Source organism: Gymnodraco acuticeps, unplaced genomic scaffold (assembly GCF_902827175.1).
Source record: "Gymnodraco acuticeps unplaced genomic scaffold, fGymAcu1.1, whole genome shotgun sequence".
Classification (NCBI taxonomy): Eukaryota; Metazoa; Chordata; class Actinopteri; order Perciformes; family Bathydraconidae; genus Gymnodraco; species Gymnodraco acuticeps.
Window position 1 is genome coordinate 85,376 of NW_022991986.1, and position 69,957 is coordinate 155,332.

Sequence of the window (69,957 nt, forward strand, 5' to 3'; positions counted from 1 at the left end):
AGGACATGACATCTATAATATATGTAATATAAGATTATTTTCTTCTCCCTGCTCCTTTTCGGTCAATGGTGTGTTTATAGAGACATGTTTTATAAATAATTGTTATACATTAAGTTGTGCATGCCATGAACGAAATAAAATAAAATCTGGCCGGGGACGACAGCAGGAAATGAGCAATGTTGGCTAAAGCGGCCCCATTTACTGTGTTTTGTGAATCAAAACTAAACGTTGGCAATACTAAGTTTAAAATGTGGTCGTGCCGCAAAGCCCCTTTGTATTGCATTGTGTGTGAGGAGCAGGATCTTTTGGGAGCAGCTTACCTGCCAAAGGTGGGTCCCATGAAGGCGGGGTGTCGGAACATGGCGGCCGTTCCCAGGAAGGTGCCCAGGCCGAGGGGGGAGCCCAGCTGGGAGGCGGAGCCGTTGTGAGGCGGGGGGGCGAGGCCCGGGAAGGCGGCGGCCGCGGCTGCAGCAGCCGTCCAGGCCGACTCCAGGGCCGGGTGGTGGTGGGAGGGGAAGGGGCCCCCCTCTAGGTAGTGGCTGAGGGGGTGCCCCGCTGTCAGGGCCCCGGGGAACGGCAGGCCCGAGTGGTGGCCCGGCACCCCCGCCTTCTCACGCTTCCTCCACTTGGCCCGGCGGTTCTGAAACCAAACCTGAGGAGAGACGAGGGAGGACGGTTAGTATCTCACTGGCTTTTCATGTGTGATTGTTTTCAAGATTCAAGGCTTTTATTGTCATTCGTACATAGCTACAGTTATGACAATGAAAATCTGAGGTCACAGGCTCCTCCAACAGTGCAACCCAATAACACAGATCAAATAGTGCAAGTCAATACAATAGAATAGAAGTAGTGCCATAAGAGTCTATATACGAGTGATACATCATTTGCAAGTTGCAAACAGGTGAATGTTATGGATGTTCTTAGTTCAGGTGTTTATTGTTTTATTGCTCGATTTTAATGTGAATTTTACTATATTTATTAGTTGTCCTTTTTTTACTACCTCTGTAAAGCGACTCTGAACACCTGTAAAAGCGCTTACAAATAAATGTATTATTATTAATGAGGTTTCATGTTACTGAAGTTAGCAGGAAGATGCATGGGACATGGTTTTAGGAAGGGACAGGTTCATGTGTAGGGAATTTTAAAAACTGCCAACACTTTCTAAACATTTTGGAGGTGCATAAAGTTTCTGTTCTTACAATGGGGTGAACCCAGATTCAAATGAAGACAGTCATCACCTCAAAAACTGGTAAATATATACTTTTCCTGATCTTAGGGGGCCATGTCTGCCCCTCAATCACAGTTTATTGAGGCTCGCGAGGGAGGGGGTTAATATGAGGTTTCATCTAAGTTAGCAGGAAGATACAGGAAAATTATGTTAGGAAGGGACAGGTTCATGTAGGGGGGAAATAAAATGTTGTGCCAACACTTTCTAGACATCAGGACTTATTACTTACTATAGGACCAAATTCCTGAGGCACTTTTAAAACAGGTAATTGGTGCTACTGTTTTTTAAATGAAATAACCCAGAATATAACTATAACAGTATAATCCTTGTGCCAACATGAATACATGAAAAAGTCTAGAACTGGTAAATGCTTATGTTTTTTTTAACCCTTTCACCCCTTCCTTTCAAACTATTGGTTCATGTGATTTAAATAGATTCAAGCTTTAGAAAAATTGTCTGACTTGCATAAAATCACATCAAAACACATGCAGTCCATAAATGAATAAGAACAGGTGTGCAAATCAGACCGTTTATTTTATTTTCCTTCTATAAAATATATATCTCAGTTTGATTGAAGCTAATCTCTCTTTAAATGCATTAAAAACAGCTTTGTCAATATAAATAGCATTTTTGCTGCATGGTATTTATATATCGTTTAAACTCTGTCCTGCAGGTCTGATCAAACTGTGCTCTCACGCAGTTGTCTCCTGGTAATCACACACTGTATGGAGTGTGTCATGCTCCCTAACACCGTCTCCTTCAGGTGCTGTCCAACAGGCGGAAAGTCACCGCTAATTACATGCACGGTAAACTCTGCAGCTCACGGTCCCTTAAATCTGCTTTCTGTCTAATTAAACCCCCTGTCCCTCTGTACAGGAGGAGGGGGGGGGGGGGGGGGAGATAATTAAGAGCCGTGTTAACAAAAGATCCAGAAGATTGCCGCTGAACTGGCTCCAATAACAATTAATGCGCTTTAAATTAAATTCTTAGGAGATGTAGAACAAGTGACTTCAATCCCGGGAGAGTATTTAACTTTCCCACGCATTCACTGTTGCCCAGTTTGCTCTGCAGAAGCACAATGAGCAAAATGTCAATACGAGAGGGGAGAGATTGAAGGACACACACACATACACACACACACACACACACACACTTTATTCCCAGAGGGCTGTTTAGCATTACACAGCCCCTCGGGAATTTATGAGTTTTTATCACCTCCTGATGGCGCCCGTTAAGTGATTTGTTCACCTTTGGGCCCCTGAGGAGACATCTGTTGTTGCACCGGAGCTGTTTGAACTGTCTCTCTTGGTTATGAGCTCGAGCTTTCGACATGCAAGCCACGCTTTCAGTGCGAGGGGGAGGTGGGGGGTGAGGAGAAAGGGGGGGGGAGCAAACACCTTTTAATGGTCTCCCATTCGCTCCCAAGTGCAAAGCATGGGATCAATGCAGGTCTATTGCAATCACATAATGGGAAATCAAACAGCATTATCCCTCCCCTCTCTCTCTCTCTCTCTCTCTCTCTCTCTCTCTCTCTCTCTCTCTCTCTCTCTCTCTCTCTCTCTCTCTCTCTCTCTCTATCTCTCTCTCTCTCTCTCTCTCTCTCTCTCTCTCTGCTATTCCTGCACACACACACACACACACACACACACACACACACACACACACACACACACACACACCATCTCCTCCCAGGACAGTGTTTGCTCCTGCACTAAGTGATCTTTTTATGAATCGCCAGCCTCGCCTTAATTGCCTCTAAAACGCGCGTAATAACATTCAATAACAGGAAAGACCTTCCATTTAACACATTTGGCTGTAATAAATTACCGACTCAAATTGGCCCCTTTAATCGCTGATCCTCAATCAGTGACGCATATCACCTCTTATTACCCAGCTTTTATACACAGGACATAAAACATGATTTGATTTACAGCAGGGTGATTTTTTTTTAAAGATAAACACTTACTTGCACACGGGCCTCGGTGAGATCCAGACGCATCGCGAGCTCCTCTCTGAAAAAAGATTATATTTAAAGTGTAAGAAGGAGAGAAATTGAAGGTTATACAGACCGCCGTTTGGCAGAGATGTGGAATTGCTGTTTTGTCCCCTCCTGTTGTTCACTGTCAACAATAGACGGCTGTAAATAGGCTTGATTTTCTGTGCTGCACCCTGGATAAACTGCAGAAAGACGCCACAGCCATATTCTATTTTCCCTGTCACGGATGGGTAGAAATAGGCCTAGTGATTGTTAGATTTCCCCTTAGCACAGGCCTGTCACTGTAACAACATAATGGTTGGAAATAATGACATCTAAACTAGCCTGCCACAAAGCAATTGACGCTGCCTTCACTGCGAGGCGGCTGCAGGTTAAATTAGACCTACAAGTCGCCTAAAGTAAATCGATTGGAAAATATGAATAATCCAAGTGGTGAAAGAAATCGAAAATGTAGGTCTTTGTGGGAGAATATCGTACACTTTCACACATCAATCTTACATTTGAAAAATACTTTCTTAAGGCCCTGAGAAAAAAAATCCTATAACTGTTTGTTTTCTTAAGCATTTACCAGCAAAAAGGAGAAAGTGTGTAAAGCTCCGTGTTTTGTGTGGCCGGTGTCCTTGCTTTTGAGGTTAATTATTATTATAATATTTTTGCAGACTGTATTTAGTACCAGGTCCGCCTCAGATAGAGGTAACAAAACGTCCCCATAGCACAATGCGGTGCACGGGCTTATTGTTGGGGCATTTTATGAGGTGAGTCCTGCAGACTGTCCTGTTTTAAATGTGCAAGTATACTTTTGAAAATTAAATAGGTGGTGGATATTTTATTTAAAATAAAAACATGCATTTAATTATCTCCTTTGTCAATGCATTACATAGAGAACAGTTCAAATGTTTTCATGCATTTGTTTTATTTGATTTCAAACCTATATAATAATATATCCATAATGATTATAAAACACAATTGTCTATGGGTGAATTTTAATTGTTAATATTATATTTGCATGTAAATTACAATTCTTAGGCCTCATTTTCCTCATTGTAAATTGTAAGAATAGGCTGTAATGCAGAATTTGTAAATAAAATAAATTAATAGTTTTGGAAAACAACATTTAAAAGCCTTTTTTAAATTTAAATATATACAATACAAAAATACAAATGTAATAACAAATTAATTAAATAAAAAAAACATTTAAAATTAATTTAAAACATCCAGTTTTCTCACCTGGTGAAGACGTCCGGGTAGTGTGTTTTCTGGAAAGCCCTCTCCAGTTCCTCCAGCTGGTAGCTGGTGAAGGTAGTCCTGTATCTTCTCTGCTTCCGTTTCAGCATGCACTCCTCCGAGTCACTGCCCGCCGACAGACACACGCTGTCCTCCCCGTCCCTCCCGTCCCCATCCCCGGCGTTCAAGCTCTCCCTCTCCTCGTCCTTCGGGGAAAGAGCCGCCGCGTCCCCGCAGTTCTCCTCCTCTTTTCCGGCGTCCTCCTCGAACTTCAGCGGGCCGAGCTCTACCAGGTTGCCGTCCTCCGACCCCTCCCCGGGGCTCTGGTCGCCCTCTCCCCGGCTCAGGGACGCGTTCTCCCGGTACGACTTGCTGCGGCTGATGCTCACCTGCGGAGCCTGGCTGATCTTCAGGCTGTCGCTGGCCTCCATGAGGAGCCGCTCCCGGTCTAGAGAGTCCGGGTGCTCGTGGAGGAACTTCCCCCCGACTCCATACAGCCGGCGCAGCTTGGGGGGCAGGTGCATGTCCGCGCTGAGGGAGAAGGGGTCTTTCGTCGATCCTGGGGAGGAAGATTTCGACACAAATGAATACAAGGTGCACACATTTTCCTCTGAATATATGTGATTTAGGCCTATAAATAATATGTTGTCTTTTACTGGTTTTAGACACCTGGATCTCCGTGAATAGAGACGATAGTTTATAATTGAATCCCCACTAAATGTTTTCTAACATGTACATGAAGCAGACCTCTGCCTCTTCTTGCACCAAGTTCCACTCAGTTGTTGTTCTTGGACAGAATGAGTGTTCCATATAAAAAGCTAAATATTCGCGTAAAGTTCAGAGAGTTTGCTTAACGGGTTGCACCACTGACAGGCTCCATGTGTTACTGTGCCAACATTCATACAAAATAAAATAAAAACGATATTCTGCTGCAGAAACACAACTCTTTTTGACGCATTATTTAACATTACGCACCGAATCTCACACCTCGCAATGCTTAACCGATAGACTTTTTTTTAAATGTCCAAACTTACTGTCAGCCTTGTCCAGCTCCCCTCTGCCGGGCAAACTTTGCGCCCCTATGATCCGGACCTTGCAGGGGCTGCGGCGGCCCAGGATGCTGTCTATGCAGTAAGAGGAGAGCAGGGTGGGGGATTTGCTGCTTTTCCTCTCGGCCCGCTCGTGGAGATCTTCCTCAAACTGACCGCTCATGTCGACGCTTCGGTTCATCTCTGCTCTCTGTGTGTCCCTCTCTCGGGGTCCCGGGTGCTCCTCTCTCGTGCCGGTGTGTCACTCTCTCTCCTCTCTCGTGCCGGGTGTCACTCTCTCTCTCTCCTCTATCTCTCTCTCTCTCACTGTCACTCCTCTAATGACAGACAGCGGTTTGGCTGCGCGCTCTGCTCTCTCCACACTGCTGTTGCGCGCCTCATTGGCTCGTACGTGTGTATGTGGGGGAGAGACTGGCTTTATATATTTCACCGTTAAAGTTAATTTGAGGGAAAGGGAACCAAAGCCTGACATGGACTGCTTTTATTCAGTGGAACGAACTTAGAAGATACACTTGCTTTATTTTCCATTTTCTTACCTTAGTTGTTTGTTTAAATGTCCTTCAGTATAACAGGTTATCTGCATACTTGCTTTGTGTTGTGTTCAAAGAGCAGTACAGATGAGTGGCCAGAATACATTTTTTTTTACTTAATTTCATTAAAAACAATATAGCAAACACAATAATCAGATTGTAAAGATTAGTCCAGAATCATGCATGAAAAAAAACAAACGCATTTTTCTCCATGGCATTTTGAACATGTAACAATATAAGTTATATATAAAATGAATGAAGCTTAAACTCCATTTACCCCACTGTCTTGTTTCCACTGTGGGAAAAAAAGACAGTCTTTACATTAAAACAGTGGTATCAACTTCAACAGTTAGTGCGTGTCCATTAAGTAAACATTAACTGTTCGACCTCCATTTTAACAATTTATCTTAAGGGCTTTTTAATAAAAGGGCCTACTTTTATATTATTTGGGGTAATTTCTTTTTGACAAATTATTTAAATAATAGCACATAATCAAAGGCTATGCAGCATACAATAAAACATATATAAATACATTTAAAATATAATTTTTAAAAGGCTACACGTATTTTAGAATTGTGTAATTGGACTTTTTTAAATAATATTAATATAATAATAACATAAAGATTAATAAACCAGAAATGTTAAAATAATGATTGTGCTTCATTTGATGGTTTTTGGTAGCCTGAATTAGTACCCATCACAGCAGGCCTATAGCTAAAGCTTTGCATGTCTCTTGAATCCTTCTGAAAAGATTAAAATACAAATCTGGCTCGGAGTTTCTCTTCAGCCTCAGAGCACCTGCAGCCATGTCTGAGACAGAGTCAGAGACACGTACAGAAATATCTACAGTGGGATCTGAATTCCTAAAATAGTTTCAATCCAAATATATATTGATTAGTCAGGGGAAACAATAAGTAGTTAATAATAGGATTACAATCAGTATTAATGTCTGTCCGTCTCTCCTCCAGCTCTGCAGGAGTTGTGATGGACTCAGAAAGTGATGAGGAGCTGCAGGGGGAGCACGCGGGACTCCTCTGAGGAGAGAGGGGGGGGGGGGGGGGGGGGGGAGATGGACCGGGAATGTAATTTTAAATGAAAGTCTATTTAACCCGCTGTGAATGGCATGACCCTTATCCTCGCCTCAGAGCCCATCACTGTTAAAAGGATCATTTTCAGAATTCAATCCAAAAACTTCAGCAAGCTGCAATTTACTCTCTCATTTTCTCTCCTCCTCCTCTTCTTCTTCTTCTTCTTCTTCTTCTTCTTCTTCATCCCCACCGTTATGTATCTGCAGCAAACGAAAAAAAAATAACAATGAAATGTAAGTAGTTCTTTTTTATTTGATCTATTTTTTAAAGCGAGAGCGTTATCAGCCTTTTGTGATTGAAACTGAAATAAGAGCCCCATTGATCTGTTTAGTTAAGGTGCCGTCGAACCCAATATCTTAGTTGTATTTCTATTTTAAACAGTCACAAAAGCTAGTGCTGTGAAATGCATGTGCAGAAATAAAGCAAGAAGAAAAATAATGCTTTTCTGATGAACCTTTCTTTGTTAATTTACCCTTCAGCGTTATTAAAATCCACAAATGTGTGTTTCTTCCTGGATTTATTGGTGCGTTATTATAGTCAGATGTACCCGGATGTTGTCATTTTTAACCCACCTGCAACTTTTCAGTGTCACAAACTTCCCCGCTTGTTTATTCGTGTCTAAATCAATGTAATGAGTGGAATAACAATATAATGTTATGCCTTTTCCTGCGCGGTCACAAACAAGACGCGCGTAATACAGACGGGTATTTAGAGTCGCTCTGTAATTTGGGGGCCACAATTTGATTCATTTATCCGCACACTGTTATTAACCCTGTGGAAAAAGAGATGTCAGCCGCCATTTCAGCCAGCAGGACATCCGCGCTTTGTTTAAATGCACTAATTACGCGCATACATTAGGGGGGACGGAGCTGTCGGTGCGCAATTTTCACATTTTCAATTTCCCGTCTGTTTGACGTGCAGGTGAAGAGATGGCGGGGAGAGAGGTCGCCTCCCCGGTATTTGCATAACATGCTAACTTGATCATACCCAGGGGAGACTGCGGGATGCATGCTTTCTGTGCCTTTAAAGCAGTCGTTGCTATTCTATCGTGCACTATACAGGGAGGTGCGTTTCAAACACACGTTTTAACGCCTTTCCGTGATGCATGCTCTCTTTGCTCCTGCAGACTCTCAAGGCCACAGAAGTGACACTGATGAGGTCCATCAGCAGAGTGAGGGTCTCTCGACTGGCGCCATCTCCTGGATGTGTAGGCAAACAGGTAAAACCCAGTTATAATGTAAAGGAAATGGGGTGCATTCAGAACGTGTTTCCAGTCTGTGCAACATTAGGTTAGTCAAAGGTCAACATATTAAGTTCAAATGAATATGTTTGCCTTTAAGCTCACTCTATACAATTATGTAGAACCTGTTGACATAATACTTTTAATTAAAGTGAACGTTTCAATTTCATTCATACTGTTCAGGGAAACACACACACACACACACACACACACACACACACACACACACACACACACACACAGCTGGAGCATCTAGGGTTCAGTATCTTGCCCAATGATACATCAACATGATGTCTGCAGGGACTTTGTATCAAGCATCCTGAGATAGATACTCTATTGTTCTGCCTCCATATTGAACAATAGGAACAAGGAATAAAGAGTTTCAGAAAGGTGAACCCCACATCCTATTTATGTTTCTATTATCCCATAAATGTGCAACATGTGCACTAACTGGCTGCTGGCCTTCGACTCTTCCTCCATCCGTCCCATAATTGGACACTTGCTCTGCCTGAGAGGCCAAGAAGGAAAGGAGGGAGGAAGAGAGAGAGTGTGTGTGGGGAGGGGGAGGCTTTTAAGGCGCGCGTAAGCAAAGTTAATTAGCGGTTATTAACAGCCCGCATAATGAGAGCGAGAGGGAGTCAATTTAATGACTTTGTTAGCGCGAGTTCAGAGCGACAGGCGATGATCGAAACAACAAAGGCGAGCGCGCACGCAGCCATCACGCGTAATTTCCAGCGGTAATGTGGTCTGATCCGAAACAAAGGCCTCTAATTTCGTTCAACTGACTCGATAATTTGTCCTTATGTAAGGAAAATAATTAATGACTTAATGTTTCAACAGAAGAAGCTTTCTTTGGGGGGATTTCGGAGGCCTCAATTGCCGAGAAGGTCGTAAGGAAATCAATTTCCAAGCCTATAATTATTTACATCACACATTTAAAACGTGGACGTGTGCCTCTGCTGCTCCAGAGAGTCTATTAGAGGAGAAGGAGCCTCCAAATCTTCTTCCCTCAGACAAATTGTGTGTGGCAACAAATGAGCCACTTGTCATAATGTAGTATTGTGGATCCTGCCATGAGAACACAAAGAAAATCAAGCAGAATCTGAAAGGATTGAAGGCTTTTAAAGCCACATATCAGATCCAAGAGCTGGACACTTTGAGGTTTCGGTGACAGATGATCACCTTGAGTTGATGGCCCTCATGCCTCTACCTGCTCTCGACAATGTGCCCGGTTATTGTGGGCGCTGCGTTGCTAAATTATCCGAGGCTAGGCGTCTTTACGCATGATTTCATCATTCCACAGATGGCTTGAGTCGGAGGAAAGATGCGAGCGCTATTATCGATCGAGGGAACATGAGCCGCCGCCTGCGGGCCACTCTTGGATTCATGGCAGGTGATAGGTCACCCACACGAGAGCCGCAATCTCACGGCCCCCATTGTCTCCACTGATTACTGCTTTGATCACAGGAATCAGGAGCTTGAGACTCTCCTAAAGCCACTACTGAGTCCAGGAGCTCGTGAGCTGAAGAGGTCATCATCATCATCATCACGTCCACCATCATCATCATCATCATAACCGCCATCATCGTCGCTAGTTGACCGCACAGACCTGAGGTGTCGTGTGTTTTCACAGCCGCGTTGCCCTTTTATTGATTGCGTGCCTTAATTTTAATTCGATTGCGCGAGTGTCAAAAATTCCGCAAGAATCATCCTAGTAATGAGATAATCAAAGTAATATATGCAAATCAGTTATGATGCCAGCTTATCAAAGCGGAGTGCCCCCCCTCGAGCTTGAAGAAGTCCATTTATTCAGTTAGTGGCAATACCTTGCGCAAATGGCGCGATGCAAATGACAGTTGATTAGACTAAATTAAGAACCTCGTTCCTGCCTGACCTTGTCTGAGTTTTATGTAAATTCTTTTATTCTTGCTTTAATGTGATAAAAATGGCATTTTACACCTTGGCCTTTAAGAATCCCAACAATATTTTCCGTGAGAGAAACAATGGTCCGGCTGAAATAACTCACTGTGTGATGTGTCTGTCTGTCAGAGGACCTTTGACCTCCGGCGGCCCCCACAGGGACGGAGAGTGTGCCGTTATAACTTCCTTGCTGTGGGGGAGTGTGCCTCGAAGATAGACTCGGAGTGTGTGCCTGTGAGTGTGTGTATTTACACGATTATGTGTACCCGTGTGTACCATAACATATTGTCTTAGGGGGACAGAGAGTGCTGCTGAGACTTCCTCTCTGTGGGGTCTGTGGGGCCTGTAGATGGGAAAGGAATAAATCCAATATAGATTGCAGGGCTGCGCTGCCTCCCGCTGGGGACCCTCAGACTTGCAGGCCAGGATCGAAGTGCTTTTCTCCCCCTAAATTGGCCTGAGAGGCCGCAGGAGCAGCGGAGCTACACCCCCAACACCGGGACTGCCTAGGACCTAATGATGGTGCCGGGAGCAGACACACACATAGACAACCATACGTGATCACATACACACACGAGCAGAACATCAAACTCACACTTGGCCAAGAAAACCACAGAGATATAAACACAGCCTCCTGATGTTGAACACACTCATTCCTGGTCCGAAAGACCATTCACCTCAAGTTTTTCCTCTTCACATCTCACACCACCCCTCAGAACTATATCTCAACTGCAGATTTAGAGGTGGCATCCTCACACACACTCCAGAGGGATGGGGTGAATATAACTGGCACCACACTAAGTGTCTGGGCTGATACACACTCCTGCCCTTTGCTTCCCCTACAAGGAAAACACCACCAGCACCCCACTGCCATTACGCTTCCTGCCAAACATCCAGCCTCCGTCATTCTGCCGCTGTCCGGGGAGCTAATTCTATTTGTGATGAGGTGTGTGATGTGTTGCTGACAGTGTGACAGAATATCCTTTAGCTGGAAATGTGTGGCTCGGTGCACCTCATTACCTGCTCACAGGGCAGTTCATGTTAACGGCAGCATGCCACCACATCTCTGGAGGGGAACAGGTTGCAGAGGTGAATACAAATATATATAGACGCATGCACACATATTCACAGCTCAGTCCCAGATTGTGAACTGTCAGCTGGAACTGCTTGGTTTTGAGGCTTGAATGCTGTGAATACAGTATAAGGTGACCAGATTTTCAAAATTAAAACCGGGTACATTTTGAGTTTTGAGGTCAATATATCATTAACATATCCAATGTTCTTCACTGTTAAAGAAAAAAGGGGGACAATTCTGGTTCAATGTAATTCGAACATTTGAACTGTTGGATACAAACAGAAGGAAGATAGCTCATATATGAGACTTCAAAGGTCTTTTATTTTGAAACTGTACATCAGATTGTCCGGATTCTCTCTGAGTGACTAGATGGGGTGTCCTGCTATCGCCCTGAAGTGAAATAAGTCTTTGATATTGGATATATTTTGTTTTATTCTTATCTAAAAACAGAGGGATGATGGCTAATATATGAGACTTCAAAGGTCTTTTATTTTGAAACTCTACATCAGATTGTCCTGATTCTCTCTGAGTGACTAGATGGGGTGTCCTGCTATCACCCTGGAGTGAAATAAGTCTTTGATAATTTGACAGTTTTTTATTTATTCTTGTACAAAAACAGAAGGAAGTGAAATAAGTATTTTATTGAAGTGAAATAAGTATTTTATTGAATTCGAATGACTCTTTGATTATGGACGGTTTCCATTAAATAATAATCAAAATATAGATGGACAATAGATCTAATTTGAGATTTTAAACAGCATATATTTTAAATTATGCTTAAGAAAGTAATGTTATTTTAGGAGTGTTGTGAGATGGTGTCAACATCAATTGAAATTAGTCACCCAGTGGAAATGTCAGATATGTCTTCATAACTGTATCCTTACATTAATTACATTAATTCAGTTATAATGTGGTAGTTATACGTAGTTTGTTTTAAATTATTATTGATCACATTATAAAGTACATATTTCTTAATTTAAGCTCCAGTATATATGAATATGTTTGGTGTGTTTTTTAGGTATATTTGTTATTGACCGAGTAAACGCTTTTATTTTGAAGGCAGTTTTTACAGGCCTCTACCGTAATCAGTCTATGGCCGTAATGCATAGGATATTCGCGCACCGCAATACAACGTGCGGGCTGGCTTGAGTGTGTTTTCCGAAGTGGGGTGCAGTCTGTTTACCCAGTGTTTCCTGACATGACACGTTTTATTTCACCTTGCTATGTGTTTTTAACGTATATTAAAAAAACGGGGACATTTCCGGGGACAGTTTCAACCGGGGACAGGCCAATACAAACGGGGGACTGCCCCCGGAAAATGTGAATAGCTTATTATCACACTGACCATATCTCAAAGGAATACTTCCCTCTAAAATGCATTATTTGAATATCAATAACTCCTACCTTAAATTATTGAAGGAAAAGTTGTTTTTCAAGCATGCCCGCGGTAAACAAATAATCCATGATGTAAATGGATGTAAAAACACCAGTTTACAGAGAACACATGCAAAAATAGTCTTTTTTTCACTAAATCCTTATTTTCATTTAATTCAACGTATAGTCTCAGAAGTATACTCTTTAAATAATAAGGATATTCAATTAATACATTTTAGTTTTTTGTTTGCAGTTGACGGATGCGAGGAAAATAGTTTTCTTCAAAAATTCAAGCTAACAAGGTGAGATATTAATGTACAAACTACAATTGTGTGAGTCAAGTTGGAAATCATTATGATAAATGAATCTACAATATCTTTTAACATCAGATATACAAAGTCACCTATGAATAATCCGGTAATTGCATAATTAGCTAGTGTTGGATTCATTTAAGGTTACACGGAGATCACAGCTAGTTTAGCTACGTTTTCATTCTCCAGCATTAATATAATACCTCAATGTGGAATGAGTGAATGAATACTTACAATTTAGATAATGGTTCATCATAGTTGACATATTTTAACTACAGACAACAGAAAGGGGGAAATAAATAAGTACATTTAGTCTTAGATTGAGCTAGCCATAGTTAGCCCTCTAGCTAGCTCACATTTGACAACGCTTTAGCTGTGTTGTTGTTGTTGGCTGTCTCTCCTGCAGTGAATGTGTCAGGCCCTGGTCAGACCCCATATATTAAACATACCAGAGTGCAGCTTCTGTGTATTTTCTTGGTTTTAAGCTTTGCTGTAATCATATTTTCACATTCATTTGAAGATTCTGTGAGGATGAAACGTCAATTCAAACATTTAGTTACACCTTTTTGGCGTTGTAGAAATGCATAGATCTGAACATGTTTTGTGTTTTTATTTCCTCCTTTCCTGCAGGTGTAATGTCTCCAGAAGACCCACTGTAAGCTGACAAATGGTAACAACATGTCCTCCATACTCCTACGTCCACTCGACTTATCTTTGCTGTACCATCTTTTCTCCCCTTCTTTCCGTCTTCTCTACCATTTTCCACTTTGTATTTTCTCCCTTTCTTCTCCGTCACGCCTCTCTTGACGCTGATACACCTTTCACCTTGTTGTCTTCATTGTGTCTCCGCTGTGGTGCTTTACATGATATTTTCCTTGCATCAGCCCTACGGTTTGTGGCTATTTCCGCTTTTGTTTAGTTTAATACCTCATCTGTGGCTGTGTAGAAGCCAGTGACTCATTTGGGGATAGCTTCGTACATTATACTCTACCATAATGCATACTAAATACCTACACATACAAACAGATACACAACAAAATCCTTTTGACATCAATAATTGGTAAATCCTCTGATTAACTTGTAAGAATTGTCCTTAGAGTGCTTAAGTAATTGTGTTTGTGTGTGTCCTTTTTCTTTTATTGCATGCACCCCCCTCTCTTTAAAGCACATCTTTATAACCAAGCAATTCCAAAGCAATTTTCTCTGTGGGAGGAGAGTGTAATTTTCTATTCTGTGACACTGTGATGTGTAAGAAACTGGGAGCTGGCGCTAAAAGGCGTCTGCGGCGTGTGTCTCGGTGTGGGTGTGAGTCGCTTTAATGGCCAACGCGGAGCGGGTGGCGGCGGCGGTGAGCGGGTGCATGTCAGGAAGGCCATAATTTAATGACTCCCAAATAGTGCCCTCCTCGTTAGAGCTATCGTCCTGGAAACACGAGGCTGTGAACCAGGAGAGCGCCACACGCTGCAACACTCTTTTATCTTCATATTAAACCATTTGCATAACATTACCACCACAGATAGGATTCAGGAGATACTCCACCTACTCAGGGAGAGACAGAGAGGGTATACTAGCCTACATGTCCTTGCAAATCTAATCAGCGTTAAATGGAGCTGTCAGATGTGTGTGTGTGGTGGCTCATGTCAGGAGTCATTTAACATTAAGCTGTAACAGGGCTGTAATTACGAAACACAAGCTATTTCTTGTTCGATGTGACATCCAAATACAGCAGTTAACTAGCACTGATACACAAGGCCAGGCCAGGCGGTGACAACTTACACACACTTGTGTCCTTCACAAAGTTTAAATATATTTGTTGTTGCCTTTATCGACCTATTTTGACGTCGCTTGAGCAGCTCTACACAATACAAAGAAGTCGCCAATTAGAACGAATCACATCGCTACCTATTTAAAAAGAAATGTTGAATTTCGTGTGATATCAGCAGGCTAACAAAAGACTCAATTTGATGTTGTTGTGTAAATTCAACACCTATCCATATTGCGATAAAGTGGTGTTCTGCTTTGCTTTGTGTCTGATCTGACAGCATCTCAATGAAGAATACAGAGAAGATTCTCATCACTGGAGAGAAGCAGGAGAGTGTGTAAGCACACACTAATTAGTTGTTGCTTCTTGCTACTGCCTGATTAATTTAATCAAAAGTACACAGTACAATGCACTGCTCAGGCAAAGCAGGTTTAACATTCTGGATATATATCATTTCTCTAAGGTTTGACTATCACTTGACAGTCCCTGAATGTCTTCTGGACCAGAATAGATGAATAGATGAAACATGTGCCGTAACAATATGTTATTAAACTACAAAATGTGCCTAAAGTTATTACATTCTTCAATCTAGCTGTTCTGAAACCTCTATAAACACAGCCTATTGTTGCTTTTTCTTTACTATTTATTGGTTCAATAATCATGAGCTGGATGGATCGACATTTCCCGGGCTCTTCTGTTGGCTTTGTTGGAAAAATGACACCTTTGTAATTCTTACTGGTGCATTGACATCTAGTTCATATAATTCCCAGCATAGATTCCCCCAACTCTAATGAGCCAGAATAACTGTCAACAGCTGTGTGTGTGTGTGTGTGTGTGTGTGTGTGTGTGTGTGTGTGTGTGTGTGTGTGTGTGTGTGTGTGTGTGTGTGTGTGTGTGTGTGTGTGTGTGTGTGTGTGTGTGTGTGTGTGTGTGTGTGTGTGGTGTGTGTGTGTGTGTGTGTGTGTGTGTGTGTGTGTGTGTGTGTGTGTGTGTGTGTGTGTGTGTGTGTGTGTGTGTGTGTGTGTGTGTGTGTGTGTGTGTGTGTGTGTGTGTGTGTGTGTGTGTGTGTGTGTGTGTGTGTGTGTGTGTGTGTGTGTGTGTGTGTGTGTGTGTGTGTGTGTGGTCATTAAAGGATCAATTCACGCTAATTACATCATAAGGAAATCCATGTTTTCTCACATTTCCTTAATAGCGATACAGATGGATTTAGTTCCACAAGGTTTTCTGTGTTTGAGATTTCTGTGCGTTATCCAAACATAGGAGAGAGATTCTGGTAGACACGTTGCTTTGACTGTTTCCAGTTTTCTATTTGATCAGTACTAACACAATTCCTTTTGTATGCTTTGTATTAGGTGTTGGTGGCAGAAGTCTTGAAAGCGGATAACCGATCTCCATGGCCAGATGAACCAAGGTGTGAGAATCTGTTTCTGTGTTTAGGCCCTATCATAAAGGTCAGAGGTTAAAAATAGCATATATATTGTAAGTAGGTAAGCAAGTTTGTGCACTTACCTTGGATATAACAGATGTCATCATATCCCAGAATGGGCTTGTAACTATCTGTGTGTGTGTGTGTGTAGGATTACTTGTTTATGCATAAGGGGATAGACTGTGCCAGGTGAGTGTGCCATTTACCATCACGCCATTGAGTTCAGCAGGCACCTAATAACAAAGCATTTATGGCCCACTTACGCATAGATATAACCGTCAGTAGGCGACATGTCTCCTCTCCGCCGTCTCCAGCTATTCCTGCCTCTCTTAAAACACACAACACCATCCCGATTGTGCCCAAATACTCTAGAATTCTATCATCAGACTCGGGGATGAAATTAAAATTGCTCATTTTCTTTCTCCATACAAGGAGCAGATCAATTTCCGGAGACTGGGACGTGGTATTTTCCTGCCATTGGGCTTTCTCGTCTCCGGCACAGCACCCTGACTGGCTGCCAGCGGGGGGTCCGCGCCCGACTGCACGCCTCGCCGGAGAACGGTTACTTCTGCCGCGGCGAGTTTATTTGCGCCTCGCTATGAGAATTGCCATCATTTACCCTTCCCCAACACCTCCCAAAAAGAAAAGAAATAGACAAGGGGGGAAGCGAGGCAAGATTGAGAGGCGAAATTGATTCTTTTTGATACATGCTGCACGGGGGACATTAGGTTCCCCTCGTTTGACCATCTATTCCAAGAAATGAGGCGAATATATTTAGCGTAAAGTCTCTTCTTTAGGCTTTCTGGAGGCCTTCTGCTGTGACGTTAACCCGTGCATTATGCTGGTTTTAAGGGAAGACAACTAATTGATGCAGCTGTCCAGGAATGATAACTCAACATGTGTTAAGATGACCTAATTAAGGGCAACTTGATGAACCACCAGAGCATTACATGTGATGGTTGGATGATGTCACAGCTTTCAGGTTTGTGGCTCGTAAGCCTCCATTTCAGTGCTAACACTTTTATCCTTTTCCCACCAAATGAGGGCCAGGTTTGAAAACACTGGAAAGGGTTTAAAATGAGTGTGTCTGTCAGGGTGTCATCATGTCTCCTTTACTGTCGATGTATACCTTGACTACTGCAGAGGTACTTGTCTCAGGAATGAATGCAGACTGTAACCTTTCCAACTGAAGACAAAAGCCAGATGTTAGTGGGCTATTTTTTCTACTGGCAAAAAGGTTGAAGCCTTCACAATACCCACATATAGCATATTTCAAACCCAATAAAGAAGAATGTACTAATCTATTTGTTGTGTTTGTTTTGCAGGACGTGAGGATGTGCATGACACCATTGTTTGCACAAGCAGTACCATGAGGTCACCACAGTTTGACCATCAAGCTCTAACACACTGATATTGTGTACACATACTTCACTGAGTGGAGTAACAACAACAGTACTTGCCTCTGAAATGTAGTGGAGTAGAAGTATAAATTGGAAATACCCAACTTGAGTCGCTCACAATAGCACTTTAAGTCCTTTAGTGAATGTACTCCGTTACTGTCCAATACTGATTAAAGGTTTATGGTATCTAGCAGTCCTATTTCTTATCCCTTTATCAATATGAGGCTAATGGGTCATGTTAGCATTACAGCAGAACAGAAACTATAACCTGAACTACTACTCTCTAAGCTTTAAACCAGTCTCAGTGTTTGTCTTGGCAGTGTCTCTGGTCACTGTTTGCACATTTCGACCATGCGACCCTCTCCTCTCTGCAGGAGCGTCACAGATACTGTCCGGGGTTAATTGAAGCCATATTGAGAAACAGCATAAACCCAGCCCCCTTTTCCCCCTCTGTGTTCATTTACCGGCATGCACGCGCCCTGCAGTGGATTTTGGTCCAAGGGAAAACTTTCTGCAAGTTAATCTGTAACCACTGAGACACTTTATCAGCTTTAACAGACAGCAGCATGGCTGGACTCAAGGTAAGGACGCATTCTTTCTATTGTACATAATGTTTAATACTAGATAATTACATGCAAAGTTTAGGAGTCATCATTAACAACAGAAGCAGAGCGGCTGGCTGAAGGGCGGCGGTGCCTCCAGCCAATCAGAGCACTGCATTCAGCAGCTGCCCAGATGTGGGGTCAGCTTCACAGAACAACACTATTTCAGTGAGAAACACTCAATAGAATAGAACGGAATGTCTTTTTACATGCATGTTTTAAGTATTAGGCATTTAAACCGAGTTTTCAACCAAAGATATTTTTTAAATGGAGTTTTTATGACTGACAGTTCACACGATTTTAACCTTTTGTGTCTAACTTTATGTTTTTGCCGGTTGTGTCACTTTAAGTTAAGTTAAATCCAATTTTATTAACCTTTATTGGAGCAAACTCAAAAGCACGGCACGTGAACGCGCACATATGGAACCCATCCGTGCCTGCTGTGTGTTTTCTGCAGACTAACAATGACTCAGCAAGATTTCTTTAGTCTTTCTTTAAGTTCTTCTGTGTTTAAAAGAAGACTTTGGCGGTGCAGACGGAGTAATAATCCTGTCATAATTGCAATATTGATCATAGAGTACTGTGGAGGATATCAGTGTAATTAGTCTGTCTCTGTATCACAATAACACAAAAATAATGGATGACTGCAAGGGGGGAAATGTGGCATAACTGCAGTTTGTTTTATCATAGATCTAATGTGAATCAATATGACAACAATTAAGAAAAAGACAAGTCTTAATGACAAGCCTTCACATTTAATTATAACCAGCATGAACACATTTATCCTGCATTACAATGAAGCCGCATGGTGTTTACATGGGATTCTTCTCTTTTTTCTCTTTCAACTTGAATATCTCTCGCAGTACATGAGTGGCTTCGGGAACGATTTGTCTTCTGAAGACCCTCGCTGTCCTGGATCTCTACCTGAGGGACAGGTAACACACACATCTACAAAAACCCACTATGTGGCAGAGGTGATAAATAGCCATTGACAATTGTATTATCTCTACAGAATAACCCCCAGGTGTGTCCGTACGGCCTCTACTCTGAGCAGCTCTCCGGCTCAGCCTTCACCTGCCCCCGGCCGGCCAATAAGAGGAGGTGTTCACCTATTTTCTGACATTTAAATGATCATACTAACCACTTTAAATGTCCCCTATTTTATACTGTTTTTCATTACTTTAAGTCTCAGATATATACAAACATGTCTCTGAAGTGTTTGGCTGAAATACCAAACAGATCATTGCAGCATCCCATAATGTCCTCTGTTTCAGCCCTGTTTCCAAAGTGCTGATTCTCTGTCTGTTACTTTAGATGAAAATAAGTATCCACTCCCCACGCCCCTCTGAGAGATATTTGGTTACAAAGAACACAAGAGCCGATTTCACACCAAGAACTTTGCCGTACTTAGTGCCCATCGCTTAGTGCCAGCACTTAGTACCCCCATGGAACTAAGTACCAATCGCGTTCACACCGGAATAAGTTCCCTGAGGGAAGATTACGCAAATGAATCCACTGACGTCACTTCTTCTTCTTCTGCTTTGGGTTTACTGGCAGGCCGCAAACCACTTCACGGCGTATACTACCACCCGAAGTCCCCGGCCGGAAGTCCCCGGAGTTGGGGACTGGCTTCAGTAGAAGCTGCTGGGACTCCCAGCAGCTTCTACTGAAGCCTTCCGAGTAAATCGCCAGAACGCCGACTCCTCCTCATCTCCACCGCTACCATGTTTTTTTTTGTGTTGCCATAAGTTAGTCTCTCTGCGTTGATGCGCGGGGATAATGCTAATGCTAATAATGCTAATGCAAGCAAATACATTGCATTAGCATGTATTTGCGGCTTCACAAAACTTTTCAGAGTTTTACGGGGCGTGGTTTGCAATTCGCTCAGCCAATCGAAATTGGTACTTTTTTCTCGGATAGTCCCACCTCTCTAGCAGGCACTGAAAAGGGGGGAAAAGTTCTCGGAACTAAGTTCTCTTTTTGGTGTGAACGCAAAATTCCAGGCACTAACGGAACTAAACGGGAAAAGTACTCCGGTGTGAACGGCCTATTGGTGCTCTAGGAGGAGATTCAGGTGATAAGGGGGGGGGGGGGGGGTTAGGTTACCTTGGTTGCTGATTGGCTAATGGTTACACAAGCCTAGAAAATTGTTATGACATCATAAAGTGGCCAAAATCTGATCAGCTCATTTTCAGACAGGTTTTTATAGAAATGGATCAGCACAAAAAGAGAGAGAATCTTTTTTCCTGAAACTTTCAGAGTCTCTTTCCACAGAGGGGACACATGTTGATGTAGAAGAGACATGAAGAAGAGGGGACACATGTTGATGTAGAAGAGACATGAAGAAGAGGGGACACATGTTGATGTAGAAGAGACATGAAGAAGAGGGGACACATGTTGATGTAGAAGAGACATGGAGAAGAGGGGACACATGTTGATGTAGAAGAGACATGAAGAAGAGGGGACACATGTTGATGTAGAAGATACATGAAGAAGAGGGGACACATGTTGATGTAGAAGAGACATGAAGAAGAGGGGACACATGTTGATGTAGAAGAGACATGAAGAAGAGGGGACACATGTTGATGTAGAAGAGACATGAAGAAGAGGGGACACATGTTGATGTAGAAGAGACATGAAGAAGAGGGGACACATGTTGATGTAGAAGAGACATGAAGAAGAGAGGACACATGTTGATGTAGAAGAGACATGAAGAAGTGGATTTTGCATAATAGGTGACCTTTAAATCCAAATGAAGGTGAGACAGAGGGAATAACTCAACATGTTGTTCTTCTTCCTCCAGCTGGTTTTACCGTATCTTGCCATCTGTCAAACATAAGCCTTTTACCGCCGTGCCTTGTGGGAATCTGACAGAGAACTGGAACGAGGTGGAGCCTGACCCCAACCAGGTATAAAAGGGGCAAAAATGAAGACTTAATGCTTGTATGTCAGAGAAAACCGAAACATTTTTAGTATACTCAATAGAATAACACATTCACAAGTCAATACATTTATTATGTTTAGAATTTTTTTATTTCTTTCATAAAATGTCTGAAAACACTAACTAGTGCCAATTGAGATAACACAATGTTTCCATTATTTACGTTAAGCTAATTCGCTGCTAGCTGCATATATTATGAGAAAGGTATTTTAAGTGTCTGCAAGAAAGTGAATTAGAGTGTTTCAGAAAATGTCAAGCTAGTAATCTATTGTTGCATCAAAGTGTTTTACTTCAATTGAATTTCCTTTGTTGTCTGTGTGGGTGTTGTTTGATTAGATTTGATGGATATTTCTGCCAATTTAAGCGAGGAAAGCCACACATTTATATCCAATCGTTGTTAGGGTTGTTAGGGTTAGGGTCGTTACTGGTCCTCACACATACATGACACCAGTGTTTTTCTATCAAATCCCGCCCACTTGAACCAGATAGAAGGCTAATAGGAGGCAGATGTACATACATTTCGCATGGCAACAACAGCAAATCAGAAATTCCTCATGTAGGATTTCACTGTTCATAGTAAGAAGCTATTTGAGAAATGTTGTCTTTAGAGCATTTAATACTTTAAATACTGAATAAGTAACTCTGGTTCCTCTCACAGATGCGATGGCTGCCGTTCACCATCCCCAAATCTACGGAGAAGAAAGTGGACTTTGTGGCTGTGAGTTCAATTTCCACATATTACTTTACAATTAAAGATCTTGAGTTAACTCATAGTTATTTCTTCATGTTGCAGGGTCTGCACACTCTCTGTGGAGCGGGAGATGCCAAATCCCGCAACGGCATCGGCATCCACATGTTCACCTGCAACACCTCCATGGTTGACAGGTGAGAACATATTAGTGTATAATATGCATTTTCAACATATCAAATCCTCCTAAGCAGATCCTTTCTAAGCCCTCTCTTTTGATATTTTCTTGTTGCAGGTGCTTCAACAACTCAGACGGAGACTTTCTGATTGGTGAGGAAAAGGCTTGTTGATGTTTTCACTGTCATCTATCACAAGAAGAACAATGATAGCCCAATTCTGAGCTTTTCTCTTTCTTCAAATGTTCTGTTTGTGTCTGTAGTCCCGCAGCAGGGTGATATTTTGATCACCACAGAGTTTGGGAAGATAATGGTCGAGCCGAACGAGATCTGTGTCATCCAGGTGAGATCTATGTTTTTCATCTCCACAAGTTTTCATACAGAAATGTGCCTCTGTGTCTTCACAGCTCAATTAGCATATTTTGGTCTTTTTCAACAAAAGCCTTCCAAATAAATAACCCATAAGCTTCAGTACATTAAAAACAGTACTAAATATCCTTTAACTTCTTCTGTGTTTTGTCCAGCAAGGGATGCGCTTCAGTGTGGATGTGTTTGGGGAAACCAGAGGATACATACTGGAGGTGTACGGAGCCCATTATGAACTCCCTGACCTGGGGCCTATAGGTGTGTGCTAGATAAGAAAGTACTTGACAGTCAAATCGAGTCTGAAATTGTTCTTCAATCACAACAGCTCCATTTGCAACATCAACAAGGATACATATTTAAGACAAGAAAACAGATATGGGTTCAAGAGTCTTTGACGTACATTTGATCTTGGGTTAAACTCAACATATCGTTTTTAGGATCGACTTCAGTCTAACTTTATTAAACCCTTTATTTCAGATTTGATAGAAACAATTCATATTGCCTTATTTGAGGTCAGAGACAATGTTGCTGGCAAGCCTTAATGTGTTATAGTAGTTGATTCATAGAGTTTCCCACAAAGCCATAGCTGTATTTGTGTTTAGTCAAATATTAGCATGTAAACATTGTAAGACAATATGATTAAGTGCATGTTAGCATGGTAGCGTCCTGACGTTAGCATTTAGCTCTCTTACTACTACTATGACAGCCTCACATAATTGCTAGGATGTATTGTTAATATAGATTTCAAGTTTTTGGAGTGTGTGTTTCAAAGATTCAAAGGCATATTGTCATATGAACAATAGCCTAAACATAGCTTTGGGAATTAAAAGTCCCAGGCTGCTACAGCAATGGAATACGCAATATACTTCACATAAAATGAAAAGTAGTTCAATAGACATGACGGTGCATATGTATGACTGCGCATGTTTGTCTTGCAGGAGCCAATGGTCTGGCCAACCCTCGAGACTTCCTGTGTCCAGTTGCTTGGTACGAGGACCGCGAGGTGGCCACAGGTTACACCGTCATCAACAAGTACCAAGGAAAGCTCTTTGCATGCCAACAGGTGTGTGCATTTGTTCCCTTGCAGTGTGTGTGAGTCAGTACATTGACACATTTGGCATACTTGGCCTATTTAGTTTTGCGTTTGCTTCAGTAAACACCATCAAACCGCAACAATGACTAACAGGAAGCTGTCCAAGTGAAGCATATGATCCATTAGGTGCTGCTGCCATGCCTGATGGTTTAATATCGAAGTGTGTGCTGTTATCCCTTCAGCGGGTTTCCGCCTCGACTCCCTTATGAGCCTTAATCACTCGTAATTAGTTAAGGCATTTAGGAGTTACTGACGGTGTGCCTGTGAGGCTGTGCTTTGTCGGAAAAACCTTTCCCAAGTTAAGCATTAATTTCCCCGCATTTCCCTCAGTGAATGATCCCGCCCCTCCCCGAATGTCCTGTTTGGCGCATAATTGGATCGACACATAATGTGTGACAGGAGGTTTTTTTGTATACAGAGACAGGGGGGGGGGTTGTAACCGTGGAAACCATGTCAAACTACTCTGTTATTATTCATTGTATGAATTACACAAGGGCGAGATGCCGTTTTTTGTAGCAAAACAAACATTTTTCCATCTCTCGCTGCCTCGCCTGGAGTGTCCGCCCCCTGTTCGGAGCTGGGGGTCAGAGGTCACGGCTGCACCTGAAACTCTCTTCCTGGGGTCCCAAGCAGGGGGGGGGGGGGATGCAGGGGTGAGAGAATAAGGTGGGGAGGGAGCGTCGGCCTCATCTGGGGGAAGATGCTGCTGCTCCCGTCTGATCCTGCTGTTTTGTTCCCCTGCAGAGTGCTGAAATTGCTCAAATTAACTTATTATTTGCTTGACTGGGCCAATATGTTTGTGTTTTGTGTGCATGTGTGTACTCTCCTACATTTCCCCCCTCATTTTAATCGAATGTAGGAGAGTTACCACGGATTACCGTCCAAGAGATTGGGCATTTTTGTATGGCAGGGACTGTAAATTGTGTTTGTGATTTTGTTTCCTTCTTTCCTTTTATGTTTTGGTTAAATCATTCACATATACACATGTTAGAGTATTCATATGTGTTTTTTATTCTGTGTGTGTGTGCGCTAGCTGTTGATGTGTGTGAGGAGCACAGGTCACTCAGGAGGCAGCTTGAGTTGTAATGAACTATATTGATTTTTAGAGCTGCTGTTCAATGTCTTTTTCGCGGTGGCATTATCAGAACAGAGAAACTATATGAAATTGCTGTGGTTTTAACAATCAAGATGAAATAAATGTATCTCTGCACCCACTGTAACTGCTCTTCTCCCCCCTTAACTGCACCGTCACGAGCATCAAAATGCCCAAAGTTTGGAGAAAGTTTGATTGTGAAGCCAATTACCCCATAATACCTGGAGCCTGGTTTCACAAAGAACAGGGGGAATGAAAGAAGCACAGCCTCTTTCACAATCAACCCTTTTCATTACAACCAGTTTTTCTCTTTATGTCAAGAAGTGCTCTCTCTGAGAATTTAAGATTACAAAGACATTAGTCATTATTCCTTTTTCCCTGTGAAAAGCTCAATTGAAAGTCCTTTGTGTTTGTTGCTTGGGCAGACTCGTCTTATTTGTTTGCCTCTGTGCTCTGCATGTAGGATTTCTCTCCGTTCAATGTGGTGGCTTGGCACGGCAACTACACACCGTACAAATACAACCTGAAGAACTTCATGGTTATCAACGCTGTGGCCTTCGACCATGCGGTGAGAGACATATTCAGACATGCTACTTTTTAATATACATAACGCAAATCAATTCATTTCTCTTTACTTTAAGCCCTGGAAGTACATGTAAGTCTTAATACTCTACCACGCCCTCATCATATACTGATCTTCTTCTAGGATCCATCTATCTTCACCGTGCTGACCGCCAAATCCACGCGTCCAGGTGTGGCCATCGCTGACTTTGTCATCTTCCCCCCTCGCTGGGGTGTGGCTGACAACACCTTCCGTCCTCCATACTATCATCGTAAGACCCCAATAACACACTCACATTGATTCATCTCTTGCATTTTGCACCAGAGGAGAAAAAGACTTCTGAGAAATAGTTCTAATAAAAACTCTGGAGAATGTCCAGAGAATCAGGTCCGCACTTTATCCGTAGATTTCCTTTAACACATGTAGCACACAACGGGAGATTGCCCGTGTTAGAGGGACAATCTTGCTTTATGAAAAGATTCTGTTGATGTGTTGGCAGAGCGTGCAGGAGGCCCAACATGACCCGGATTACACCGCGGTCACAACACTGTTTGGTAACTTGGTCACAAACTACCAATTATTTTGTATTTTCGTTTATTTGTCTGTTTATCGTCCGCCTCTATGAAAAGGAGTTACCAGATCTCATCATCTCTCCAGTTAGACAATTGAATTGCCGTCTAAATGACTTCTTCTTAACCCTCTAATATTGGTTTTCTTTCTGTCTCGAGCCAGGAGTAATAAAAAACTAACAAAGAAATCAACAAATTCACTCATGGGTCGGATGTTAAACAGACTTTGTGCTTGGCATTGTAAAGTCTGTTTAATATGTGGTGCAAATGATTCAGACATTGGCGTTCTCACATAAAGCTCCTCTGGGTAACGTCTAGGGTTGCAGTTCATGTGTGAAAGGGTCTAAAGGACTTTAGATGTGGCTAAAATTAAGTCAATTGGTTTTATGTTGACTCTATCATGAAAGGAAACTAACCTGTCCTTTTCACCCAACCAGTGTCAAGTCAGCAGGTGATAAAACCCACCTGCTGTACGGGTCTTTTCAGGCCCCTCCACAGCACCTTTTGTCTGCTTCCGCCACAGATCTATAAGGCCATCTAGTGGAAATCAGTGCCTTTTATACTGGAAACTCAACCTGTGTTACAGCGCCTCCTGTCTGTTTCTTTAGGTAACTGCATGAGCGAGTTCATGGGCCTGATCAAAGGCCACTATGAAGCCAAAGCAGAGGGTTTCCAGCCTGGGGGGGGCAGCCTGCACAGCATGATGACCCCCCACGGCCCCGATGGAGAGTGCTTCGAGAAGAACAGCAGCTCCGAGCTCAGACCTGAGAGGGTGGCCGAAGGCACCATGGTAAGAAAGTGTATTTGTATTAGATGCATATGAACAGAGATGGCAAAAGTACACACATCCTTTACTCAAGTAGAAGTACAGATACTCGTGTTTAAAATACCCTGTTAAAGTAGAAGTACTGACTAAACTTCTTTACTCAAGTAAAAGTAAAGAGGCTTTGAAATGTACTTCTGTAAAAAGTACCCATAACTAGCAGCTGTTTTAAAGAGTACCTGACCTCCCTTTATATTAATAGAACAATAATGTCATTGTTAGCTAATGAATGTTTCCATGCTGAACAACGGCAACATGACAACGTTTCCATTGGTCCCTCTTCTTTAGAGAAGAGCAGGAAATGATGGATACACGGATCGTGTTCAAATCAATAGGCACGCAATGACTCTAAAGAATAATGATCACGCATCAAACACACATTCAGACTAAAGGAACCAGCTGTTTGGAAAATGAGAGAAGTAGAAAGTACAGGTATTTGTGTTCAAAATGTAAGAAGTAGAAAGTACAGGTATTTGTGTTCAACATGTAAGAAGTAGAAAGTACAGGTATTTGAGTTCAACATGTAAGAAGTAGAAAGTACAGGTATTTGAGTTCAACATGTAAGAAGTAGAAAGTACAGGTATTTGAGTTCAACATGTAAGAAGTAGAAAGTACAGGTATTTGAGTTCAACATGTAAGAAGTAGAAAGTACAGGTATTTGAGTTCAACATGTAAGAAGAAGAAAGTACAGGTATTTGAGTTCAACATGTAAGAAGTAGAAAGTACAGGTATTTGAGTTCAACATGTAAGAAGTAGAAAGTACAGGTATTTGAGTTCAACATGTAAGAAGTAGAAAGTACAGGTATTTGAGTTCAACATGTAAGAAGTAGAAAGTACAGGTATTTGAGTTCAACATGTAAGAAGAAGAAAGTACAGGTATTTGTGTTCAACATGTAAGAAGTAGAAAGTACAGGTATTTGTGTTCAAAGTGTAAGAAGTAGAAAGTACAGGTATTTGAGTTCAACATGTAAGAAGTAGAAAGTACAAGTATTTGGGTTCAACATGTAAGAAGTAGAAAGTACAGGTATTTGGGTTCAACATGTAAGAAGTAGAAAGTACAGGTATTTGAGTTCAACATGTAAGAAGTAGAAAGTACAGGTATTTGTGTTCAACATGTAAGAAGTAGAAAGTACAGGTATTTGAGTTCAACATGTGAGAAGTAGAAAGTACAGGTATTTGAGTTCAACATGTAAGAAGTAGAAAGTACAGGTATTTGAGTTCAACATGTAAGAAGTAGAAAGTACAGGTATTTATGTTCAACATGTAAGAAGTAGAAAGTACAGGTATTTGTGTTCAACATGTAAAAAGTCGTCAGAAAAATAAGTAGTGGAGTAAAGTACTGATATCAGAAACATGTACTTAAGTACAGTAACAAAGTATTTTACTACTTCTCACCTCTGCATATGAAGTTTTAAGGTAAACTAGAGAAGCATCATTAAAGTTAGATATAAAAGCAGTGCCATCATCAATATCTGTTTCCTGTATTTTCTGTTCTGCAGGCGTTCATGTTTGAGTCCTCCTTCAGCATGGCCGTCACAAAGTGGGGTCTAGAAACATGCCAGAGACTCGATAAGAGCTACTACCACTGCTGGGAATCTCTGCGCAGCCACTTCAACCCCAACTGGAAGCCCAGCAAACAGTAGAAGAAACCCAAACCAAATATAGTAGAGTTTATTATACATAGACAAAAACAAGTAATTTGACCTTAATATAATACATCTAATGTTTCTGAAACGTGGATTTCTTTGTCTGTTTCTGAAGAAATTCAGTCATTTCTTCCAAGCAGACAAGATTGGAGTAGCACAATAAAGATTAAAACAAAGCATTGGTGTTTGTCAAACCTCAAAATCAAAACTAGGCTGCCTAGTTTCTGTGTTTCCTGCTTTACTAGTTTTTTAGAATATTGTATGTCTGTACCTGATTTCAGGACCTTGGACTGGTCAGAACTAACATGGTGCGTGCGTAAGTAGGGATGGGTATCGTTATGGTTTTAACGGTACTACTACTTTTATCAATCCGGTCTTTTAACGGTACTCTTATCGGTTCTTTTGGAGAAAAAAAGAAGGTAAACTAACTACACAAATTGCGAACAAAATTAACATTGCTTATTTAAATGAAATACATAATATTTCACACTAATACTACAAATAATCAGACGCATTTTGCAGTCTTTTTGCGTATTAGAGTTGGCGACACTAAAACTGCAATATAATGTTTGTGTAGCATAAGATGACATTTTTTTAGATGTCTCCAGTACCGATAAAAAGACCGATAACGTCGGAGCTTAACGGTACCACGGCCTTTAATAATTCAGCCCCGGGGCCCGTTTAATACCGGGGCTCGGTACCCATCCCTATGCGTAAGTGATCGTCTCCCTTTACCTGTGCAGATTTTAATGTGTGTGTTAAAAGACTTGAGCAGGTGAACTTGTTTTATGCCACATTTTCCACAGTATATCCACTCTTGTTGCCTGTTTTAAGCCTCACTGCCCCGGTGTCTACTGTATTTTTTCACACCTTTAACTCACCAATTAAAACCACATGACTGTTTTTGACAATATAATTTTATTCAGTTAATAATAATAATAGACACTGGCATCACTAGAACATGAAGGTCTCAGCGCAGCTCATGATGACAGAGAGAACCGGCGATCGTACTTTCCAGCTATAATATCCGCCTCCTTCTTGTCCTGTAAAACACACGACACACACGATGGGTTAATGCTGATTCCATGGCAACAAAGTCATGTCACCTTCCAGACATTTTCTCAAAAGATTGTTTTATGGGTGAGCTTTTTGTGATTGTCAAGCAGCCTTTTGTCCTCCCAGCGGAAAGAGGAAGCGAATTTGAGGCTCAGCAGTCTGACAATTGCCCCTTGAATTCATATCGGTGAGGATTTAGACGCTGAATCTCCATGACAATAAAGCACTTGATTCAAATATGAATGGCACTGTGACAAAAAAAGGGATTCAGATCAACTGCTGAGCTCCAATCCTCAGCTGAATAGCTTTCAGATCCATGATGCCATTCATTAATATAAAAATTGAAGGATTATTTAAGGCTAATTTTTTTTGTAAAAGGTATTTTCAGTGTTTTAAATTAGCTAGTGCTGCATGGTAGAATTACCTGTAGTTCTCATGCCCGTACTGTGTTGGTCACTGGATTATATAAAGTGAAATCACTTGTGTTTGACCTCCAGCTTGGCATCTTAGTACTCTTAATAACTGCAAGAATATTTGGGAATAAATTATTTGTCTGTTCTAATTTTAAATGGTTTTCCAAGTGATCAATATATGTGCCCATGTTTGATGTATTTGTAGTTCTGTGCACAGACAAATACATGCCACTCAATCAATAGTAAACGGACTTAAGTTGAATGCTAAATGATGGTGTAGTTATTAAACGTGATGCTTAAGGAGCAAGAGGTGATAAGATAGGTAGATAAGTGTGGTGTTGTGAGTGCATGTTGTCTCATACCCTGTCTGTCTTGAAGAGGTAGTAAAAGGCAAAGAGAGGCACCACTCCAAACAGGAGCCCAGTCAGAGAGGTCTTGGATGTGGCCTTGAAGTAAGGGTAGGTGTGGGACCGGGCATACATCCAGCGATTCAGGGCCGGGTCTTCCTGTAAACACACACAGGTAAGCAAATCCATTTCAATGTATTAGTAAGTCTTTGCATTGGAGAAAAATGACATGGCAACGTGTATTTACATATTGTATTACTACAGCAAATACGTTTTCTCTTTAAACAAAAGTATAAAAGATAAGGACTTTTTCATAGAGTGCATTATGACACATGGTCCTGGTGTTGGGCAATGGGCATACTGGCTCACTGTAACATTGCCATGGACTACTAGGACACTTCAATAAGTAAATAGCCATTGTTAATGTAACAGTATCAGTTGTGCTGTTCCTACTATGTCCTTTATATATACAGTCCATGATAATTAAAGGACAGAAGTAGCAGTAGTAAGACAAACTGAGTAAGTAAATATTAAGTGTTGTGAGTGTAGTAGTTTCATGTTTGTCTGTTGATAAATAGGAGATATCTTGACCACTTGCGCACTTTTGGTGATGAAGAACCATGAACAGGTTAGGTGTGTTGTTGCAGGTTTTCATGGGATAGGCGAGTACAAATGTATGTTAAATCATGTGCTTTACCTCTTTCTCTAACACATTGCAACACTGTGGCACTTTACATAATATAAAATGTAAACACAATAGAAAAGAAAAGCAAGGACACTGCAAAGTAAAGCATTGCTGTAGGTTAGCGTCAACTCTACACACATTAATTCCCTCTAGTCCCGTCTTGTCATTGTTTTATTTCATGGTACTCATGGTACTGTGTTTATGTCTGCCTCAAAATACGCCAAGGTGAATTGCTTGTATGTGTTAACAATAAACCTGGTTCTGATGCTAACGTTAGCATGTAGCCACTTTGAAGGGTAACACTCACAATGAGGGGCCTTTCTGTGCGGGTTGTTCAGCTGAGTCTGGTACTGGAGCTTCAGGTTGGACCGCATAGCCAACTTGTCCTCTTCGGCCCGGCGGTTCTCCAGAGAGAGGTTAAAATACTCGTTTGGGTCCAGTGTTTTTGGCCGAGAAGCCAAGGGCGCCTCCTTGTAGTCCACCATGATTGTGGACGATGGAGCAAACGGGATCTCGTGAAATCTCGCGGTTACAACAGCTATAAAAGAAAGGACATATTTGTGGGGCATTTCTCTAAACAGGAACCCACTAACCTCAGGGGAATACACCAGGGATTACAATACAGATTCCTACTTATTTCTAGTGATAAGTAGCCTATTGCGATTATTAAACAAATTACAAGGAATTTGTTGGAAGATAATAACTTAATTTACTCACAGGGGAAGAATCTATAATGAAATGTGTGAAATCAGGATCAGAAACCACGTTTATACCTTTTAATAAAAGTATATATCTACATGTTTTGTTTATGTAACAGATGCACATGGGGCAGTTAGCCCAAAGATGTTATTTTTCATGGTCACCCAAAAAATGAATTATTATATTATTATACAAATTATTAACTTGTATACATTTACTTAAAAAAAGAAGAAGCACATATGCTCACAATATGCGAAAAAAGAGACAATGCAAGTGAAGATATGGACTTATTAAGACCATGTTGTGCTGCGTTAGAAATAATGCCGGGATCGTCACCATAGCAACTCCAAACAGTCTCAAACGGAACAATGAGCGCAGATAAGAAAGTCAAAGAGAAGGTCTCTCTGTCTGAAAGTGAGGATGGCTTTCAGTATGAAGAGGTTTCTCTGGGGGATGACTGGAGTCTGACGGAAGGAGAGGAGGATTTGGAGGCGACGGTGAAAGCGATCCAGGAGCGGGCAGAGGCAGCTGCTTCTCCCCGGAAAACAGCTCCCTCCACCCCGCAGAAACAGGAGGCCGTGGATGACTTTTTACGCACCTTCCTCTTCCACATGAACATGACAGAAACACTTGACTGCTTCCAGACTGAGTGGACCGAGATGGTGCAGAGAGGGGGCTTGGATACAGAGAACATCGGTTTAGTGCCACAGGTGTACACCGAGAACCAGAGTCTGACCGGCGAACTGGAGACTGCGCAGCGGGAGATGGAGGAGTACAGGCGGGCAGCGGCTGCAGGAGCACTGACCCTGGAGAGGGTGCAGAGGAACAGAGACTTCCACAGCCTGCAGTATAAGCGCGTGGTGCAGGAGAAAAACAAGCTCATAGAGGAGATGAAGAAGCTCACCGTGCAGTGCAACAAATACGAGCCGGAAGTTAAGCGGATGAATGAGAAATACCAGACTGTGCTAAAGCAGACCATGCTGGTGGCTTTGGAGAAGGACAAGGCTTTGGGGGGGGGAAGGATCAGGGAACATGACCCATGAAAAACCTCCATCACCTGCAAAGAGTTCAAGGACTCAGACTAGGTGAAGTCCCTGCAGGAGAATGGTTGAAATAAACAGTCTCATAACTTTCCTCATGAAGCCTTTTATTCCTATACAACACAGTTCATGTAATATGAAAAAACATGCTTCTATTCCAAAAACACACGTACAGTAAAGTCAAAAGTCTAAAGGTTAAAGTATAACAATAGTTTAAATTATAGAAAGTCATCATAATGTTCATAACAATATTAATATATTTAACCTGCAAAATACAGGACCTCTATATACATCCATATTTTTCATATGATGAAGATATATCCATTCGTTTTACTGAAGTTTAGAAGCTTTTCATTGTTGTAAATATCCACAAGAGGGCAGTCTTTAGCAAGCTTTGCTCGACTTCCACAGAGTGACTATGAAATCCAACTTCACCAGCAAAGAAGTAATTTGTAACAGCAGGAGGCAGGAATCTGCTGAGCTGCACTCGAAGATAAACCAGAAAAGTAGCGTGTCACTTCTGCTCATAAGAGTGCTCATTTCCCCCTTTTTACAACCACAGCAATGCCTGCCAGCATGGGAATAAAGTCATGCAGGCAGTAACATTTTACAGCTAATATTGCAATTTCAACTTTAGGTCCGGGTAGAACGAAAGCGTTCCGAAAAGCCACATTAATGGATGAAAAACATTGGCTATATAAAATAAGGTAGCAAAACATTGTAAAAATAAGCAGTGTGTTCTGCTCTGGAACAATTTTTACAACAATCACATTTTTGCATGACTTGTTTTTTTATTTTCAGATACCATATAGGATGTCAAGAAGTCCTGTTATTGCCACAGTGCAACATCAGTTATATTCTTGCAGCTATATTTCATTTGGTGCTGTTTTCATTACACCATGATACATTTAAGTGAAGCTGAAATAGCCTTCATCTCAGTGGCTTTGCAATCGGATTATGCAATATAAAGATATTGTTTCTCACACAGATGTTTTCTTTCTCCCTCTTCTGTCCCTTGATACTTGAGTGTGGAGATGCTGAGGGAGCTCTTTGATCCGGAGAGGCTACAGAACGTGTGACCAAGTGATTTATTGTCCTCTCCGGACCTCTAACCCGCCCTCCGCTCTGCAGTTTGAAACATCCATTTATGACTTCAAAATTCAATATGAGACCACACTCCCGGGCCAAAAAGCTCCCTCTACTTAATGTTCAGAGAGAGATTTAGCTCCATATGAAATATAAAAATGTTTCTGCCCTAGCTGTCAACCGGCAGACCTCGTGAACTTGGAAATGAACTTTGAGAAGTTTCTGAAATGTGAGCACAATGGGAACAAAAAGTATTTCTTCTCTTCCTTTCCTTACATCCTCCCACATCCTTCTGATGGCTTTCTTTCCACTGTACATTTGGTTGTTATTCTTTATCATACATCAGTGATGCTGACTGACGTTTATTTGGATGCACTCACTGTGCAAAGCTTTTGTCAGATATTAAGATGTGATAGATATGGAGACAGTGACAGACTGTAAGATGGGAATGAAAAGGCAGAGAGGATTTCTATCAGCTGCCTCTGCTACCTTTGCAGGATTTAATCAGAAGTGATTTTGTGCTGCTTTGGTCTTTTTGAAATGGCTTCTTCATGCGAGTCTGGCTCGGAAAGTGGAAGCATGTTTCTTTTCCGACCACAAACTAAAAGCACTTTTCTCCTTATTCTTCACCAGAGGTCCGTGATGTGGTCAGTAGACTCACAGACAATGACCTAATGTGTTATGCTGCTCTTTGCTCCATAATATTTCCAGACTCCATTACTCTGCTGCCCCATAGGAATGTAACTGAGGAATGCATTTCCTTTCCACACTTGTTTTCATCTACAGTATGTAATTAGGCCAGTTTGGAGCCTTTTCTAAATGTCACAAATGGTTACAGTCGATGAGGTGGTGGCTGGAGGCAGGCTTGTTATTCCCAGCCAACTTTTTATACCTCCAAGGCCCATATTACCTTTTTCCAGCCGGCCCACCCCTCCCTCCCACAGACGTTGTCACCGTGAGGTCGTCCATTGGTTTGTAAACCATTATTTTGAACTTACAGTTTGGCATTTTGGCCGTCACCATGCTTTTTGGAGCCAGAAGTCACACGAGAGGTTGGAGCTAAGTACAGCCATATGCTGTAAACCTTTTTAGGCAAACCAAAATGTTCCAATTAACTTTCAGGAAGAGAAAATACTGGTAAACAGTCAGACATTTGGACCACGTAGCCCATCCTAAAGCCTTAAGCATTCCCTGCTTTATGGTTTATTTGTACCTAAATGGAAACATCGTTTGCTAAATGATCCTCCTGCTGTATTGAAGAAGACTTTAAACTACAAATTGAGACTATAAACTCATGTATACAATGTTTACTGAGCTATAGACTTCTATACAATCACACTTCTTTATGCAACCAGTAGAGTCACCCTCTGCTTGATATCAGAAAGAGTGCAAGTTCAGGCATATTGGCTTCACTTCTCAGTACCAGAGGTTTCCGACTGCTCCATTTATCTCAGGTCTGAGGACACAAAGTTGTCTTCCCCTGCCTTTTATAAGAAGTTTTCGACGTTGTGTCTCCATATTTAATGCCTGGGACTGCTTGTGATTCCTCCCATGCCTCTCCCTCGGCTCCTGTCAGCTCTGTCCACTTCACAGCCCGCACGACCTTCGTGTCATACCAAAGAGAAATAGGAATGAGGGTGAAAAGCCTCCTGGCTCGAGCTGAACCGAACCTGCCTCGCCTCCCTTTATCGCTCTGCCTCTGAGCCTATTTTTACTGAACTCTGCCCTGTTTATACAACTGAATCACAGTGGGCTTTGTGTTGTAATTGAGATGAATCGCCTTAGCCTAGTTACCTGCCACATATAGGATGTGTTGGCTCCGTATTCCTCCAGATATCTTTTTGAAGAAATGCTGCTTTTCTCAATTCATCCTCAATTCTCTCTGCCTTCCATTTCTAATATACACCTATGAAATTTATTCACCCTGTCGGAGAGTATTCCTTTCTTAATAAATCAGCTTTCCACGGACCTATATAGTGGGTATCCGGTCATACTCAGCAATATTTTCTGCTTTAATGTACTGAGCAGGGCAGATATTGTGGCATTGCCTCAGCAGGCATCCATCATCTTCAAGCAGAGCTACGCAGATGAATTGCTCAGAGACAGAACTGAGAAAATCTGGCATTTTTCTTTCAGCTATGTTCATCTCAGCTCTCGGCTTTAACGTAAATGTTCAGATATTTATGGCGATATTCGCTGCAGGGATTTATCTCCTGTGTCAAGATGAGTATCCAGCATGTCGTCGTTCTTGTAAAACCAACTTTGGTCGAGATGCTGATTGCTTTGCTTCTCTAAGGTTAAGGAGAGTCTTAAGAAACCATTTGAAATGCATTAAGTTAACTCAAAATGGCATGGTGGCCAAGTTTAAACCAACATTTGTGTTTCTTAATTCCTGGCATATAATGATGCGGAGTCATTTGTATCCCAATGGAAACCATTAGCAAGACCACAGCTCAAAACACTTAGAGTTCCCAAATATGAGTTCTTTATGATGAATTCATCACAAATTGGGGATTTTACTTACTTTTCACCTGGAAAATACGAATAATGATTAATAACACTTCAATAAAACGGCTTTTTGGCAAGTAAAGGTTGAGAGAGCTGGAACACAAAAGAAAGCAGTGTGTAAATGCCACAGTTCAGGCGAAGAATAACAGGATTATTTTTGGTAACTCGGCTACAGTACTCTTGATATCTCTGTTTTTAGCCTCAGCATGCTGCAGTTATGGATGCTATGAAAACAACTTTGATCTAAAATAGATTTGGCTAGCGTCTGAGATATTTTGAGTTTAGCTTTTGGTGACAGGATGAAGGGATTGCAGGTGTCATTCTGCCTCTGGATGCAGACCGAGGCTTTGTTTATCACGAGAAGCTGACAGATTCTGGAAAAAGTCAATGAATTCTGCATTGGCCCATAAATACCCCCCCCCCCCTCCTTGCCGCCGCCTTACACGCTGAAAGGTCAGCAGGCTGATATATCGAGCTGACATCACTACGCTGTTACTGAGGACTTACACATATCACACATGCATCTCTGTTTGCCTGGCCTTCGCTAGCCCGCAGTGATGTGACAGAGAGAGGAAGGGAGGCTGGTGATTGGGGGAGGGGGATGTCAAGCTGGAGTGACACGAGGTGAGGGAAGACAGCCAACACCCTGAATCTGATCTGGTGGGAAGTGAGAGGAAGAAGAGGAGAAGGAGGAAGATTCAGCCTCAAAGCAGGGTCACAGGCTGAGGTCAGAGTAGAGAAAAGACCAGCAGGAATACCTCCTCATCCTGACTCAAATAAATCACACTTTACCAAAAAGGGTTCAGATGCTACAGTACTATCTTTACCTTACAGACTGATCTGATAATATTCCAGTTGGTTGGTTTTTATCTGTAGACTGACATTGTGTTCATGTTGGGCAGTGCAACAAACCTGCCAGTGGTGAGTTTAAGAGAGAGCTAAGAACAGTCTATACACTGAATATGAAGCGACCACTAGCAGACGTAAGGATTGTAAAGCCTATAGACTACAAATATAAGACAGTGTTTTATTTAGAGAGCTTTGGGTGTGCCGGTAGGAGGATTGTATTACTTTGAAGAAAGCATTTCTCCATTGATAAGACTTGTCCCTTTCTGAATTTTTGATTGAAACAAATCAGACATGTTTTTGAATATTTGACGATGTGGAACCAGTTGAAGTTGGACTAGAGGTTTGTAAGGTGGCTTGTGATTCAACCAGACTTCTCTTTAGCTATGTTGCATTCTTTCATGATTTCAGCAACTAACTTTGGTCCATTGTATCACCAAAGTAACAGAAAACGGTGGTTTCTAATGGATTGGAATCACCAAACACTGTTATTCAAATTATGATGAACGTAGAAGACGGAAAGGTGTGTCGTCACTGGATCGCTCTGCATCATAATAGTATTGTTTCTGCCTCGGGGTTAACCCCCCCTGCTAACGAAGGACGTGTTTGTGACTTTTTCCCCACATTGCATGTTGTCTGGGATGAGATGCTCCTGTCAACAGAAACTAATACTTACGTGGTGGTTTCTTCTGCTTAAAAAGCACTGTTACCCACTAACTACACATGAACCTGAGTGTGGGGAAACGGTGACGTATCTCTCCCACCACAGTCCTATAGATTGAAGGCCTCCCAGTGATTCTGTTCGTAGTGATTACCATCAGCTTTGTTCTGGAGGGGATGACTAAACCCAAAGCACAGCGGAAACAATGCCACACACCATTACACCACCGCACAGACTGAGAGGATCCCCTTTGTGTCGACCACACACCGTGACACACATCCGATTGAACTTTAATTTAACATTTGCATCACCAGGACTGGGTTTAAATGGTGGATTTCTATTTAAAACAAGTCTGTGTAAGTGAGATTGCCTCTAAGGATGGGTGTGTGTGAGATGATGACAGGGGAGCGAGTGGTGTCTCTCTTGTTGCCTCTAAATAGGAATAATTGGTCCTCAACAGAGCTCTTTTTCGGAGAAATCAGAAAGGCATCCTGTGGTTGTTTGTCACCGATACAGTTTCCAACCAGCTAATCCAGGTCATCTGATGGCTGTGGCACAACCCGTCCATATTCTCCCAGAGCGAGCTGCTGAAGCGTGTTCAGCATCAATTATATGCTTCAGGGAAAATGTCAGGTTATAAATAACGTTTTGTTGGGTTATTTCTTCCCTCTGCTCTATGTTTGTCTCTGTAAAACCATAAAAATGGGACCTACGTCACGAGCTGTGGGCTTTGATCGGTAAATGAGCGGAAGATGACTCATCCCATTCATTTAGATTAGCTTACATTTATACTCCGGCTTTTTCATCATGCAGGATTTTCTGATGGCATCACTTTTTTGGGGGGGGGGGGGGGGGGGGGGTGTAATTTAGGTAGCTGCTTTTATTTTTAACCCAGCATACAATCATCACAGTGCAGCACAGTTTCTCTGAGAGGTGTTTTTGAAAAGATCTGCCCTGCTGTAAATAGGCAGACAGATGCAGAGCAGCCCACAAAGATTTCATTTTCTTCACATTTACGTCAGCGCCCTGCAGAAATACTCACTTCTGCTCCAGACCAAATTGCGTTTCCATTCCCGGCCAAATGAATAAAAAATGACACAAGATATTAAAATAGACAAAGTTGACTCCTGGAACAGATGGTCTGGACTACATTTAGATTGTATTCCCTCTCTCACATGGTATGTAAATGGATTAAGGGACCTTTACTGAAAATAAGTTCCTGCTAGTTTATCCTGCTGCCATTTCAGTGCCAACTATGCACCATACATGCGGATCCTGCCATGTGCAATTGGGGACTCAGTGGTGTTTCGATGCCATGAAATCAATTTTATGAATCAGCCGTAGACAGTTTTGCAGACTGGTGAGTGGGAAATGAAACGCATCATTCAGGGAAACACTGAGCTGCTGTTATACAACTCCTGAGCTCAGAACTATTAACCAACTGTATGGAGAAGGCTCCAGTGGAGCATAAAGTGCCTAATGTTTAAAGACTCAAACACCATATGTGTCTACTAAACTTTTATTGAAATTTGATACAACACAAGAAATCTTTCTGCAAAAATATACCCCCAATATCCATAAGGAATCTGTGATTAAATACAACAACACGGCACACTATAATATTAATATGGGATCATTTGTGGATTCATTTTAAAACATGCAGGAATATATTAGAAACTTATAATAGTAAATAAAGTATCCATTAGTGGCTGATAAGCTTTCAGGTGAAACAGTAATGATGGATGCACATATCACAATTAATCAAAGCAAGTTAGCACGGAAGATCTTATCTAAATGTCAGATTTTCACACCAGTCTTCAGATTTGGACTCATGCTTTTCAGAGACCTTTGTACTGTGCACACCCCTCGTCAGGCCACAATTAAAAAGAGCTTTTTATTTCCCAGCAGTCCTCTTCTGTATTCTCCTATTGGTCGGCCTGAACGTCAGCCTGTGGATCTCCCTGCAGAGCACACAGAACGTCATGTAAATATTCATCAGATATAGTCAGTTTGTGTGTTAAAGAATACACCCCACACTCACCAGGACAGAGAAGGCACCGGAGCGTCCTGAGTTCACCGTCTTCGGTGGATCGAGCTTCTCCTGTCGCCTCACTCTGATCACCTGGAAGAGAAATCACAAGAGTGATGCTTCTAAAAACTCACTTATATCAGCAACCTAAAAGAAAGGATAATGAACAATTTCAAGCGCAAAGCAGGAGGTGCATGTGAATGGTATACAACAGCTAAAATCTCACTGCCTGAAACGCCTCAATTGGACTCCTTTGTTTACTTGCATAACATAGTGACATCACTATTTAGTATTTACCAGTTGAGCTCCTATTGGCTAGCGCAACATTGTACGTGATAGGCTAAGGGGCGGACATCTTTTAAAGTGGTTGACCAATCACAACACGAGGCCGGCCAGCTAACCCGATCAGAGCAGGACTGGGCTCTGGTTCAGACAGAGGGATGAAAGAGAGGCTGCCAGCAACAGGCAGTATGAGAACAATAAAGAGCTTTTTGAACAGTATCATATGTACTACTATACACTGACATCCGAGAGGACCTTAGTAGAGACACTACATACTGATATACACCTGAACATCAGCAGGAGGAGAGACTCTTTAAAGTAGAGACACTACCATACTGATATACCACCTGAACATCAGCAGGAGAGGCACTCTTTAAAGTGTAGAGACACACACTACTGATATTACACCTGACATCAGTCAGGAGAGGACTCTTGTAAAGTAGAGGACACGACTACATGCTGATATACACCTGACATCAGCAGGAGAGGACTCTTTAAAGTAGAGGACACTACATACTGATATACACCTGAACATCAGCAGGAGAGGACTCTTTAAAGTAGAGACACTACATACTGATATACACCTGAACATCAGCAGGAGAGGAATCTTTAAAGTAGAGACTCTACATACTGATATACACCTGACATCAGCAGGACGAGGACTCTTTAAAGTAGAGACACTACATACTGATATACACCTGAACATCAGCAGGAGAGGACTCTTTAAAGTAGAGACCACTACATACTGATATACACCTGAACATCAGGCAGGAGAGGACTCTTTTAAAGTAGAGACACTACATACTGATATACACATGAACATCAGCAGGAGAGGACTCTTTAAAGTAGAGACACTACATACTGATATACACCTGAAACATCAGCAGGAGAGGACTTTAAAGTAGAGACACTACATACTGATATACACCTGAACTATCCGCAGGAGAGGACTCTTTAAAGTAGAGACACTAATACTGATATACACCTGAACATCAGCAGGAGAGGACTCTTTAAGTAAGAGCACACTACATTCCTGATATACACTGCTGCAACATCAGCTGAGAGAGAGGACTCTTTAAGTCGAAACTGATGTACACCTGAACATCAGCAGGATATGAACTCTTTAAGTAGAACATACTGATATACACCTGACATCGATCAGGAGAGGACTCTTTAAAGTAGAGACACTACATACTGATATACACCTGAACTCAGGCAGGAGAGGACTCTTTAAAGTAGAGACACTACATACTGATATACACCGAACATCAGCAGGAGAGGACTCTTTAAAGTAGAGACATCTACATACTGATATACACCTGAACATCAGCAGGAGAGGACTCTTAAAGTAGAGACACTACATACTGATATACACCTGAACATCAGCAGGAGAGGACTCTTTAAAGTAGAGGACATACATACTGATATACACCTGAACAATCAAGCAGGAGAGGACTCTTTAAAGTAGAGACACTACATACTGATATACACCTGAACATCAGCAGGACGAGGACTCTTTAAAGTAGAGACACTACATACTGATACACCTGAACATCAGCAGGAGAGGACTCTTTAAAGTAGAGACACTACATACTGATATACACCTGACATCGGCAGGAGAGGACTCTTTAAAGTAGAGAAAACTACATACTGATATACACCTGAACATCAGCAGGAGAGGACTCTTTAAAGTAGAGACACTACATACTGATATACACCTGAACATCAGCAGGAGAGGACTCTTTAAAGTAGAGACACTACATACTGATATACACCTGAAAGATCAGCAGGAGAGGACTCTTTAAAGTAGAGACACTACATACTGATATACACCTGAACATCAGCAGGAGAGCACTCTTTAAAGTAGAGACACTACCATACTGAATACACCTGAACATCCAGCAAGCAGAGGACTCTTTAAAGTAGAGACACTACATACTGATATACACCTGAACATCAGCAGGAGAGGACTCTTTTAAAGTAGAGGACACTACATACTGATATACACCTGAAAGATCAGCAGGAGGAGGACTCTTTAAAGTAGAGGACACTACATACTGATATACACCTGAACATCAGCAGGAGAGGACTCTTTAAGTAGAGGACACTACATACTGATATACACCTGAACATCAGCAGGAGAGGAGACTCTTTAAAGTAGAGACACTACATACTGATATACACCTGAACATCAGCAGGAGAGGACTCTTTAAAGTAGAGACACTACATACTGATATACACCTGAACATCAGCAGGAGAGGACTCTTTAAAGTAGAGACACTACATACTGATATACACCTGAACATCAGCAGGAGAGGACTCTTTAAAGTAGAGACACTACATACTGATATACACCTGAACATCAGCAGGAGAGGACTCTTTAAAGTAGAGACATTACATACTGATATACACCCTGAACATCAGCAGGAGAGGACTCTTTAAAGTAGAGACACTACATACTGATATACACCTGAACATCAGCAGGAGAGGACTCTTTAAAGTAGAGACACTACATACTGATATACACCTGGACATCAGCAGGAGAGGACTCTTTAAAGTAGAGACACTACATACTGATATACACCTGGAACATCAGCAGGAGAGGACTCTTTAAAGTAGAGACATTACATACTGATATACACCTGATTAGCAGATTAATATGTGCTCTTTTAAGGGATGTTTGAGGCCTAATGTCTGAATGGCATCAAAGAGCCGTTTCAATGGGCAGTTTATAGCGTAGAGTAAAGCGAAGTGATCAATTGAAGGGAGGAAGTCGTCCTCACATCAGGCCTCGCTGCCCAGCTGTTGCTCTGCTCGGGGTGTTGCCATGGAGACTCACCTGTAGGGGGACTCTCTTGTCGTTGCTAAGGAGAGAGTAGGTGCCGGCGCGAGATTTACGCGGTTTCTTCTTCAAGTGCCGTCTGGACCTATCAGCCTGAGGAGCACAGACACAGGGATTAGTGTGCGCTGATACTTCCTGTACACAGTGTGCTTTCTCTCTCTGAACACACTCGAGTCGAGGAGAATTAGGAAAACACAGGATTCCCAGAACATTTAGTTGAGCTTATTGTCATTATGCCCCTCAGATACTCTTATTTCAAGCACAAGGCAGAGATAAATGCAGTTGTTCTGTCTTGGGCTGATCTTACTCTCAAAAATAAAATGGTAGTTTTAGTTTGTTGATGTGATTGTGTACACTATGGTACATATACGCGTAGGGGGGGCGTGCCTCTGCAGGATCCCTATGTCCTCAAATGGCATATTTTGCATATTCAAATCAACTCATTTTTCTTTGGATATGGGCTGTTTGTTAACACTGGGCAGTTTTTGTATTTATTTCCTTCAAAACGGTTTGTTCCGGCAAGAGCAGTGACCCTGAATATGCCCCCGCACGTCCCTGCCTTATATGGTCATTTTTTACGATTCAGTGAACAAATCACGTGGTGTCTGTGGATCATTTTAAGTCTTCCAGCAGATTCAGATGATTCAGTATGACTAAAACTTCACCAGCAACCTGTAAACCGTCCCCCCTCCCCCTCACCGTGACTCCTGTGTGACTAACAGGCCGTGGTTTACCTGGATGAGAGTGTTCGGGAAGCCTTTGGCGGTGACGGCCCCCGGCAGGCTGTTGTGGCTCATGTGGCTGGGACCCCTCCTCTCCAACTGTCTCCTACGTCTGAACAAAACCTGCAGGGGTGAGACAGTCACAACCACATACACAACCACAGAGCAAATCAACTCTCTCCACTGAGTGCTCCTCTCACCCCGTCCCTCTTTATTGAGAGTCTAACTCCAGCTTCAAGGGGAGGAAACTGTAAGTCATTATGGTCAGTGGCTGCTGCATTTCTCATTGATCTGCACATAAACGCAGCTCTGCTATTGATCCACTTGTTTTCCTAATAAATGGACTGTCACTTTTTCGAAAAACAACAAGTTTCAGTTTGCCTATTAGAACTTTTTGGTATATAATAATGTTACCTCTGGGCTCTATCGATGCTTATTCCCCCTCCAAAGCATATACAATAAAACGTTTGTTTCAAGTATTGGATAATAACTTACTCTTTTTCCATTCAGTTATAACAAAGACTCACTGCAGCACAATAGCTGTACAGTTTGGAGTTGAGGGGTAATTGTAATATGCACATGTTGTCCTGGGGATGCACACATTGCTAGTGTTTGCAAGGGACTTCAGTAACTTTAATTGTCTGTTTTTGTAGGCATAACTGCAACGCTTCTATGGTCTCTCTGCCAGATAGCTGCAGTTTTTTCTGGAAGGATTAGTTTCTATATTGTACAGTACGTTTTTGTATTAGTTTCTAACCAGGAAACATTATTTTTTGTTTAAATGTGCTGTAATGATGGCTTTATTTATTCAAAAACCCAACACAACCAACACCCTTTTTCAATTCCCCTCTGTTATTTGTTTCAATTTCTAGCACCATGATGTGATGTATCCTCTTATATCTGCTGTGTCGTCCACTAGACTCCTTTAGAGTACAACCTGCTCTAAACAGGATCCCTTTTACATCGAGACTAAAGTATTCAAACTAAATTAATAATCGAGTACTACAGTAGTGAGTGATACGTACCAGTCCTTCAGGTAAGGGTAGCACACTTTGCTGCGTCTGGTCCTCATACTGAAAAGAAGAGAATCAGAGTCAACACTTATGCTGATGATATCGCAGTGTAATTCAATGCATACAGACACTAGCTACTAACTGAAAAGATGGAATTTGCAATGTTAAAAATATATGAATATGTGACCATTAAGTACTCAGATTCTGCACATTTGTTAAGTTTATTTAGTGTGTGTAAATATTCCACTGACCCAGACAAATACATCTCAAAATATCCCAATTTATGTCCATAATTGGCAACACAAACAATCCTTCACCACCTGAGCCGCTAGCTTTGTAAAAGAGCGCCATTTTTCTCACGAGCCAATCAGATCTGACCGGGCTTTTGGGGGTTCTTAAAGAGACAGGCACTAAAATAATGCGATTCAGTCAGAAGGAGAATACAGGTATATTCTGATGGACAGTAGGGGTAAAGTAATGGATTTGTATAACATTAAAGCATGTAAACACGATCTAGTAAAAACCTAAAATACATAAAAGTATGACGCTGAAAATGAGAATAACATGTCCCCTTGAAGCTAAATGTAGCATCCATCAAATCCTGCCACAATCCATCTGGCTTTCTGCTGTTCTGTGTTGACGAGCCTCGTAAATTACTCACTTAATGTTTTCCACTCTGTTATAAATAAGTTACCTTAGTGGGAAACTTGTGTAAATAAACCAAATGAAGCGTCTGAAAAAGATGCAGCATCGGGTATTAGTTAGATGCCACCACATTTAAAGCTCATGCTGTAATTACACAAATAACCGCTGCAGAAAAACACATATGTGGCACAAAGTCCCTCACATGGAAGAATGAAAACTCTCCCATGCGTGGGTGCAAATCCTCCTCTCGCCTCCTCACAGCTGCCGAAGCCGTTGTCCAGATGAGGGCGATTACTTTGGACAGAACATGAGGACCGTCCTCAGAAAAATGCTCACCGCAGGTTTAAAGTATAACAGCCGCAGCCACATGAGAAGACAACGAGTGGAGCAGGAGGTTTTGTTCCACAGCGAGGTATATTTCTGTCGTGGTGGAAATACGGCTGTAAAAACCATTACAATGAGACTTTGTTTTGTTAGAAAATAAATGATACGTCTGCACAGGTCAGGATTAGACTGTACACGTCTACTGCCACCCTGACACATGCTTGACCACGATTAACGTCACAGACTGGACTCACATTCCTGCTGATACTGACCTGAACAAGCACTGACCCACTGTGTCTGAGGAACAACTAATAAACCAAAACTCTATTTGGCATTTAAACCTAAAGTAAAGTATCCAAAATCCCCCTTTTTTTGTTCAATTTCATTTCTTTTCAGTTCAGTTTTCTTCCAGTTTGTCTTTTTACTTATTCAGTAAACAATTCTGTATATTTGACATTGGTATTAGGGGAAACAAGTGTACAAAGTGTCAACTAAAAAAAAGTAATATTCCCTTCATGAATTCCTGATTGTGTATCCTGAGTAATTGTCCTTATTACAGTCAATCACATGGAGGAATTGTTGGTTAAAGAAGCAGATTTTTAAGCTTTAAATCAACTGAGACAAAAGAGATAGAAATGCCAAAACTATTTTGCAACTTCACTTTTATTTCCTTCATTAAAATCACTTCTCTTTGAATGATAATCAAACAGACTTATCGTTTCATTACAGATGCAGCTCCACGTTTCACAAAGTGCTCTGCTGATCCCCGCTGGACAAAACGCTGATAATCCAGATTATTTTCACTTTCATTTGAGACAAAGGTTGCTTATTATGTCCAACAAACAACATTTCTCCAACAAGCTGCACTTACCCCTGCAGAGTCACAGCAGCACACATAATGACGGACACTTAATGAACACCTTTGGCTACCACTGTCCTTCTGTAACTATCACATCCACCAGGAGCCTCTCACCTGAGCGTCTGCGGTGTGTTTGCTCACACTCAGCTCTCCCTGAGCGGCTGAGCATTCGAGGGCGTGTGACAGCAGACTGGCCTGCAGGCGGAGCAGCCAGATAGTAAACCCCATGATCCAGGCAGCGATCCTCGAGTGTTCGCAGCGCCTGTCAGCTCCCTGCTTTATACTCTCGGTCGCTGTGCTAATGGGGAACAGATGCAGGGGAACGGGAGGCCATGCCAGCTTCACGCAGACAAACAGCCGACCACAAGCCTTCGCTCCACGCCAGCCAGCGGCCTGCGGTCCTGCAGAAACATGTCAGACATGTACAGGGGCCTCCCCCTTTAAAAAACTCCCCCCTACCCAACTAACTCAAAGAGGAGGACATTTTCCACTTAGGCTTGCAGTGTAGCTCCTGCCAAAGTGTGTGTAAACTCCAGAGAGGGGATACTTGTGTTGTCAAACCCTCTGTACACCACGAATGAAAAATTGGTGGTTAGGTTCTTGTAATGTCTCGAAGAAATGCGGCATTATGCAGGGAATTAGTCTGCTGCCTCGCTGCGGATGAGTCTCTTTCCTTTCTGAATGTATACGTACAGCAGCTACAGTGGTGCTCTGATCCAAACACTTCAATAAGGCTTTCTGAATGACTGTAATTACTCCTCAGCAGGCTTTCTCAGTGAAACACACAGCCGCTTTCAACACTGTCAATCCATCTCGCAGATTTCTGTTGACTGAATGCTGGCAAGGGATTGTCAGATGTGGATACAAAGCTTTATGACTCTATTAGAGAAACTACTCATCATTTCAGAAGGCAAAACCCTGAAATATAAACTTCACTTTCTCTTTAAGTTGCGCACATTATCTGGAGTTCCTGTTGAGCTGGTTTACTGTACCTCAGTGGGAGATTATATGGCCTTTTAAAACAGCACATAAAGCAGGAACCTCCTGATGGGGCATGTTGCAGATGAATAGGCACCCTGTTTCAAGGTGAATTACAGGGTGGAAACAGTGAGTGGGAGGACAGAATCTAGTCTAATGTCTCAGGCTCAGGCCTCAGGCTGCGGGTCACAGAGGATCGTCTCCTGGTGGAAACATGCACTGCTGTGGAAATTGTGGAAATTAAATACGTTTAATTTCCTGTCCAAGACAAGCCCCTGCACCACTTCCCTGTCCTGCAGCAAGCTAGTGAAGGATGAGGCTTCTTACTCAACAGCACTTGAGAAATCTTGTAAAAGCCCCGGTAAAGTCTCTGACAATTTCCCAGTGAGTCACAGCGTGAGTGTGGACAATGAAGGATGGTTATTCATCTCCACGCAGCTCCCAATCTCACCTCCTGTTTTTCTTGTGATGCATGCTAGACGCTGTGTATGAGCTGCTGAAATCTTCTCCCTGGAGCTACCTCTGACTAGACAGCAGCGAGCTCATGGTGGGAAGTGATGGAGGCGATGTTTAGTCAGGAGGAGACAGTGAAGAATGACTTTAGAACGGCAAACACTGCTGTACTTGGTCGATAATCAGAAATGTCTACGAGCAGAGTTGGGTTAGATTTGAAACACAAGGTAATACTTTTGGATTACCTTCAAGGGGCCATATTGAATTTGTATTCTGTTGTGATGAGTCAACTGCTTACAGATGTCCCGTCCCTTAGCCTTACAATGTGTTTGAGCTCTTGCCAATAGAAGCGTGGGTGTGACAAAGTGATGTCACTATGTTTAGGAAGTAAATAAAGTAGTCTAACGCAGCGTCCACACGGCGACGTGCGTTGAAGCTTGCTGGTGGGCGTGTCTGAAACTCGACCAACAACCAATCACATGAATCTCCCGCCCCGGACACACAAGCACGTGGTTTGATTGGCTAGAGCTTGTACTGGCATATGATTTGATTGGCTGACGCTTCCGTCGAAGCTTCAAAAGTTGAACATTGCTCAACTTTTGAAGCGAGCAAAGCGAAGCGATGCTCTCACAATGCAGTTCGGCAAAGCATGACGTCACCCCATTCAAAGTGAATGGGCAGAAGCGTTGAAGCTTCATCGCACGCCGCCATGTGGACGGGCCGTAATGGAGGCTCCCTCTGGAGGAAACACAGGTATTTCAGCCTTTGCAGACCATTGACATGCACTACAGAAAAGGGAAAACCCCAAAAAGCACAATAGGGCCCTTTTAAGAAATCTGGTGACTTGAAAGAAATAACTCACTTTATCTATATTTTAAATACAAAATCCAAAGTCTAATCAAGTCAACCCTTGACAATATAGCCATAATCTAATTGCACATTTTCCTAATGTAATCTACGTTGATTATAGTTGCTTATAATTTGTTATCTGATCATTCCTGCGAGCCAACCCTGACTCTACGAGTGGAAAAACATGTCTGACATTTCACTGGATTTACTGCCCAAGCTATATGTTTTAGTGTCAGTCCTCTGAAGAACCCCAGTCCGTGCTGTGGTTTAGGAAAACATCAGATGACTTCTTGTAAGACATGTTGAAATCCTGTAACCAAGGTTACAAGTTTGCATTAAAGTCTCACAAACCGCTGTGTGAAGAGGCAGTAATCACAGTGAGGCAGAGTTATTTCATACCCCAACATCCCTGCTATTCACTCCACACTTTCAAGTTTAAAGTCACTTTTTTTAATGCATGTCAGGGAGTTCACTGTTTTCAAATTTCTATGCAGAGCCACTCTCAGTATTCGTGCCTCTCTCCATACCAGGAAGTGCCAATCATCAGCGGCCCTGCTTTGAGCGCCTGTCAATGTGTCGCAGGGTGAATCTGACCTTGTGGGGAAACCAAACAACTGTCTGCTCTGACCAGAGAGGAGAAGACAGGTCATTTGTGTCACATAAATACTTATAGAAATGTGTTTGTGTCTGCGTGACAGATGAGAGAAAACAGGAAATGTGACAACATCTGGATTAGCAGACATGACTCACAGAGTAATGGATGTGTTGGATTATGTAATTGAAACATTAACTCTCTTACAGCCCCATTTCTTAAAGGGTTGGTTCACCCAAATTACAGAGAGGCCTCCTCATACTTCTGGTATCCATGCATGCAGATAGTTTGAGTCACATACAGTGGAATAATACTGAGCCATATATGAGTTTTTCGTCAATTAGCGCAACCACGGGGGAATTTGTGTCTTTCTATTCACTTTGAGTCATGCCGCCTCTAGAATTAGTTTTGCATTCAGTTTGAACACACGGTAAGAAACCAATCTAAAAAACAAACAAGAAAATCAATCTTTGATTTGGAGAAAGCCATGTGTTCTCACCCATAAAAAAGGATTACATTGGGTCTCAGCGCAGGGCTTTATAGAGCACTCATGCTGTAAATAGAAAGCTAGCCTTTTATAGCTCTACATCAGTGGTGGAGTAAAATGAAGAACATTGTACTGTATTGTAAAGTTTTGAGGTACTTTTTATTTTATACTATAACATTTTATACTACACAGAGGTGTCAAACTCAAATTCATTGCGGGCCACATTAGCATTATGGTTGCACTCAAAGGGCCGGTTGTAACTATATAAATATATAATATATACAAAATAATGTATTATATTACATTATTGCCTCTGAATTGGAATATTATCGGATAGGGTAATAACTCAGTAATTAACTACGTCTGAAAGCAGAAGTCCAGGGCAAATAATTCTCTCTTCAGTGCGCATGTCACAGTGCACGATGCATTGTGGGACATGTCGTCTGTAAAGTGGCATGTAACCGTATAATAACGTATTATATTCTTTGCAAGCTCTTGCGGGGCCACATCAAATGAAGTCGCGGGCCGGATTTGGCCCCCGGGCCTTGAGTTTGACACCCCTGTTCTACTACTTTAGAAGCTGATATTGTACTCCACTAGATCTGACAGCTTTAGTTACTTTCCAGACTCACATCATTATCTAAAACACAATATAACTCAACATATGGACATACTTATATGTTGAAATATCCAGCAGCAGTATATAAAGTCTTTCAGATTAGTTTAAGCAAAACCAGCTGTGATTTACACACTAATGCACCAATTAACGTGATACAGGAATGTATACATATGATTATGAAAGGGGCCATTACGTTTAATGAGTGATTTCACTTTTGGTACTTAAAGAGGACATATTAAGCTCATTTATTTTCAAGTAAACAAAGGAGTCCAATGGAGTCGTTTCAGGCAGGGGGGAGTGTGGGAGAGAGCCTTTAAATAGAGTTTGATGCTAATACTTGTGTACTTTTACTACAGTAAGATTTTGAATACTTGTAACAGGGTATTTTTACAATTTAGTATCCAATCTGAGTACTGTTTCCACCTCTGATCTACATATGTATTTTGCATCTGAACTCTAAAACAATTGAGAAGGGCATCGCAGAGCGCAGACCTCCGGCGAGGATTGCTTTCAGATGAAATGAACCAATGACAGTCAATTAGCCTCGTTGTGCATCAAGGTGAAATTTGTCATATTGAGACATCCATTTGGCAATCTGAACTCAGTCATGCTCCAAATAGCACTCCCAATCATGCCTCTGGGTTATTATTGTATGCAAATGTGTGTGTGTGTTTGGCAGCCTGTGAAGAGTAAGGTGAGAGAGTGTATACTTCATATAATGACTTCTAGCTAAGAAATGACTTAGTTAAATAGTTAGTTTATATTACAAATCAATACTCCTCCCCAGCACATTGGTCTCTTCTTCTTCGTGCAGATGCTTTGCTAACAGCTCTGAAAGGTGTGAGAAAAGCAGCGATGCTTTCAGTCCTCTCATGTGGAAACAGCGGAGAGAGCCAAGGACGAGGCAGAGGAAAACGGCTCAGCAATTTGTGATCTTGTCATTGAACACAGAGGTATTATTGTCTGGCCTCTTACGTTTCACTTTCTGTTAATGTGTCCTTGAGTGTTTGAGCGTTAGCACACTCAAAGTGAATCTTAAATATATCATCAGATACTAACAGTGTTTGCCTTTAATCTTATTTCTAGAGGCTAACACAGAGCCTCCATTTCCCCACACCAGAAAACATGAAATATGGCTTTAAATGCTGTCTTTTAGATTAATCTTGTTACCATAACTAATCAATTCAGACATCAAAGCTTGCAGGAAGAGAACAAATGTAGCCTGTAGATAATCAATTGATTCATCTGTCACTGTGGCTGCGGGCTTCCAGTCAGCTTTATGTGCTCCGCAGCAGTAGCCCCCGCTACGAGGCTCCGGCGACTTAGGAGCGTGCTCAAAGTTCTGGGCTATATATACAAATCGCTGGCCCCCGATTGTGTCTCTTCTCTCTTGGATTCATTTTGGCCCTTGGACAAATGTAGTTGGTGATCCCAAGTTATAAGACCTTATTGAACAACTAAACAAATGACACTGATCTAACTTGTAATTATCAAAAATGTAGTAAAACACAGAAATAGATACTTTTTTGCACTTTTTTTTTGCCTATCTCTGAATGTTGGGTTCTACTGCTCTGCAGAAGTGATGAAAAGCATACAGAACATAAAGAAAATGAGCAAAAGGAAATGTGTAAACGGAAGTAAATCAATGGCTCTCCACAGGTGTTAGGGGATGTTGATTACGAAGCTGTGAAAGATTATTTTTAAAAGATACCTGCATGATCAAACTACAAGTTATTTGTTTTCAGAAGCAATGCTAAAGCGCTCATTGAACCTTTGTCTGGTTCTGATCAGCGCTCTCTTCTGTTGATCATGTCAGATGCTTTACGGGTCGTGCCCTCTCACCATTTCCCATTCATCCCATCCTCTCTCTGCACCGTTACCATGGCAGCAAGGAGTCTGATTCAAACAATGCCACCGAGGGTTGAAGGCTTCAGACGAGAGGAGAGAGAAGCGAGTGCATCTGACGCCGCTGCTGACACACAGGCATGATAATAGGGAAGTATATATCTTTATAGGAGGCTGTGGCTCAGTGGATAATGTGCTGGACTTCGAATCAGGGGATAGCAAGTTCGAGTCCCACTGCAGTCAGCATGTCGTTGTGTCCCTGGGCAAGACACTTCACCTCAAATGTTCTCCTGTGGGGATTGTCCACAGTACTGCATGTATGTAAGTCGCTTTGGATAAAAGCGTCTAACATATAATGTAATGTATATTGGGATCCATAAAGAAGCATTTTGTTCTCTGGATGTGTTGCCGATAGCACCTGACATCTGTGGGATGAATTCAAACTAAAATGATAATCTGACCGGATAAAAAAGCCCTTTTTAGAGGTCTTTTTGATCTGCATCACATGTGAGATGTCTGTCTGCTGATTGAGAGGACTTTGTCTTTTCTCGGCTACTTTGTCCGCATACTAAAATCTTCAGAGTCCTTGATAATCAGAAACAACTCTCTCCCAAGAATTTCAAAGTGGTAAAAATCATTAAAAGAGTCTCTTGTTATCCAAAAAGCTAAATCTGTGTCAGAGAAGTTAGAGAAACACTCTCATTGTTGTATCTTCTGGTATGTGCTGTGGCTTAACATGATGAGACCTTTGAGACTGAACTGAAATGGTAAATTCGAGCAGGTCCCTTCCTACTCATATCTATCTGATGAGAACATTCTAAAATATGCTAAAAGCAGAATTGATAATTCTCTAATGGCCTATCAATACACTTTCACATTGCATACAGTCATTTGTTGATTATAAAAAACATTGATTAGTGCAGCTTCAATCTGCTGCATCATCAAACTGGTGCTAGCTAATGGATTTATGCACACGATGTCTGAGTAGAAGACATCATTTATTCATCCTCAGATACCCCGGTGCACTCGTCTGCTCCTGAGAGGATCACTGTTTGTGTTTTGTGTTTCCAAGAATGGCTGAATCTGGGTGGCTAGCAGCAAAAACACCTCTTCTGTAAACAGCTGTGGCTAAACTTGGCTGAAGAAACCTTTGGCAAGCAAACCGGGAAATGGAGCGGCTGGCAAATGGACTCTCACTCATTCACATTTGTGAAAATAAACACAGGGAAGGAGGGAGGGGAGGTTAGCAGGCTTCTGTGCTGTGTGACTAATATAGCCTGGAAGGAGATTGACCAGACTGTCAATATGTTGTGGTTTCTAAACACTGGAGGGGAAAGGAATTAGTGATGGGCTACTGGAGGACAAAAAGTGACTTCTTCAAGTGTGACTGCCGATTTAGAAAAGCTTACCACGGTGCATAAAAACACAGTCAATGGGATCTGGACTGAACATATTCCTACTCTGAGAAGCTTTAAAGCCACAGGCCAGCGTTCCCTCAGGAATATGTGACCTCCTGTTGTCCTGACACTTTCCACAACCTGCATGTTCATGCATCGCTTTGTCGTTCAAATGAAAATCAGTCTTAATGAACATCTGCTCTGAAGGCATTTTGCAGCACCTGAGCAAACTGGCTCCATCCAGAACCACCTTCGGATTCGTGCGTAGCATAACGAGGAGCTAAAGTGGTTGTTTTCCATTACGAGTGCGATTTTCCGCAGCTCCTGCTTTCACTCATTACCCAACCCAGAGGACAATCGGCTCTTTTTATTAGCTGTAACAGGGAGGAAATGGCTTCATGACTCCTTTCCTCTGCTGCAGTCTTTTCCACCCCCGGGGATTTCTGAGAGAAAATGTGTCAAACGTAAAGCTGCTTTTGTTACTCTCTCCCTGTGAAATGACATGTGCTCCTTCCACGCTGTGGTTAACAGATGCGTGGAGTCACTCATTTTGTTTGTTTGTTTTTGGTGATGCTTTGTTTCCGACACTGGGATGGCCACTTATGGGCAATTAGTCGTGCTGAGTGGGCAGAGGCTGCACCTCCACCTCATCACTGACAAACATGGGCAATGTTGGTTTGAAAGGAATAAACTGAGCTGAACAAAGCATTAGCAGAGGGGAGGAATCTGTAGCTCATCTTGGCATTCATTCATAGACAGCAGAGGATTTAACTGGCACATTATTGTGGGATTAAAAGCAGGAGATTCAAAATCAATACTCTGACCCTGAGGTCTGTGCATCTCGGGCCTTTCATTATTCCATCGTAATTACCACAAATCATGTATTTTATGAATTGTTTTCCATTGATGAGAAAGAACTGAATATGCTTTATGGGCTTGTTCACATCTGATTTATAGCCATGTGGAGTTTACAGGTATTATCCTAGTCAAGAGTCTTTTCCTGCTGATGGATATTATGTCATCCGCGTTGAGAGACTTCAGATAACGGTACACTCATTTACGCACAATTAATCCTAACCCCTAACCCCTAAACCCTAACCCCTAACCCCTAACCCCTAACCCCTAACCCCTAACCCCTAACCCCTAGTTCATTTATATTGTATTTTTTCAAAGGTCATGTAAAATGTAAACAATGCTCCAGCTGTTTTGACAATGACATAATTATAATTTTCATGTGTGCAAAGGATTATTTAGTGTGTGTGTGTGTGTGTGTGTGTGTGTGTGTGTGTGTGTGTGTGTGTGTGTGTGTGTGTGTGTGGCTGTGTGTGTGTGTGTGTGTGTGTGTGTGTGTGTGTGTGTGTGTGTGTGTGTGTGTGTGTGTGTGTGTGTGTGTGTGTGTGTGTGTGTGTGTGTGTGTGTGTGTTGTGTGTGTGTCTCAGGGCACATCATGGATCACTGATGGTGACTGAATGCTGAGTGTCGCAGGTGCAAAGCCTTTTTTCTTCTCAGTGCATGACACACCTGCTGCTCCCCGAACACAGAGACGTCAGCGTGACTTTATTACAGGAATATCATCTCTGTGCAAACTCAGGAACACACTGGGTCTCAAATACACTTGCAACACAGGAAGAAGAAGCTAATATTTAGGTATTATCCTACAAATAACCACCAAATCAGTATAATTTTATTTTTCTACAAAAACAATGGTAGAGTACGTGTTATAACGTGGATGGTATACAGTCACACATTTTTAATATCAAGCCCAAAATGTGCCTCAACAACCCCCACGGTGTTATAGGATCTGGGATGTTTTTGTCAATATAACGAAACCATGGTTTTTATCTATAAATGCATCAGTTAGGACAATATTTCACAGAGCACACCGTCTAATTTTGGAGGACCCCTGGTGGCAGAGCGTTGCTTATAATAATAATAATAATAATTCCTTACATTTATTATGCTTGTCATTACCTCGTCCAGTAGTATTTTCTGCCTCTATGAGATTACAGGAATCACTCGTACAAGTTTCCCGGACAAAACATCCATCAATCATCTCTCACTGGCTGCTAACATGCGGTTATGATTCATTGGCCATTTTTTTCATTTCAAAGGCTGACATTAGATTGAGGGACGAGATCATATAGTGTGCCGGGAAAAGGCTGTGTGGCTATAATCTGCCTGCTAACACTACGAAAATACCACCGTTACCAGCATGTGACACGGACCACAATGCTTTGCTCTCCTTAGTCACTCTAAATATTTCAATTTAGCAATCATAACTCCCCCGGCAGGCTTTGAGGGTTCCCATGCTCGGAGAATCTATCACACACTGTCGACGCGTGTTAAGGCATGACCTGCTGATTGCATTTCACACCGATAACTGCATGAAAAGATATTCCCTCTGCCTCCACCTGGGAGCTGGATGGGATCATTAGAGTGAAAATACACATGCTCTCAGGTTACAATCCAAATCCCCCAGGCTGACATGTTAACATTGTATGAAGCCTTCTGGTTCAGAAATGGGAAACGTGTGACAGAAATGTTATTCTCCTCAGATCTGCAGATGTAAATGAACTGTCAGACCAGAAGTGACTCAGCAGCTTAAAGCATAAACATCATCATACTGCAGCATGAAGCCTTTAATGAGCTTTACTCAAACATTTATGTGACCAGCAGTTGTCTTAAGGTTGCAGAAATGTGCTTGTGACCAGAGGATTGCTGACACAGCAATGACCCCCCCACTCCACACAGGAGCTACTTAGTGACCTAAGGTAGAGGACTGGGATTGTACACCAGTAAAGTGTTTCTGTGACATGTCCACTTCTCATGTATTGTAGTAACCTTGTCTTGTTCATGCCGTGTGGTTTCAATTTCAATGAGTTTGTTTGCACCACTTTAACTACATCTAGCAGACAAGCACAACAGCAGTTTACCAGGCCAGACATGTGTTATTTAAATCTCCAAGCAATGAGCGCTGAACCATAATAAGCACACTCCTTCTAAAGTGCACCGCTGAACATCCGCTGCGCAGTCATATTTGCTCAAGTTAAAGATTTGAATAATCCCCGCCTGGGACCTTTTAACAAGAACATATATTTCTACACTAGGTTAACTTTATAGGCTAACAGTATACATAATGAACATTATCTCGAGAGACTGAGGAAACAGTCAATGTGTGTGAATGTCTTACTTTAGACATGTGCAGTTTTAAAGAACGATTTGATTTGCAAAGGATTGGGAAGGAGACGTTACTAAAGAGGCATTCTCCAGGCAGCATATACCATGAAATAATACAAATAAAATGTGAATGTGTCTATAAGCAAGGGAGTTGAGGGGTAGACACAAGATACGTGAGAAAGTGACAAATGAGGAAATTGAAAATGATCAAGGATCCTGAACTAACCTTGTAGCTTTTGCAGAATTTTAATAATGCAAGCAGTGTGTCTGAGCATAAATAACAAATATGTTCTTTTATTCAGACCGGGGGTGAAGAGGGGATGCACAGGGGTTTGTGGAGGGGAGGGCAAATGTTACAATGAAATATTGATGCAATTCATCTTTGTTGTGCACGACTGTACACAGCATTTGAGCGGTGTGCTCTTGGGTTTGTGTTTATCTTTCTGTGAGCATTGAAACTGTGATGTGAACCAAATACCTGAGATTACACACTCAGCACTGCAGCAGCTTTGTGACTTATTCTAGACTCTATGTAGATCAAGGGTTGGACTTGAGGTTTTCAGCACACGGTGACTCATGGACGTAGTTTTTTGTGAGGGAAAACAGAGGCTAATAATTAGAATGCATGAGTTGGAAAAGTTTTCCTGGCAGTCTCCTGTTGTAAAAGTGCAGCCTTAATTAGTCTGAGGATAAAAGAAAGCATCAGTGCAGCTTGATTTATAATCTCAATAAAGTAGACTATTATTGCAATTGATTTGTTAAAATGCACCTTGTTGAGCACAGCCCAGAAGAAAGTGTTCCTGCAATGCACCACTGTCAGCATTATTTCCAGAAGACTGTGCACAATAAAGAAAACAACCAGGCTCCTCTGAGCTCTGAAGCTCAGCGAGAACACAACTCAGGAAGACAGTGGGCTCTCGAGTGGATCTGCAGGGAAATACTATCATGGCGATACAACAGCGATAGATAGAGAACTGGATAGAAGATCCCCAATTGGACGTTAAAAAATGTTACGAAAGTCAACAAGCAATACAAGTTTTTAGTATTTCTGTATTTGGTTTGATTTGTGTCAGACTTTACTGAAGTAAGACGAAGTTGTAGTTTGTTTCCTCTGCCTGCTAGTCAGAGTGATTTAGCTAACGTAGCGATGATCTACTTTACTGCCAATGCAATGTCACCTGATGTGTTTATCCAGCTAAGATGATAAATAATGAGCAATATCTGTTGCTTTGTGAGTGCATAACGGTACGAAACAAACTTTTGAAGACATTTTTGTTGATACATTTGATGAAACACAGCAACTTTTTTGACCCGCGAAATAGCTGTTAAATTGACCCTAATATTATTTGTCTCAAGTGGATAAGGTCAGATGGTGCTGCACGAGAAGTGGCAGGACTCCACTTATCTGTATATTTTGAAAACATGTTATTCAACAAGCCATTAAAATGCAGGCTCATTAAAATAAGATCCCGCCTCCATCTGAATATCCCCACCCAGTTTGAGAACTACCTTTGCAAAGGTGCACCTTAATGATCTCAAAAGCCAATCAGAGCAGAGCTTTCCAGGATGGTGTCTTAAAGAGACAGGCGCCAAAACAGAGTGTTTCAAACTGAGGGTGAACACAGGTATATTCAGACTGACAGAATGTGAAAAATAATGTATTGCAATTTATAAGCATGTAACATGTTCTAGTAGAAGCCTAAAATATAATGATGTGCCTTAAAATGTGCACTTTATGTCCCCTTTAATGTATTTGTGATGCAATTCCTGCCCTGAAATAGTGAGGTATTTAAGCGGTTTGATATCAGACAGAGAAATGAGAATCTGAGAGATTAATTGGGATGTTTTCATCTCTATTCGAGGTTAATTGCACAGTGACTGGCTTTGTGAATGGAGCCAGCCAACACAGTCCCGCCCCCCTTCCTCCTCCTCCTCTTCGGTGCCAAATTGGGAGCCCAGGCTGCACAGGTGCCAGGACAAAAAAAAGGGATTAGATATCAAATCAGCCAAGCACGAAGACACACTCTACTGTCTCTGATGTCCAGCCATCCCCTGCGCCTCTCTGTGTCACCATGAACACAGGAAGAGGAGCTGGGTGCCAATCCCTCACCTCGCTTTCCGTGCGCCCTCCCTCCTTCCACCGGTGTAATACAAACCGGCGTGATCACCCATTCAGCGGTGCCTGCGTCTGCTGCTGCTGCTGCTGTGGGTGAAAAAAAGAAAAACAATAAGCCGAGCAGCCGAGGGGCAGGCAGCACAAAAAGTATCCGGGGAGACAGACGCACAGGTGCCGCGGAAGTTTACACGTGCTGCGGCGCATCCCTCCGCGTCTTTTGGGCATTATCTGGGATAACGTGAAAGAGGCTGTAACTGGCGGCCATCCGGCACCCACTGATCCTGTGTAAGTGATTCTGAACATCAACTCACTGCGAATACTGTGGATTAATGATTGAAACATGAGACAGATATGACATTTCTCTCACATTTCCTTGATCACCTTTTCGATGCCTGCTCCTCTGTCCCTGTGTGTCTGACGTGTATCACTGCAGGATCTCACACACATGTTGTCATGCAACGTGAATGAAATGCATAAAATTAGGTTTTTTTGTTGTTGCAGGATGTGATATCACCAGGTAGATTAGCCTCACAGCTCGACAGTGCAGAGAAGAAACTAAAAGCAGGTGCAGGAAGTGACTCATCTTTTTGGAAAGGGACATTGCTTTGATTAGCAGGGGTTGTTTAGCATAAAGTCAGAGCCATGGTTGCAGAAACAAAGCTTTAAACCGAAGGAATGCAAGCTGAAAAGCCTCATTAAGCAGCCTTCTGAGTGTGCAGAGCTGAACCCGGATCAGTGTTTCTGCTGTTGTCTTTTGTCATGATTGTCACCTGTTGACAGTTAAAGGTCTTTGGGGAGACACCAGGAAATGCATTCACCCACAAACTGGATGAATCAGTCAGCTGTTCATTGAAGGAAAAACAGAATTACAGCCCATTCACATGGCGTCACATCCACAGTGAGTCAGACGAAGCTTCAACTAACATCTGTTTAGATTGTAACACCTCAGGGAATGTGTGTGAGTGTGTGTGTCTTCACAGATCAGTGGCAGCTTCTCTCATGTTGCCAGTCTCCTCTCTCTCTGCATAGGGTGGTAATTGGGGCAGGGTAGTGATGGATGTGTCCCAGCAGGTGGATGTCAGACTCTGACAGATGATGGAGGGCTCTCCCTCTGTCTGAGCCTCCAGAGAAATTTGAATGAGTGTGAAGTACTCAAGCAGAGAGTGTTTATTTGGTGTGTCCTCACCAGATATGTCATACCAAGTTAAAAAAGCCCACATGTTTGTTTTGACATTGACCAAGTTGTATTTAAAGTGGCGGTACTCCCTATCCACATGGCTTAGAAAAGTGTTTGGAGTTTGTTTGGAGCATTGATATTATGGGAAAGTATAGAGGCTTCTGATAACATTAACTATGATGAATGATATGTCAATGCATGCAAACCCTAATGCACGCAACATTTTTAAATGGAATAGTTGGTGCTAAACTTCAGTATGTAGTTGAGTTGAGACACGTGGATTGTATTTATCACCCTTAATTGCCTTTTAAACTCTGCCTGTGTGGTTTAATGAACTATTTAGAGAGTTAATACATTTCTTGTTAAATTTGCCCAATCTATCATTTCTTTTTTATATCCTATAAGTGAATATCTTTGGGTTTTTGACTCGCAAAGGCAAGATATTTAAAGGCATCACTGGACTTAAGCAATTTTGGATGAGCATTTTGTTAACAATATTTGGACATTTTATTGGCCAAACAATTAATCAAGATTGGAATCTGCAGCATTATTAGTTGCAGCTTTAGTATAGACCACATTTCGTAGTTTTCCTACAACCTCTGCAACTGATGGGGAGGTTTTACCACGTATATAAAAAGTGATTTCAATGCAGAATTATCTTTTGTATTTTATAATATTTCTCTTTAAAGGCAATTTCGTCCAAATTTCTGCATATTTTGCAAGTCTTTCCGAAGTAGTTCTTATTCATTTGAAGATACTTATGGCTCTTGTATCCACTTACACTGCTCTCCCTTCAGGAGGTTCAGTATGAATGTTGATTTGGTGTTATTCAATTCATGACTGGCGCACACTATGGAGCAGTTGAAGGAAATTAGTTTGGAGTGCAGTATGAGCCTATATTCCACTACTCTTTCTTTCTCTTTTATGACTTCTTGTGATATATTTGACAGCTACTGGATGAATCCTGAGGACACAAAGACCTTGAACACCAATGTCTGTGCTGTCATGTGGATGAAAGACAAAGAAAGGCCATCACACAGAAAAACAAAGCACAGTTGAGGACATCTCCTGCTCATATTTCCATAAATGCCTCACACATTAGACATCACTCTGCAAAGTCAGACCACCTTGAGTCCAAACTGTCCGTTCATTGAAGTCGTTCTCAATCTCCTTCCCTCTGGCCGTGAAGAAACGCTGATCCAATGGAGCGTGTCTAAAAACAAGCAGTTCATTTAGCGCCTGGCTGCCCCTCTCAGTGCCCCCCCCATCCTCTCTCTGAGGTGACAGACGGCTGCAGCACCATGTTGGACGGATGTTGTTCTTCGAGTGATTTAATACCAGTGTGACGTTTCAGATTGATACACATGGCCTTTGGGTTCCTGTGAGATGACTCAGTGCGACCTATTTTCCCACTGAAGCCCCCCTCTCTTGTAATCCGACAGTAGTACACTTCATTGTTGCGCCCATTTCTTTGAATTTTCTTTCAATTGTTGGCCGTGCTTCAACTCGTTAACAAGGTTACAGCTGATAGAATAATGAGCTGCAAAGAAAAATCATTTAAATCCTCATAATTCCCTGCTGCAGCTCTGGAAATAACATAATCTGAAACACCAGATCCTCGTGGGGAAAAATAAGTTGTTGCAGGCCGAGTTACCTCGAGTCTAACACTGAATATTCTTATTATGAATAGGGTTATTTAACCTCGACGGTTTCAACACGAGAAAGGTGCCAACGGGGGGTATTTATAGCATTTGAGGTTGAAGTGAGACAAATAGAAATCTAGAATCAGCACTACATGACAGAGTACATCTAAAACATGTGTATCAAGAGGTCATTTGAGAGGCTGTGAACTGTCTTTCAGGCCGATCATTTTTCTGTCAATTTAATAATGGATTATTCAACTTTTTTTTTGAATGTGTCGAATCATGTGCTTAATTTAAAACTGAATACATCTTTTAAGTATGTTTCCCTGTGTGTGTGTTTTTACACCTCTTAGTTGACTCGTGTCAGTGCATTTGCTAATTGCACTTTATATAGCCCTTTACAAGACTGTTTTCATTCGTGTCTTGGCTCTAATGGTTAATTGATTACCAAGAAAGTTTTTTTTAATCTGTTTGACTAATGAAATAGTTACAGCTCTAAACTGAGGATAATGTTGCTTTTTTGTTGATATTGTTTGATAGATTGGCTTCAGACACATGCACACATACATCTATGATCAACAGGAATATAATAATCCAGAGTGAATGTATCCTGGTCAGAGCAAGAAATCCTGCTCTCTGAAGTCTAATAGCTGTTGGTAAAAGAGACGAATGTGTGCAGCTCTACATCAGCCGACAACATGCTGCTCAGTTTATCCCATCACATCCTGGTGTGTGAGACGGCTGCACGGAATCGGTGGAGCGTTGAACCCCAGAGTGACGCTCCAATCAGTGTCACTTTGTGTGTGTGTGAGTGTGTGTGTGTGACGGAGGCTTCAGAGGCAGACACACACTCGCACACATAAATGATGCTCCATCCCCGTCCTTGACACCACTCACTATAAAAAGAAGGCTTGAATAATTGCCTTCCCTTGTGGCCATACCATAATGGTCATTCAGTAATGGTGCATTAATCTCTGCTATACATTAGGAGAGAGAAGACGAATATGTGAGAGCAGCCTGTCGCTGTTGTAAGATGTCACAGAGAAAGGTTCATTTTCCACGTGCTGATGTTAGTTTCTGGACAGACAACGGGCTGAGACGCTCTACATTGCACTTCTTTTGGATTTTTACAGAATTATCCCTCTAAAACTAGCAGCTGTGGGTCCATGATTGATAACAGTTAGTCACATGCCACATTTAGTAGGAAACTGTAAGATTGTTAGATCTAACTGGCCATGATAAAGGACATTGTTTTGATGCTTTTGCTTTATCAGGGAAGCGCATGCTAAAAGATGGAATTGTAAAAAAATGTAGTTTTGTTTACCAGATTATTTCCTATTGCTTCTAAAAGATTTAGGCTCAGGTTATATACATTTAGCACATTGCCTACGATGTGTAGGATAGATAGATTCAACTTATTGTCATTACACAGTACAGGTACCATGTAACGAAACGGTTTCTCTGCATTTGACCCATCCTAGTGTTAGGAGCAGTGGGCTGCCATTATGTACGGCGCCCGGGGAGCAGTGTGGGGAACGGTGCCTATCTCAGGGACACCTCGGTAGCACTTGGTCTTTCCGGGACTTGAACTGGTGACCTTCCAGTTGCCAAGCCAAGTCCCTATGGACTTCACCACCACCGTGTAGGATAATTCAGTGTATGTTTTTGCACAAGTACGTCCACCTGAGTGTGTATTTTGCATTAAGGATGTGATTTTGTCAATCTGGAGGTGGGGGCGCCGTCTCTTATCACAGCAGTTGAATGTGAATGGTCTTTATTCGCCACTGAGAGATTTTCTTTCCGCTGTAGTTGAGAATTTTGACGGGAGCTCTTTCTATCACTTGAGTATGTGTGTGTATCTGTCTGCAAATGCCCTTGTGGATGTTCAATTCACACTGATGTACTCACATCTGTAAGGATGAAATAACTTGAAGAACAATTTCCCTGAAGTTTTCAGCAAAATTACAACCCTCATTATTTCAGACGGATAGAATTAAGGTTATTTTACTGCGTAGATGCTCCAGAGAAGTAGTAATGGTTAAACATAAATGTTTCTTTGCCATTTAATAAACACACCTTCCTTAATTATAAATATGAAAACATGTCTTTATGGTGTCCATTAGCAGCAGGATCATGAGCTGTAGTTCAACAGATATCCTGAGACAGACCTGAGGAGGACAGCCGCTCTGAAGCTTTTGGCTCAATAATGTATAATAATAGATCGGACATTATTGTCTGAGTCATCTCTCTCTGCTGCCAGTCTCTCCCCTCTTGTTTAGACGCTGGCAGTTAATAGACCGTCCCCCGTCTCTGTTTCCCTCCCGTCTTTCCTCTGTTTGAGTTTTATTGGCCAGTCCTCGATCTTAAATCTCCATCATCCTTTCTACACTTCTTTGCTTGTTTGAGTCACAAATCACTGTCAGACTTGTTTTTAAAAAGGCATAGGGAGAAGGGGGTAAGTTGAGCCAGTGGGTAAATTGAACCACCCCCTGTAACCAGGCAACGCCTTATAAGTTGTAATCACGTGACCAGAAATATGCAAGCTCCTCCCATTTCTCATTGCTGTGAAAGAGAGATGCTCACTGTGGTCTGATAAGTAAACATTTATACAAAAAACAAAGTACATTTCTAGATGTCAGCTGTCATGTAAAAAAAGAATCCAGGTTTAAACACAATATATTGTATATGTTGATGTGTTGGCTAGCGTATTAACCATGTGAATCATTAAGCTAAAGATGACTCTGAATTTGGATGCTAGGCTTAAGTGAACCATGGTCCTTGGGGTAAGTTGAGCCAGTTTTTCAATGGAGAAATGAATGAAGTAGGCCAAGTTGATACTAAGAGCTCATTGTAGGCTACATTTAAGTTGAATTTACCCTGTGTTGATTGGTAAGATGTATGAAAATGTATCACCATTTGTATGATTACTTTTCCTTTTAACATGTTAAAAAAAAATCAATCGATTCAATCGAAATATGTATACAAAATATTTGAAAAACTAAGCTTGTATTTGGTTTGTTATTTATTGTTTATAGTTACCTTTAAGATTTGTTTGTAGGTATGCCCAGGTTTGAACAGGTATGCCCAGGTTTGAACAGGTATGCCCAGGTTTGAACAGGTATGCCCAGGTTTGAACAGGTATGCCCAGGTTTGAACAGGTATGCCCAGGTTTGAACAGGTATGCCCAGGTTTGAACAGTGGTTCAATTTACCAAGTTCACGTTGAGCCACAAGACCACTTTTTTTTTTAGAAGTAATATTTTCACTGCCCTTGATCAATATTATTCTTCTCATTGCCATTGATAGGAGACTCTGAATTATAAGTGTGTGTTTAATTTGTACTCCTTGCTTAGAGACAGCATAACTAAAAAATGGCTTCAATTACCCCACTCTCCCCTAATATGAAACTTATTGCGTTTTTAAATCTCTAAATAACGACCTAGACTTATGTTGTGTACTTGCTTTTTTCCAATGTTTACAACAGACCTAGATAAATTCGTAATTTTTATCAAGCCAACGATCCTTTTCATTTAAGCGTTAGCATTCAACTCATCATACAGTACGTCAGCGATTAACAAGCTAAGCTAGCACTAGCCATTGTATTTAAATTAACTCATTCTCTTACTTAAAATGTATTTTCTGTTGCTTTTCATTACAACAAAAGCTGGGCCATAGCCCTATTGATGTTGGGGATACTGGCTATAGAGCGGTGCAGGAATGAATCCCAAACCCAGAAATGAGTAAGCATTGCATCACTTCCTGTTCCCTCGTCTGGAAGACAGTGGTTGTTTGAATGTGTTTTTGGTTGTTAAACTGAAACAAGAGCTGAAGAGGTTTTATTTTTCTCGGACATAAAATACATAAGTAAATAGCCTACCACTGGTGAATTTAAAAACATCTGTTGCTAACAAGTGAAATTACTTAACATCATCGTGCCCAACATTAGCCGCCTTTAGCTTAGCGGTGGTGACTTGAAGTCATGTGACCGTGCTATAGTTCCTTTATATCCCAACATTAGCCACCTTTAGCTTAGCGGTGGTGGCGTGAAGTCATGTGACCGTGCTATAGTTCCTTTATAGCCCAACATTAGCCACCTTTAGCTTAGCGGTGGTGGCGTGAAGTCATGTGACCGTGCTATAGTTCCTTTATATCCCAACATTAGCCACCTTTAGCTTAGCGGAGGTGGCTTGAAGTCATGTGACTGTGCTGTAGTTCCTTGTATAGGCCAACATTAGCCGCTTTTAGCTTAGCGGTGGTGACGTGAAGTCATGTGACCGTGCTGTAGTTCCTTTTATAGCCCAACATTAGCCACCTTTAGCTTAGCGGAGGTGACTTGAAGTCATGTGACCGTGCTGTAGTTCCTTTCTATCCCAACATTAGCCACCTTTAGCTTAGCGGAGGTGCCTTGAAGTCATGTGACCGTGCTGTAGTTCCTTGTATAGGCCAACATTAGCCGCCTTTAGCTTAGCGGTGGTGACGTGAAGTCATGTGACCGTGCTGTAGTTCCTTTCTATCCCAACATTAGCCACCTTTAGCTTAGCGGAGGTGGCTTGAAGTCATGTGACCGTGCTGTAGTTCCTTGTATAGGCCAACATTAGCCACCTTTAGCTTAGCGGTGGTGGCGTGAAGTCATGTGACCGTTCTGTAGTTCCTTTTATAGCCCAACATTAGCCACCTTTAGCTTAGCGGAGGTGACTTGAAGTCATGTGACCGTGCTGTAGTTCCTTTCTATCCCAACATTAGCCACCTTTAGCTTAGCGGAGGTGGCTTGAAGTCATGTGACCGTGCTGTAGTTCCTTGTATAGGCCAACATTAGCCGCCTTTAGCTTAGCGGTGGTGACGTGAAGTCATGTGACCGTGCTGTAGTTCCTTTCTATCCCAACATTAGCCACCTTTAGCTTAGCGGAGGTGGCTTGAAGTCATGTGACCGTGCTGTAGTTCCTTTCTATCCCAACATTAGCCACCTTTAGCTTAGCGGAGGTGGCTTGAAGTCATGTTGACCGTGCTGTAGTCCTTGTATAGGCCAACATTAGCCGCCTTAGCTTAGCGGGTGGTGGCGTGAAGTCATGTGACCGTTCTGTAGTTCCTTTTATAGCCCAACATTAGCCACCTTTAGCTTAGCGGAGGTGACTTGAAGTCATGTGACCATGCTGTAGTTCCTTTATAGCCCAACCTAACGTTAGCTTTTAACTTATGGAGATTTCATTTACTCTTCAACTATTAAAAACAGTGATGTCAATGGAGAAATTCAGTTGCTTTTTGTCCAGGAAACCCTTTAGATGTTCATGAAATCTGCAGGTTCGTTCTGTTAACTGTGATGGTTATTCTCGCGTCCAGGAAAGAGAAGCTTAAAAAGGAGACTAAATGGAGTCTCTGAGATGTTTTCAAATTGGTACTTTAATTAATAAAAAAGGCGCGGTAAAGTCACAAACAGGATATTGTCCGACAGAAAAGCAGCTGTCTCTGGCCCTCGCTAGCAGAGAAAAGAGGCCGAACCCCTCAGGTTTCGTTGTTTATATAGCCTCTCCTGGCTCCTCCCTGGGGGGCGGCTCTCCGACTATTTAATGTCCGTTGTTACACATATCACAGTATACAGACATTGTACATTCAATATATATCTAAACACTCCTTTTCTCCTCCTTAACTCTTTCATGACTTTCCATTCAACACATTCCAAACGCTGTAATCAACACTCCAAAAAATACAGGAAATCCTTCACAGCAATTCGATTTCCGGTCGCTCCGAATGTTGTGACATGCTACCCACATCTGTAAACGATAACGTACTCAAATAAACTGTACCTTCATTTAATATCCAACAATAATAATATCTCGACGTCTATAGTTGTAGTGTTGAAATCAGTAGGTTTCGGTGTGCAACATCATATCATATCGCTGCTAAATTCATCTCTATAGGAAATGGTATATTAGCCTCATGCTAAATGCTAACCGGAGGTGAAGGATTTTCAGAATAAAAGTCTAACTGGTTGTGCACAAGAACTTCTGGTTTTTCAGTATAAAACAGCATTTAAACTAAAGGTACATTATGCCATCAAAACATTGATTTTAATTTCTAACAGTTCTTCATGTCCACATTTTGAACCTCTCCATCCCTCTGTCCTCCTGCAGGGTTGTCTCAGCCTCGGCCCCCAGAGCAGCAGATCCCCCCCCCCCCCCCCCCTGTTGGACCAGCAGCTCAGCGTGGCGAGGCGAGAGCGATGGGCCGGAAGCTGGACCTGTCGGGTCTGACGGACGACGAGGCGGAGCACGTCCTGAAGGTGGTGCAGCGGGACATGAAGCTGAGGAAGAAGGAGGAGGAGAGGCTGAGGTGAGTGTCTTTACACATTTAAGAATGTCTTTACACATTTAACGTCACACACACAAGCCGATATGATGAGGGGTTGCAATTTGTTCTTGTAGACACAAATTATGGAGTTTTCGACTGTCCAGATTTATTTGTAACACATAGAATAATTTCACATTTTGTACATCCCCTTTTTTTATTCTCAATGGAGAAACTGGTACAAAACCCGCTTTCCCCCGGGGATAACTTACATTTTCTGATCATCCTGATATTTACTTTTTAAAAAGCAGTGTACATTTTCAACAATCATTGTGTTTTTCAGGATAGTTGGTGCTAAAGTGGTCACGGCCAGGGAATAGGAATGATGATAACTTTTCATTAATAATTGTCATTTATTCAACCAGCCATAAATGGAAGGGCTTGGCGAAAGGTCAAATGGAGGTTTGTTTTTCAGAAAAACAAGTGACTAAATCTGCATGAAATACCTCTGGTGGATTATAATCTATCTGCTGCTGAACTAGGACAGCTTTACCCTTTATTTGATCCATTTTAATTGATCGACTTGGCCAACAAACAATCCTCAAGATCAGTGATTGCTCATTTTTAAGTGTTTTAGAGGCCAACAAGAAGGTTATATCACTGGTTGGCTTGTTTGTCAGCGGGATTACAGAAAAATGCATGTTCTGATTCTCATGAAATATCAGTGGAAATGTGTAGCGTGGGCTAAGGAGCACATCTGAATCACAGGGCGGATTCATATTACTTTTCAATTATGTTAACAGGCTGGGCGGATGTCGGCTCTTCTCGTTATGATTTATATGTTCATACATTAGTATAAAGCTTCATAAAAACATAAAAACTGCTCCCATCCGTCAAGAGTTTATTGTGGGGTTTGGTTCCCATTCATGTCGACAATATTTCCCTTTTTCTTTTTTAGAAAATCCCACTGGAGGGAACACATTTACAAACACCTATAACACACTACAGGAAAGAGAAAAGCCAAGCAGCAGAATAAGGCCTCTTAGCTGGCGTTTGTTTCCAGCTGCAGTTTTCTTAACAGGATTTCCAGCTGATTATTCTGGTGCACTCAGTTCAGTTTGGGGGAGATGTTTGTCTTGTTTTTAGCTAGCGGGCCTCCAGTGTCACAGCTCCTCACTTAACATGCGACAAGTGCTGGCTGCTCTCCTCCTCACCTCCTTTTCCTCCCAGTGACAGCCTGCACCCAGGGGGGGGGTTCTGTCGAGTTTGACAGGCCTCCAAGGGGGGGGGTTTAGTCATCAAAAGTTTGTTTGGATTAGTTTCGTTTCAGCAGGACTACAGAGGGACGTTTCCATATTAGAGGTCCCCTATTATACTGTTTTTCATCAATATATTATAGGTCTCAGATATATACAGAGCCTGTCTCTGATTGGCTGAAACACCAAACAGATCATTGCAGCATTACCCATAATCCCCTCTGTTTCAGCCCTGTTTCCAAAGTGCTGATTCTCTGTCTGTTACTTTAGGTGAAAATAAGGAGCCCCTCCCCACGCCCCTCTGAGAGACATTTGGTTACAAAGAACTCAATGGTGCTCTAGGAGGAGATTCAGGTGATAAGGTGGGGGGGGGGGTTACCTTGGTTGCTGATTGGCTAATGGCTACACAAGACAACAAATCGTTATGACATCATAAAGTGGGCAAAATCTGATCAGCTCATTTTCAGACAGGTTTTTATAGAAATGGATCAAAAAGAGAGAGAATCTTTGTTCCTGAAACTTTCAGAGTCTCTTTCCACAGAGGGGACACATGTTGATGTAGAAGAGACATGAAGAAAGAGGGGACACATGTTGATGTAGAGGAGGACATGAGGAAGAGGGGACACATGTTGATGTAGAAGAGACATGAAGAAGGGGGGCACATGTTGATGTAGAAGAGACATGAAGAAGAGGGGACACATGTTGATGTAGAAGAGACATGGAGAAGAGGGGACACAGGTTGATGTAGAAGAAGAGACATGAAGAAGAAGAAGAAGAGGGGACACATGTTGATGTAGAAGAGACATGAGGAAGAGGGGACACATGTGATGTAGAAGAGACATGAAGAA

General features: G+C 41.9%; 4 protein-coding genes across 5 annotated transcripts in view; 1 reads left to right on the plus strand and 3 right to left on the minus strand.

Moving 5' to 3' along the window:
- The window catches only part of arxa (aristaless related homeobox a), a 7,497-nt gene extending 1,628 nt beyond the window's left edge, over positions 1–5,869 (minus strand). The window contains 4 exon segments of the mRNA XM_034201084.1: positions 321–652; positions 3,195–3,240; positions 4,452–5,007; positions 5,483–5,869. Coding sequence (XP_034056975.1) covers positions 321–652; positions 3,195–3,240; positions 4,452–5,007; positions 5,483–5,678 — 1,130 coding nt within the window. The 5' untranslated portion in view covers positions 5,679–5,869.
- Positions 5,870–18,060: 12,191 nt separating this feature from the next.
- Positions 18,061–28,359, plus strand: hgd (homogentisate 1,2-dioxygenase). Its single transcript, XM_034201082.1, has 14 exons — positions 18,061–18,204; positions 19,089–19,160; positions 19,238–19,326; positions 21,029–21,134; positions 21,825–21,884; positions 21,960–22,051; positions 22,150–22,184; positions 22,294–22,373; positions 22,555–22,654; positions 23,335–23,459; positions 25,046–25,150; positions 25,289–25,415; positions 26,322–26,503; positions 28,036–28,359. Exons 1-14 carry the CDS (start codon positions 18,190–18,192, stop codon positions 28,177–28,179), a joined length of 1,332 nt encoding a protein of 443 aa, XP_034056973.1. The 5' UTR covers positions 18,061–18,189; the 3' UTR covers positions 28,180–28,359.
- Positions 28,360–29,081: 722 nt separating this feature from the next.
- ndufb4 (NADH:ubiquinone oxidoreductase subunit B4) lies at positions 29,082–31,209 on the minus strand. 2 transcript variants are annotated; one of them, XR_004567538.1, is made up of 3 exons: positions 30,991–31,209; positions 30,014–30,157; positions 29,082–29,225 (listed from the first exon to the last, which is right to left on the minus strand). XR_004567538.1 is itself a non-coding variant. In XM_034201083.1 (3 exons), exons 1-3 carry the CDS (start codon positions 31,166–31,168, stop codon positions 29,163–29,165), a joined length of 384 nt encoding a protein of 127 aa, XP_034056974.1. In that variant the 5' UTR covers positions 31,169–31,201; the 3' UTR covers positions 29,082–29,162. The 2 variants fall into 2 exon arrangements, 1 of the variants encoding a protein (XP_034056974.1); XM_034201083.1 differs by having other exon boundaries at positions 30,014–30,159; positions 30,994–31,201.
- Positions 31,210–39,026: 7,817 nt separating this feature from the next.
- Positions 39,027–46,748, minus strand: si:dkey-12l12.1. The gene is made up of 6 exons (XM_034201086.1): positions 46,354–46,748; positions 44,424–44,471; positions 43,411–43,521; positions 42,674–42,769; positions 39,565–39,645; positions 39,027–39,484 (listed from the first exon to the last, which is right to left on the minus strand). Exons 1-6 carry the CDS (start codon positions 46,465–46,467, stop codon positions 39,449–39,451), a joined length of 486 nt encoding a protein of 161 aa, XP_034056977.1. The 5' UTR covers positions 46,468–46,748; the 3' UTR covers positions 39,027–39,448.
- Between the last annotated feature and the right edge of the window lie 23,209 nt (positions 46,749–69,957).

What these genes read in the sequence shown, in the direction of transcription:
- hgd (XM_034201082.1), top strand. An exon ending in AGACGGAGACTTTCTGATTG is followed by an intron (nt 22,185 to 22,293) that starts GTGAGGAAAAGG and finishes TTGTGTCTGTAG; the next exon opens with TCCCGCAGCAGGGTGATATT. An exon ending in CCGTCCTCCATACTATCATC is followed by an intron (nt 25,416 to 26,321) that starts GTAAGACCCCAA and finishes CTGTTTCTTTAG; the next exon opens with GTAACTGCATGAGCGAGTTC.
- ndufb4 (XM_034201083.1), bottom strand. Translation starts at nt 31,168, where the DNA reads ATGGTGGACTACAAGGAGGCGCCCTTGGCTTCTCGGCCAAAAACACTG. An exon ending in CCCGCACAGAAAGGCCCCTC is followed by an intron (nt 30,160 to 30,993) that starts ATTGTGAGTGTT and finishes GTGTGTGTTTAC; the next exon opens with AGGAAGACCCGGCCCTGAAT. An exon ending in ACCTCTTCAAGACAGACAGG is followed by an intron (nt 29,226 to 30,013) that starts GTATGAGACAAC and finishes TGTGTTTTACAG; the next exon opens with GACAAGAAGGAGGCGGATAT.
- si:dkey-12l12.1 (XM_034201086.1), bottom strand. Translation starts at nt 46,467, where the DNA reads ATGGGGTTTACTATCTGGCTGCTCCGCCTGCAGGCCAGTCTGCTGTCA. An exon ending in TACCCTTACCTGAAGGACTG is followed by an intron (nt 43,522 to 44,423) that starts GTACGTATCACT and finishes TCACCCCTGCAG; the next exon opens with GTTTTGTTCAGACGTAGGAG. An exon ending in CCGGTGCCTTCTCTGTCCTG is followed by an intron (nt 39,485 to 39,564) that starts GTGAGTGTGGGG and finishes TGTGCTCTGCAG; the next exon opens with GGAGATCCACAGGCTGACGT.